The 72,089-nt window shown below is 34.2% G+C and overlaps 1 protein-coding gene and 1 long non-coding RNA gene across 3 annotated transcripts; both read left to right on the forward strand.

The window, feature by feature from the left end:
• Positions 1 to 32,565: 32,565 nt before the first annotated feature.
• On the forward strand, positions 32,566 to 36,278 carry LOC114293131 (uncharacterized). 2 transcript variants are annotated; one of them, XM_028237163.2, is made up of 2 exons: positions 32,566 to 35,321; positions 35,692 to 36,278. In XM_028237163.2, the coding sequence occupies exons 1-2, from the start codon at positions 32,618 to 32,620 to the stop codon at positions 36,081 to 36,083; spliced, it is 3,096 nt and encodes a 1,031-aa protein (XP_028092964.2). In that variant the 5' UTR covers positions 32,566 to 32,617; the 3' UTR covers positions 36,084 to 36,278. The 2 variants fall into 2 exon arrangements, with proteins under 2 accessions (XP_028092964.2, XP_082780667.1); XM_082924541.1 differs by having other exon boundaries at positions 35,800 to 36,278.
• Positions 36,279 to 40,132: 3,854 nt separating this feature from the next.
• On the forward strand, positions 40,133 to 42,777 carry LOC114293568 (uncharacterized). Its single transcript, XR_014365574.1, has 5 exons — positions 40,133 to 40,285; positions 40,394 to 40,432; positions 40,681 to 40,743; positions 42,090 to 42,208; positions 42,553 to 42,777. It is a non-coding gene; the product is annotated as an uncharacterized LOC114293568 (long non-coding RNA).
• The last annotated feature ends 29,312 nt before the right edge of the window (positions 42,778 to 72,089 follow it).

A 72,089-nucleotide genomic window follows, 5' to 3' on the forward strand; every position in this document is an offset into this window, starting at 1 on the left:
GAAACCAAACTACTCATACCGGCTGTGTCTTTCTTCCAGTTTATGTTATAGCCAAGTATCCTAGCCTCTTGGTCCTTGTAATTCCTAGAGACCTAGAGAAAATCATCGTTATGCAAGTCTTTGTCCAGTGTGCCCTTGATGATTTTTTCTCTCGGCCTATTTTGACTTTCAGATAATATACCCAACCATCATCATTTTAACTGAGCAAGTATTGGTTGAATATCTCAACCAGTCCAAGGTTCAGGCCAAGATGACGGTTTAGCTCGACTATACCATTTATAATCTGGTATGTGTTTGTGGAAAGTTAGGTAAGACAGAGCATGGTTTGCCTAAGGAATTCACACATCAAGGGTTGGACTAGACTAGAAACCGAAGTCCACCCTCGAATATCGACAACATGGTGAAAGGGAAAAAACCGGATTTGCCCTATGGTATAGTGACTTGTTTGGCTAGGGTGAACTGTATATCAGCTAGAATGTTGTAATCCCTCATAAATTAGGCTATAACACCTAGCAAACTCACCATGAAGCGATATTTTCCCATGGTGCAAGTAGCTCGGCTCTAACTCGGTCGCTCGGTTGAGCAGCGCCACCAAGAAGTGAAGTGTGGGTGTGCCTGGCCAACCTATTCAAGTCTGCGAAATGGGAAATAAAATATGTTATGCCCAAGTGGTGATCGGACTAAGGCAATAGTGTAAACTAATCAAGTGATAGTTTGTTCGGTTGATAAAGTGTATGTGCGCTTAGCTCAATCTTGAGCTAATTGTTACAATTCGATCCAATGCCAAAGCAAGGTTTTAGCTTCGCTAAGGAAATGGGCAAGGACTTAACACGGTTCTGATTAGGGGCAAGGTGTTAGCCCAGTTAAGTTCTCAATTGGGGCTCCTAGTTCGGCGAGATCCATCTAAATGGGTACTAGCAGGGTTTTAGCTTGGTCACAATGCGATTTTGGATCAAAATCACAATTTTTGACTGGTTTTTGGTTCTAGTTGTTTGGAGTTCTTCTTAGAATGAGGGACTTCCAGGGGTTAACAAAGGTAATGAGGCCATCTCAGGTTCATATTATGCTCATTTTAGTGGGTTATTGTCAGGAAATGTTATTTTTAAGTCTACATGGAAGATTAACAACCCTAAAAACACCAAGAACACGAAGAACAAATTGAATGTTAAAGTAAAAATGTTGGAAAGTTTTAGAAACTTACAGGTTTGAAGGCTGACTCAAATTTCAAACAGAAGAAATGCTTTGTTGAATGATTGCGAGATCACAAGTACAAGATGCAATGTCGATTGGATGCAACAATGAAGAAATCTGAGATGTTTGGCTCTAGTTTGAGGGGTCGCACAAAGGAAGAAAATGAACAGTGGTTGGGACTGTTCAAGTATCGGGGTTATGTATATGAAATGAAAAAAGCACGGTCGATTCGAATTTTTGGCCAATGTGAGACAGCTGTTACAGGGGTACTTAGCCAATGGAGAGGTGCCACGTATCCAAGGAGTTGTGTCGTGTCAAGCATGCCAGAGTAATGGATGGACATGCTGGGCTATTGGCGAGACATCTTGGAACCGAGCAAATTGTGTGACTGAGCAACCTTACTAGCTTGGCTAGAGGAAAGTAATCCCAATCATGCAACTCAAATGGAATTAAGGGGCAATTAAGAGGGTAATTTGTGTAGACAAATTGGGTCGAGCTAAGTAGAATCATTTTTTGGATGTTGGGTCACACAATGTACCAAGATAAGAGCTTAGATAGCTCTGCCTTAGGCTAAACAGCTGCTAAGCCGATCAATGGGCTGGGATCCAGCTCACAATCAGGGAACAAATCAGAATGGTATCTCGGTTAATTGAGGAAGGCCGATCTAGGTGTAACTTGGCAAGGTAGCTTACGGCGGCCCGAGATTGCACATCTCGACCAAAGGAAAAGTGGAATTTGGTAGCTTGGTTAAGCATGGTTAGTCGAGCAAGGTGTTTGTCCATCTCACTTGGCTTGCAGTGAGGAGGGTGTACTTAGGATAAGCATTATCCTAAGGAAGGTATTCTTAATAGGACTCTGCTAAGGAGAGTTAGAGTTCTATTAGAATTGTGCTACATGTAATCTATAAAAACTCATGTGTAGACGCGCCCGCGTGGGGCCCTCGCTACAATTCGGACTCGATTTGTGTCACGGTTCTTAATCTGAACCAAAGAGTCCAAATCCGGCAAATCGTTTTGAGAAACAGATTTTTGAAAAGAAGTGCCAAACATGGACTGCTTTGCTAGATACAGAGTCGCCACCTAAATATTTTAAAATGGGGGAATTTAGGAAACCCTAACTCGGTGCCAAAGGCCACGTGTCCGTCATCACCAAAGTTGCCTCGGCTCGGGAACTTGGTTACGATTGGGGAAGGTCAGCTATGAGCACCCCCTCTCGCCCAATCCAAAGATCGGCCTCTACTAACCGTAATATCCGATTTTGAAAACGTTATGTGTTCTTCTTCCAGTTATTAGCCTAGAATTACTATGTTATGCGCACAGCACACAAGTATAGACTAGATTGCCTAATTTGGAAATAAGCATTGCATATCCGTTTGTTTTGAAAAACACTTTGGAATTTGCTACTCGCAAGTAGGCTAAAATACAGATTTCAACGAGTTTTTCCAACTCAGACAATCCAACCTTCACCCACAGGCATTCAAACAGTTTATAACACATAAGCATCTAGCCACATGGTAAGCATGCTGTCATGTTAACATTCACACTCATGCGATATGCTAAAGCATAAAAACACTTACATCGTACTCCGTGCCAAAACAATAAGCTAGTTAGCCAACATGCATGGTCCTAGTTCATGTCAAATTGACTAATGCAACACATACAGGATGCGATTAGAGTAGGCTCGGCTAACCTAAGCATGGCATGTGAAATGCAGTCAATTGATGCACGTATTCAATTTGGAATTGAAGTACAAATGCAGTTAGCATAATGTACCGAGCCCGGTGCATGCAAGACAAATGTATGGATGCACGCATGCATAGCATAAGGTATGCTAAATTAAACATGACCTATTACTAACCATCAAAGCAGGTAAGTAAAAGGGAAGAAAGAAGTGGGGATTGGAAGACATGCACATACACGCACCCACACTTATTACAAATTCGCCCTCGCCCGGAGGGATCAAAAGAATAATACAAATCGAATAATAAATTAACTATCCTAGCTAATTAATTATTACAAATTACCTAATTAGCTAACGAGCTAACTAAGCTAGGAAAAATAGTAAACCGCCTCGGGAAGAGAGCTCAATGCAATGCATGCTCGGTCTTGCTCGGGAATTCACTGCCATGCGCAATCTGCCTCTGTTTTCCCTGCTCTACTCCTCCGAAGACTGTCAAAGTCTCATAATTGCTTCTCTGGACATTGGGAGACACCACCGGCTGAGTAGAATGGTCACCGGCAGTGGTTTGGTGTCCCTCGGCACATAATGAATCCATCGGCTGCAAATTGATTGCTGGTCGGCACTCCATGCAGTCGATCGGCAGAGAATGCCTGCAGAACCTGTTTGACAGCAGCAGAGGATAGAACTTTGCATGGCAATGCAATTCAAGCCATATGTGCACCAATCATGTCCCTCATCATGTTAGTGACTCAAAGGGACATGCTCCTTGGTTCTCGGACCACTAATCGCGCATTTCTATGCGTGATGGCCCAAGGGACCAAGTGTGCACATTTTGATGTCAAATGAAATGCAATGCGCACAATCAAACCAAGAGGCTTCTACCTCCATCACGACTTGGTCAAGAGGTAGAGCATGCATGCCAATGCAATGCAACTCTAATCATATGAGCTAGCATGCAACATGAGCATACAAGCAAGTGAAGCACACTAGGTACATTAGACTAGGCAAACAAGCATACAAGCATGCCACAACTATGCAAACTACTTAGAGCATGCAAGGCGTGATCTAATCATGCAACATGCTAGTAAATTGACCAAGGGAATGCATGCCAAATGCAAATGATTTCAAGCATGCAACACATGCAACCAAAGCATACCAACATGGGATAATGCAACAACACTTGAATGGCATGCAAGGGACGGACTTACACTAATTGGACGGCTCTAAGTTAGGTCCAAAACAGTGGCCAAAGCCAAGGAAATGAGGCCCAAAACACACGCACACATGTATGCAAATATGGTCCAATTCCTAAGGCTCACCAAAGAAGCATTGAACTACACATGGTGCAACCACACATGGCACGAATTAAATGACTAAAAACAGAATTTTAGCATATTAAGACAAGGCCTAAAGATCACTTAGATGGCATCCAAATGACCTAAATTCAAAGGCATGCACAAATGCCAAAACATGGAGCATGCTACACAAGCTTTCAAAGCATTAAAGAGGTGTCCAAGGCAAGCATACAAGCATGTCAAAGGGACTGAAATGATGCTACAAATGGTGCCAAACCACTGAAATAAAACAAGTAATGCATGCTACACACTCACACACTTAAGGCCAACAAACCAAAAATGCAAAGGGGGTATGTAATGCATGTCATGGCCGACCAAAATGACTAAGGACAGACCTCAAACATGGCAAAATAAGCACACAAGCTTCACAAAGCTAGGTCAAAAACATGCTAGAACAAAGGTTTACAACCTAAGGCATGTTAAGGCCTAAACATGGCATTACAAGGTAGGTATGCTAAGCATGCATGGTGTACCAAAACCAACTAAAAACAGAGGCATATTATGACATAATAAGCACAAAAATCAGCTAAGGCATGGTCAACATGAAGCTTAGCTAGGTGCTTCCTCAAGAGGCCAAAAATGGTCCTTTTCAAGGACAACAAGGAGAAGGGGTGACCCTCTCCTTCTTAGGACCTCAAGGCACCATCCTCACCTCTGAAATCCCTCAAGATTTCAGTGGTGAGGAGGCCCAAACACCAAGGTCCCGGAGCTCACTCAAAATAGCACAACATGGGGCCTCTCAAGGCCTAAGAGGGGTCAAACACCTCCAAACCACAAAACACTCTAAACAAACTATTTAGAGGGCCTAAAAACAGAACTTTTTTATATTATACACTAAGCTCAAAAATAGTTCTAAGATAGGCAAAAATAGTATGCAAAAATGGGGAATAAAAGGGCAAGATTGTTACCCTTGAAGACCTCTTCAACAATGGTGGACCAGCTGCTCCTCCAAGCTTAAAACCACCCAAGAACCTCAAGAACAACCTCTTAGAACCTCAGTAGCCAAGGGAAGGTGTAACACTATGTGTTTGTGTGCAATAGTAAGACACAAATACACTTATACACACACAAAGGTAAAAAGAGAGAGAGAAATAGAGATAGGTGTGACACAAATCCTAACCCTATTCCAGAGCTCTCCTCTGTATGTTTTCTAACCTTTTTGTCCAACCGTAAAGCCAAGAGGGGAGGGCTCCTCTTAAGAGGAGCCAATCTTGTAAAGCTTACAAGGTAAGCTAACAAGGAAGCCATCCCTCCATACACGTGTATGGAGGGGAACAAAATGCCATACAGTTGTTTTAAAATATCTGCAAAAGTAGATGAACAGTAGTTGGCTCCTCAAAATTGCCATTTTGACAAAATGGACTGCCGACCGGCAACAAAGAATGCCGACCGGCAATATACATTGCCGATTGCAACAAAACACCAGCCGGTGGCCTCTTGCCATGGCCGGTGATGTGTGGGGATGCCTCACAAGGCATTCCCTGCCCTTCCAAGGCAAAACACAAGTGTTTGGTGCAAAACCAGACACTAAACAGTCGAGTCGAGAGATCCTGAGGCAAGGCGCGCAAGCCGAGACCTCCGGGAACTCAAGACGAACACAAACATGGATGATCACCGAGTGTTCAAACGGTGACGTCCAAGTCTTGAGGACGGTCAAAAATGGGGTGTCTACATCATGACATAACCTATTCCCATGTATTGCATTTCATACTCCTGAATTCACAAAGCTTTTGTGTCTATTGTCTCCTTGCTGACTTAGGCATTGAATGTAGGGATATAATAATGGCCCAACCCATCCAGGCCTGGGATTGGGCTAGCCTAAGCAGGCCTTGCGAGCTCTTGCTTTCTTAGTGGACCGAGCCGGCTCATGGACCGAAAAGTACGGCCTAGGCCCACTCAAAATAGGGCCTAGGGCATGGGCTCGGGCCGTGAGCCGAGCCTTGGCAGGCTTTTTTTTTTTATAAAAAAAAAATGAACGATAAATACATCATCTATGTAGATTATTTATTAGGGATAAAAAAAATAAAAGAAAAATTATACTAGAGTATTTTAGTTAAGATTAGTGAAATGTTTTGTTTGGTTATGTTTCATGGTGATATTTAAATTTAATTATATATGACTTATATTTTTTTTAATTATGAACTTATAACTTAAAAAGTATACAATTATGTAATTTTTTTCTTTTGACATGAATAATTTTATATGTATGAAAATGAAACTTTCAATATTACAATATTAAATTAATTATATGACATTTATTGAATGAATAATTTTTATTTCAAAATGAAATAAAATATTTCAAAATTTATATCATTATATAAAATAGGTGTAGATTATTAATGATGGTAAAGCAATTGCATCACCATAGGTCAAGTACATCCCAACTAGGTTGGCACGTACTAGCCTACCAATCATTTGTATTATACTCCACCTTAATAATCTAATACAAAAAAATAACGAAATGGAATAGTAAAAAACAAATTGTTAATCAATTATCGGATGAGACAGACATTTCAGTCACGTTGCCCGAGGATATGTCATCCAAATCATTTTGAATTCTCTTATTTTCACTATAATTTTGTTTTCTCGTAAGTGCATGCATATGATCTTTGGATATCATCAGTGCCTCAACCATTTGGGGTGAAAGCCTACTGTGGTAATCATTCACCACCCGTCCGCCTACATTAAAAGTTGTTTTTCGAAACAACTGTAGAAATAGGAACGGTTAATATATCACGGGCCATCTGTGAAGTCATAAGCCACATAGTATTATACATGCATAACTTCTTTAACAATCAAGGTTAAAATATAGGCACAACAACGAATGTGAAATAAATCACCATCAACAAGTAATTGTAAAGTTGATTTTAAATAGGTTACAGTTTGATTATAATATGCTGCATTATCTAAACTAATTGTAAATATATTATTTTGTAAAGCCTACTCATATAATACATTTCTTATTTCTACACCAAGCGAATGACCAGTGTAGAGAAGTTCGACTAATTTAAATGAAATAATTCTTTTATTTAATTTCCAATCATTATCAATAAAATATGCAGTGATACATTGATATTTTAAATCATTATTTGACCACAGATCAGATATTAAACAAACTCTTCCATTCAATTTTTTTTAAGATATCAAATAATTCACTTTTAACATCCTTAATTTTTTTTAAAATCCTGTTTCTAGTAGTATTTCTTGAAAAACTTTAAGATGCAAAACTTTCGTGAATTATTTCGGTAAAATCGGGACATTCGCTAGTATTAAAAGATTGTTTTTTTTTAATAATATAATCAATTACAAAATTTTGTCTATATATAGGATCATATGAAAATATTTTCAAATTACCAATTGATGAAGCCCCTAATTGTATTTGACTTCTAATATCAGATTGTTGACTTTGTAAATGTTTGTTAGCATGTTTTTTTAGATGACTAGTACCCCTGCAGATGCAGCACTAAATAAATGTGCATAATATTTATTACTTTAAATGTAATTGTACCAACATGATTATTTATAGATATTTTTTCAAAATATTCCCAAACACTACTAGTTGTGTCCCTAGATGATGATCCAACTATTAAAAGAGGGATATTAGAAGGAGAATCAATAGATTCATGTTATATAGTATATGTATCAATATCGATATAAACATTAGAAATATTAGGATTCATAATAATATAAGTAAAATAATACAAAAGAACTAACAATTAATTTAAATAATGAGTAACAATAATGAGTAAAAAATAATAATTAATATATGTTCAGAAATAATTATGAAAAAAATGAGTAGTTAATAAATCTAATTAAACCAATTAATGTTACCGACTGGTGAATGCGATATAGAAATTAGCTTCTTCTGATGAAAGTTTCTTGTTTCACAATTGCAATTGCCACTTAAGGATGACACTTCAAAATTAATTGCGAGTTGAAAGAGATTGAGAGTTTAAGAGAGATTAAGAGTTTAAGAGAGAGAATTGTTTGTGAGTTTTATTTTGAAAATGGGAGATATTTATAGAAGTTCGGAAGATTGAGGCAAATTTGTAAATAAAAAAAATGACCGTTGTATTAAACGGTAATATGACCATTCAATTATTTTTATTATTGATTATTATTTTTTAAAAGTCTATAGCGATACAGACAATTTTTTTTTTTTTTTTTTCATTCATTGCAAATTGCAATGATGATGTGAGTGATGCATGACAAGGGAGGCAAGGGGTAGGCAGCACTAGCAGGGAGCAGGTATCAGCTTAGCCTCCCTACAAGGAAATTACCCCCTTTTTTTTTCTTTTTATCTTTTTTTTTTTTTATTTTTACCGTTGTTGCAAAGGTTAAGCCTTTATTTTATTTTTTTAATTATTTAACCGTTGCAATTTGCCTCCTTTTTTATTATTTGGTGGGTCGGGTTGGGCCGGTCCGTAGGGTTCGAATTTTTTGATAGGGCTTGGGCTGGGCTTGGGTCCGACCCAGTCCACCTCGGGCGAGCTTTGAGTCGCCCACGAGTCTCGAGCCATTTTTACACCCCTAATCGGAGGGGTTTCTAGTATATCCCCGACTAGCTCACTTTTTTGTTTTCAAATATAAGATGACGACGTTTAAAAAAGTGCAAACTTGATTAATAAGATTATACAAGAAAGATTATTTTGTACTCATACAATACATAAATTAAACTAGGCGGATGTCATTTAATATCACTTTACAATGTTATTCTTAATCTTCTAGTGAGAAAGAAAATAGTGTCCACCTAATTCAATTTATATTTTTTTATTTGAACCTATTCATCCAACAATAAAAGAAATGAAAAAAGGGTTTTTGTCTAACCAATAAGTTAGACATTTTTTTTTGCATAAAAAACAATTATGTTGGTTTGAAAGATATTTTCATAAAGTAATAAATAAAATATATGTTCAAAATGTTAACAAGTACACTAGTAGTGCAGTGGTTCAAGACACTTCTTTGTTTTTTCATTTGTTTTGTTGTTGGATGAATAAGTTCAAATAAAAAAATATAAATCGAACTAGGTGAATACTATTTTCTTTCTCAGTATAAAATTAAGAGCAACATGGTAAAGTGCTATTGAATGACATCTACCTAATTTAATTTATTTATATATAATTTTTTGGTTAATAACACCATTTAAAATAATTGATAGACATAATATTTATTTATAAATTAGGTACATAAACATATATATAATTTGTTTGCATAAAAAACAATTATCTTGGTTTGAAAGATATTTTCATAAAGTAATAAATAAAGTACATGTCCAAAATGTTAACAAGTAGCGTAGTGGTATAAGACAATTTTTCTCTTCAGGTGGTCTTGAATTCGAGAGTCCGGATCCTCTGAAGAGTTTTCCTGCAGCGCATCCTGCAGTGCAAGGCAACGACGTCGTTTATCCTTTTTTTTTTTTCTTTTTTTTCAGCTTCTTCTCTGCTTCTCTTTTCAGAGACTTAGGGTTGGTTTGGGATGTTCTAAAAAAGTACACTTTTTGACTTGTTAGCTTATATGAGTTGGGTTTGGGTTGGGTTTGATGTGGTGTGTTAGAGAGGTGATGTGATTTAAATAAGATGATGTGACTTAAATAGAATAGTGACTTTTTGACTATTTGTATTATTTAAGTTATGCCAAACTTAGCCTTAATCCCAAAAGTTCCAAATCGAAAACCAGAGGAAGACGAATATGGGAAGATGAACAGAGGACCGACGACCGGGAAGATGAACGCGGAGTCCTACCAAAGGCCCAAAATGTCTCAGATTCTATATATATATATATATATATATATGTATATGTACATATATCATATATGTATCAAGTTATATATATATATATATATGTTATAGGTTCTATATATATGTCTCTTCTTCTTCTATATATACACACATATAATGATATAATATGTACTGCCATAGTTTTCTAATTGCAATTTTGTAAAAAACAGGACTTCTCTTTCATGTTCAGGTTCTCTCTCTCTCTCTCTATATATATATATATATATTACAGAATTCAATGAATGAGTATATCAAGCCCTAAAAAAATTGTTAAGCCACGAATAAGGTGGTGGTGCCCTGTTTGGGTGTTAAGATCAAAATATTTCTATTAAATTTCACCATGTCTTCTATTTCCATGCAACCTAGATTTCTTCCTGTTTGGGTGTTATGATCAAAATCTTTCCATTAAATTTCACCATGTCTTGTATTTCCATGCAACCCAGATTTCTTTTGAGAGGGAACCCTAGATCAAAAGCTCTAAGATTAAGGCAATACTTAGAAAATCATCCATTCGTCTTCCAGTCCTCTGGTTTTCGTTTTTGGACTTTTGAAGATAAAGGTCTGGGAAAAGAGAAGCAGAGGAGAAGAAACTGGGAGAAAAAAAAAAAAAAGGGCAAAAACGAGGCAAACGACGTCGTTTGCCTTGCACTGCAGGATGCGCTGCAGGAAAACCCTGCAGAGGATCTGGACTCTGAATTCGAACCCTGTTGACCATATCATTGTTTTTGAATCCAGATCCTCGGCCGCCCTTTCCGGCCGTCCTCCCAGGTCGTTTTGGAGGGGTTTTTTTTTTTCTGTCTGTTTGGTTTTTGAAGAAAACAGAGGGGAGGGGAGGGGAGGGGAGGGGAAGAAGAGAGGTAGGGAGAAGAAGAAGGCCATCGCAGAAATTCACTATTGTTCTCCAACATTCAAAGAGTATATATGCACAGTTTATGATCCAACATTAAGCCTATTATGCACAGTTTATGATCCAACATTCATGCTTCATTAATATATTAGCAACAAGCCAATAACAAAACAAAGAATCAAGAGATCAAAAGAATGGCATATTCTAAACAATTTCAAACAAACCCAAAGAGAACCCATGAGCAAAATATAAAACAAACCCAGTAACAAAAACTAAAACAAATTAAGAAAAATTAAACCAAAACCTCACTAAATTGAACAAAATCAAAGAGAACCCATGAAAAACAGAGTGATTTGAAGGGCAGAGAGAATCTTATAGCACTAGACATTTGTTCATGTATATTGTTGTATGTGTGTATATATATATATACTCTTCGATTTTTGAAGAACAATAGTAAATTTCTGCAAATCATCAACATCAACAAAAAAAAAAAAAATTATCTTATAGCACTAGACATTTGTTCATGTATATTGTTGTATGTGTATATATATATACACTTTGATTTTTGAAGAACAATAGTGAATTTCTGCAGATCATCAACATCAACAAAAAAAAAAAATTTTGTTCATCAACAAGGTTTGCCCTTCATCTTCAGTTTTGAACATCATCATCATCTTCATCATCTTCATCAACAATCAAATCCAGATCTACTGGAAAGGGCGACCGATCACCGACATCACCGACCCCGATCACCGACCCTCGTTCTGTTTTTTTTTAGATATAAAGATATATATATATATATATATGGATGAACCCAGCCAGCAGACCCCCGTTCTGTTCAGTTTTTTTTTTTTTTTTTTTTTTTGGAAAATTAGCTCCAAAACAACGTCGTTTTTGGACACTGCTGGAAAGGGCTGCTGGATGGGGCGGCCGAGGATCCGGACTCATTGTTTTTAATAGCCGAATGTGCATCTAGGACGTCCAGCCAGCACTATTGGATTGGAAAACGTGTTTAGTAGGTGCTTAATTTCTTTTATTAATTTTTTTAAATCTAAATTCCACATGACATAAAGCTTTAGAATAAATTATTTTTTTTATCTAAATTTCACGTCACAAAAAGCTTCAAAACACTAAGTTTAAAAATTATTTAAAAAAAAATAACAAAAAAAAAAAAGATACAAAAAACGTCAAAGAAAAAACACCAGCAGCCCACTCCAAGATTGTAAAAAGTTATGGGATGGTCCAAAACCAAAATCATTGTGATTAGTTTGTGGTCTGACGAATTGACAATTATTTGAGAAGTTAACTATTTAATTTTTTATTTTATCTTTTAATAAGTTATTTTAATCTAATTTCCCTCCCAAAAAAATGATTATAAGGTCATAGGTTATTTTAATCGTTAACTTCTCAATAGGTTAATTTAATCTAATTTTTTATTTTGTCTTTTAATAGATTATTTTAACCCAAATGACTATAAGGTCATAGGTTATTTTAATAGTCAACTTCTCAATAGGTTATTTTAACCTAATTTTTTATTTTGTCTTTTAATAAATTATTTTAATAGTTAACTTCTCAAATAAGGCTAATATTGTCAATCCGTCAGACCACAATCCCTTTGTTAGAGAAAATGAGATAAGGTCACAAGATTATGTGATAAATGAGGAGATACTTAGGTCTTGTTTGGTTTGTGTTTCTCAAAAATTTTTAGAAAAAATTATCTACAAATAAGTTTTCAAAATTAATTAAACCAAACAAATTTTTCTAAAAAAAATTTTCAAAACTTGTTTGGTTTACAAGTTTTCCAAACAAATCTCTTTCTGATACGCATCAAATCAATCACTTTTTTTCCAAAACTCACTCTCAAAATAATTTTCCAAAACATCTTTTGAAAAAAACCAAACCAAACAACTTTTCGTACTTTTTATCTCTAAAACTCATCTCCCAAACTCAAACCAAACATACCCTCAATCACCTGATGTTCTAAAACACTCGATAATTTCTTCCCTCAGTGTGCTTAATTCCTAGGACTGAATAAGAAATTTGTAAAGTCCGTAATCTGATCCAGTCCAGTCCAATCCAGTAGGTTTGGATTGGTTTTTTGAATCCGTGATTCAGTTCCGGATTGAAAAATTAAAAATCTATAATTCACGAATTGGTTCCGAATTGAACCCCACGGTTCCGGATTGGAACCGATCCGAGCCGTACACAAATAGTCTATATTTTTATTATACACTCTCCTACATAGTACCTGCTCTTATTTCATATAAAACTTAAATCTAAACCTAAACTTGCATAGTATTTTCTTTTCTTACTTTTGTTTGCTAGTTTTTGGTATTAATTTACAATAGTCTAACTACTTCTGGTGGAACTAGTTTTCTTCTGATTGTTTAAATTCTAGAACAATTTGTCGTTATTATAAAAAGACATGTTACTATTGTGAAACTAATATGATGCTATATTTATATTTTTATGAAATTAAAGTATTATATATATTTTTTTTGTTATTTAATTATGTAAATCCGTAATCCTAAACTGATTCAATCCGTGTTTAAATAAATTAGTTCAGATTAATTTCATAATTTAAACAGATTAAATTAGTTTCAATTTTTTAAGATATGTAAATAACGAATTGATTTTAATTTTAATCCAATTCAAACCATGCTAACCACTATTAATTCCACAAACTTTCAACAGGCCCACATCAAGTCAACCTTTCCACCCACAGCTGTGTTACGTGAAAGAACCGAACACAGAATCCGTATACACCAAAAGAGGACCTAGGAGTCTCCGGCTGAAAAGCTGTCAACATTAAAATGAATTTCTACCACTGAAAAGCTGTCATTGAATCAAGTGGCCCATATGAATTATATTTCTACTTGTGGTTCACGTTCAAGTGATTAGATTTCCGTCACACAAAAATTCAGAACAGATTGGAATTTCTACTCATATAGCAGCTGTAGGGCCACTGGATTTAAAGTTTTGTTTGGATAAAAAATTTAAAATCGGCAACCAAAATATTTAGTTAGGAAAGTTTTTCGGCGACTAAAATCTTACTTATAGCAACTAAAAATTTAGTTGTTAAAAATATAATTTCTATTAGTGTTTGTGAAATAAAAATTATTCTAAACATGTCCAAATATAAAAGTCTATATTGAAAGGGATACACCGCATTGCAATCCTAGTATAACATATAAGAATTTTAAGAATCAAACTCTTTCGTTTCTAAACATAGAAAATTTGTTGCAAAAAAATTATTTATAATCAACAATCAAAGGATTGTGAGAGACATCTCCCTTTTCTTCTTAATCCTCCATTTATTTCCTCCAAAAATATTTTATCAATAAAAAAACCCTTACATATCAAAGTATTTTTAAAAAATAATTTTCTTATATTTAATTTTTTTTTTTTAAATTAATATGCTAAGAATTGTATCGGTAAGGGAAGTGATAGGCTGATGGTGACAGTTGTGGTAGTGGTGCTGGGGTGGTAGAGGTGGTGGAGTTTGCGGTGGTGGTAATAGTGGTAGTGATGGTGGTGGCAGTGATGATGGGGGTGTTTGGAAACCCAAGTTTGAGGCTAAAATAGCCTCAAATACTAAAAAAATTAAGTAGTCTCAAATAGTACCATAAACTAATTATTTATATTTTTTTTTTTTTTAAAAAAGCAGCCGATAATGGGCAGCCTACACTGTCACATTGACAGTGTAGGCACACTGTAGTCCCAGCCTAGTCCCACATGCTAAAATGACAATTTTGCCTCTCTATACCAATTTTGAAAAAAGTGAGGCTAGGGACAAATTTGTCATTTCAACCTCAAACATCATTTCAAATACATTTTTCAATACAACAACTCAAATAAAAGTCCATCATATCTGCCCAAACACAAAAACTAAAATAGCTTACTAAACTTTCGTTTGGGAAGTCGGTTGACTTTTTGGCTTTTTTGGCTATTTTAGCCTGGGCTAAAAAACTTGGTTTGGAAAGGGCTTTTTTGGCTTTTTGACTTTTTTTGTGAGAGAAGAGTGTAATGATTATGGGTTGGATGTGATGTTTTGTTTGTTGTGGCTAAAATAACCTATTTTGTCTTTTGTGGCTATTTTAGCCAAAAAAAACCCCAAAAACCCTCTTCCCAAACAGAGGTTAAAATAGCCAAAAAGTTTCTAAAATAGTTACTTCCCAAACACCCACAATGTGATGTGGGCACAACAACGAACATGAAATAAATCACAATCAACAAGTATAGCGATCCCGGTTTTTCCTTCATTGTTTAACAGTATTCCGGACTTAGGTTTCGTGGAGCTGGTTGTTGTATATATCTTGTTGTCATCCTTTAATTCCTTATTTTTGAGTTATAGAATGTGTTGAGCAGGTTTGTTACAGGTTGGTTGTGTTTAGAAACCAAAGGTTGATGCCCAGAATTTGGCCTTCACGCTCAAGCGGGGCTTTTGACGCTCGAACGGGGCCTTTGTTGTTGCTTCTCCGCTCGAGCGGGCTTTTTGACGCTCGAGCGTGAATTTCCATCTCCCAGTATTTTTCTCTGCAGGTCTTCGTACGCTTGAGCGGGAGTTTTGACACTCGAACGTGACCCTTTGATTTTGTTCCTCCGCTCGAGCGGGGAGTTTGACGCTCGAGCGGGGACCATCGCCTGCAAAACTTCTGGAAGTGTGCAATCGACGCTCGAGCGTGAGTCTGTGTCTGACGCTCGAGCGGGGGTTTCCACGCTCGAGTGGGGCCACTTTTATATCAGTTTGAGTTTCACTTTTTTGGATCACTTTTTGATTTCCTTTCTCTCTCTTACTTTTCCAAAACCTCCATTGGAGAGCTTCTCTCTTTAGAAACCCAACTTTTCTCTAGGTATTGATCTAGTTTGAGTGATCTCCCTCCATAGTCCATTTGTAAAAAGTGTTGTGCTTGGTAAGGGCTTCTTATCAATCCGAAAATATTGAAGTTTGGAGCATTTCGAATTTCTTCATCTTCTTCCTTTGAGCTCCAAATTTGAGGTAGGGATAATTACTCATTTCTATGGTCTTTGACATAAACTATTGGTTATTTTGATGTAATGTTGTAGTTGGGTGGTTTTGGGGGTTTAGGGTTTCAAAATGATTAAAGATGGGTTTTGTTATTTTGAGCCTATACATATGTGTTTGGGTCTTAAAAAGAGATTATTGGTGTTGTTGATAATGTTTGAACCTTTGGGTCAATATTGAGAAAAAAATGAGAAAATACCATGTTTGGGTATATTTGGGTCATTAGTGTAATTAATGACATTTATCATGAAATCATGTAATTGAGTTGGAAATAATGAAATTGGTTCATTATATGATAGAATGGTGGAGTTGGAATTATTAATCACTCACCTTCGAAAATTGTTGATACTTATCTATTGAATGTAATTATTATCTGTTTAGAAATAATTGCTTTAGGCTATCGGTGGAGAATAGTCTTGATTGTTGTAGACAATGCATGATGATTAGACAAATTGAAACTAATCAATTGAGTATGTCATCGAATATGACGGTTGGATTAATACATCAAATATGTGTGATGGTTGATAGTGTATATGATAATTATTTATATACATTGTTTTGTGTGGGAGGAGATAGGGGATGCACTCCACGGTTTAGGGGAATATAGGGGATGGACTCCTAAACCAGATTTTATTTGGGAGGAGATAGGGGATGGACTCCATTGATACAGCAAATATGTGTATCTATTGAAGTGTTGATACAACAAATCTGTGTATCATTTGTGAAGTATGGAAGTATTTTTTTGTGTTATTGATACAGCAAATAAGTGTATCTATTGAGGTTTATGGAAGTGTTTTGATATGAGTTGTTATCCCATTTGAATTGTTGAAATGGAAGAATTATTGATATGAGATGTAATCTCATTTAAAGTATATGGCCAGGTTCTGAGCCAGGGTTATGAATTGAGAAATTAGATAAAAAATGGAAAATGAAATAAAACATGGACATATTTGTCATGTAATTGAAATGGATTAAAAATTAATTTATGTGGGTTAAACATTTATCAAATGCTAATGTTTTAGTCATTACTCATATTATGTTTAGCATATCTCTACTGGGCGTTGACTTATCCTATGTGGGACATTATTTTCAGGTTCAGGTATTATGCCACCTCCGAGATCATAGCTTGGATGGTTGTGGGAGTTGAAAACTCTTTTGTTTATTTTTGTGTATTACAGGTATATCAAGCCAAGGGCTTATTTTGTGTAGAGTTAGTATTCTCTTTTTTTTGTAACCAAGTGTTGGCTTGGAAAGTTGTAAGCTCATGGGGCATTTACTTTTGTTGTCAACATGTAATACTTTTGTACTAAATACTCTGATGAATAGAAATATGTTTATTTCTCTTATGTTTATGGTTGTCGCGAATGCATGATTTATGGGTTTATTTTGAAGCCGCTACAACAAGTAATTGTAAAGTTAATTTTAAATGGGTTACAGCTTGATTAGAATATGCTACATTCTCTAAACTAATTGTAAATATATTATTTTGTAAAGCCTACTCATACAATACATTTCTTATTTTATACCAAGCGAATGACCAGTGTATGGAAGTTCAACTAATTTAAATGAAATAATTCTTTTATTTAATTTCCAATCATTATCAATAAAATGTGTAGTGATACATTGATATTCTAAACCATTATTTGACCTTATATCAGATATTAAACAAACTCTTCCATTCAATTTTTTAAAGATGTCAAATAATTCACTTTTAACATTCTCAATTTTTTTTAAAAATCTTATTTCTAATAGTATTTCTTGAAAAACTTTGATATTAAGGTGCAAAACTTTCTTGAATCATTTCGGTAAAATCGGGACATTCGCTAATAGTAAAATGTTGTTTTCTTTTTTCTAATAATATAATCAATTATAAAATTTTGTCCACATATAGATATAAAAATGTTTGTAAATTACCAGTTGATAAAACCCCTAAGTGCATTTGACTTCTAATATCAAGTTGTTGACTTTGTAAAAATATTTGTTAGCATGGCTTTTTAGATAATTAGTACCCCTGCAGATACAGCGCTAAGTAAATGTGTATAATATTTACATTTTACTTTAAATATAATTGTACCAATAAGATTATTTATACATATTTTTTTAAAATGTTCCCAAACACTACTAGTTGTGTCCCTAAATGATGATCCAATTGTTGGAAGAAGGATAATAGATGGAGAATCAACAGATTCATGTTGTGTATTATATGTGTCAATATCGATATAAACATTAGGAATATTAGGATCCATAGTAATATAAGTAAAATAATACAAATGAACTAACAATTAATTTAAATAATGAGTAAAAAATAATAATTAATATATGTTCAAAAATAATTAATGAAAAAAATGAGTAGCTAATAAATTTAATTAACCTAGTCAATGTTACCGACTGGTGAATGCGATACAGAAATTAGCTTATTCTAATAAAAGTTTCTTGTTGCACAATTACAATTGTCACTTAGGGATGACACTTCAAAATTAATTGCGAGTTGAGAGATTGAGAGTTTAAGAGAGATTAAGAGTTTAATAGAGAGAGAATTGTTTGTGATATTTATTTTGAAAAATGGGGGATATTTATAGAAGTTTGGAAGATTGAAGTAAATTTATAAATAAATAAAAAATGACCGTTGTGTTAAACGGTAATATGACCATTCAATTATTTTTATTATTAATTTTTTTTTTAAGTCTATAAAGATACAGACATTTTTTTTTTTTTTTTTTTTTCATTCATTGCAAATTGCAATGATGATGTGAGCAATGCATGACAAGGGGGGCAAGGGGCAGGCGACACTGGCAGGGGCAGGCATCAGCTTTGCCTCCCGACAAGGAAATTACCCCATTTTTTTTCTCTCGTCTTTTTTTTTTTTTGGCGTTGTTACCAAGATTAAGCCTTTATTTTGTTTTTTTATTTTTTTAATTATTTAATCGTTGCAATTTGTGCTTTTTTATTACTATTTGGTGGGCCAGGTTGGGCCGTCTACAGGGTCCGAATTTTTTGACTGGGCTTGGGCTAGGCTTGGGCCCAACCCGGGCCCACCTCAGGCTGTGGGTAGGTTTTGAGCCACCCATGGGCCTCGGGCCATTTTTACACCCCTAATCGGAGGGATTTCTGATACACTCCCACCAACTAGCTCACGTTTGTATTTTTAAGTATAAGAAGACGACATTTGAAATAGTGTAAACTTGATCAATAGGGTTATACTAGAAGGATTATTTTGTACTCATTAAGTACATAAATTAAACTAGGTGGATGTCATTTAATATCACTTTACCATATAGTTCTTAATCTTATAGTGAGAAAGAAAATAGTATCCACCTAATTCGATTTATATTTTTTTTATTTGAACCTATTCATCCAACAATAAAAGAAATGAAAAAAACGATTTTGTCAAACCAATAAGTTAGACATTTTTCTTGGCATAAAAAACAATTATGTTGGTTTGAAAGATATTTTCATAAAGTAATAAACAAAATATATGTCCAAAATGTTAACAAGTAGATTTAGTAGCAGTGGTTCAAGACACTTCTTTTTTGTTTTTTTTTTTTCATTTGTTTTATTGTTGGATGAATAGGTTCAAATAAAAAAATATAAATCGAACTAGGTGGATACTATTTTCTTTCTCAGTATAAAATTAAGAGCTACATGGTAAAGTGCTATTGAATGACATCTACCTAGTATGATTTATGTACATATAAATTTTTGATTAATGACACCATTTAAAATAATTGATATACATAATATTTATTCGTAAATTAGGTACATAAACAGATATATAAATTGTTTATATAAAAAATAATTATGTTGGTTTGGAAGATATTTTCATAAAGTAATAAATAAAGTATATAGCGTAGTGGTATAAGACAATTTTTCTCTTCAGGCGGTCTTGAATTCGAACCCTCTTGACCATCATTTTTTTAATAGCCGAATGTGCATCTAGGACGTCCAGCAAGCACTATTGGATTGGAAAACGTGTTTAGTAGGTGCTTAATTTCTTTTATTAATTTTTTTAAGTCTATGACCTAAAGCTTTACAATAAATTATTTTTTTAACCTAAATTTCACGTCACAAAAAGCTTCAAAACACTAAGTTTAAAAATTATTAAAAAAAAATAACAAAAAAAAAATGGATATAAAAAACGTCAAAGAAAAAACACCAACAGTCCACTCCAAGATTGTAAAAAGTTATTAGATGGTCCAAAACCAAGATCATTGTGATTAATTTGTGGTCCGGTGAATTGACAATATTAACCTTATTTAAAAAGTTAACTATTTAATCGTTATTTTAATCCAATTCTCCTCTCAAAAAATGACTAGAAGGCCATAGGTTATTTTAATCGTTAACTTCTCCATAGCTTATTTTAACCCAATTTTTTATTTTATCTTTTAATAGGTTATTTTAACTCAATTCTCCTCTTAAAAAATGACTATAAGATCATAGGTTATTTTAATAGTTAACTTCTCAATAAATTATTTTAACCTAATTTTTTATTTTGTCTTTTACTAAGTTATTTTAGTAGTTAACCTCTCAAATAAGGTTAATATTGTCAATCCGTCAGACCGCAATCCCTTTGTTAGAGAAATGAGATAACGTCACAAGATTATGTGATAAATGAGCAGAACTCAATCAGCTGATGTTCTAAAACAGTCGATAATTTCTTCCTTCTCTGTGCTTAATTCCACAAACTTTCAACAGGCCCACATCAAGTCAACCTTTCCACTAGGGATGGGCAACGATTTATCCGAATCGCTCAAACCGTCCAATCCGCCCAACCCACATATAAATAGGCGGTTTCGCAAACATAATGCGGGCGGATGCGGTTTGAAATATGACAAATTTGTGGGTTGCGGGCGGGTCGCGGTTTAAACCCGCAACCCGCAAAAACCGTCCGCACTTTAATTATTATTATTATTATTATTTTTTATATACCAACTTTGTAACTTTTACAGGAGCACTATTATATTCTCTATGACACTAGGATCCTTATTTTTAAGTATTTCTCAACTTTCTTAATGCCGTAGAATTATCAAGTCCTAAACTTGGTTTCTTATATGATTTTCATTGGTGATTCATCCACTTTTTCCTAATAAAATTTTCCTTCTAATGGTCGATGGAACTTATAGTTTGATTATTGATTACTGAACTGGCAATTTTAATTGAGTACAACCTTTAATGCATTGATATACATTTTTTTCATGACAAAAATACTAGTGTAGAGTCTCTTTGTTTTGGGTACTTTCATTTAATGCATTGATATTCAATTTTTATTTATAAATTTTTTAAAAAATTGTTATCACAAATATATAAAATGAATCTGATGCCTAAATTCGCTGGAAAAAAAAACTTGAAAATTAATTTTTAAAGAAAAAAGTGTAAACCGCAAACCGCCCGCAACCGCCCGCACATTTGCAAACCCTATCCGCACAAACCGCACTGCGGGCGGTTGCGGGTTGACTTTTTCCCAAACCATATAGATGCGAACGGGTCAAAACCGAACCGCAAACCGCACAAAATCGATTCGCGAACACCCCTACTTTCCACCCACAGCCGTGCTACGTGAAAGAACCGAACAGAATCCGTATACGCCAAAGACCTTTTCTTCTACCCATGGTTGAAGAGGACCTAGGAGTCTCCGGCTGAAAAGCTGTCAACATTAAAATGAATTTCTACCACTGAAAAGCTGTCATTGAATCAAGTGGCCCATATGAATTATATTTCTACTTGTGGTTCACGTTCAAGTGATTAGATTTCCATTACACAAAAATTCAGAATAGATTGGAATTTCTACTCATATAGCAGCTGTAGCGCCACTGGATTTAGAGATGTGTTTGGATATAAAATTTGAGAAAACATTTAAAATCGGCAACCAAAATATTTAGGGATTGTCTGGGATGACTTAAATAAATGCGCTTTTTATCTTTTTACGAAAAGATGTACAGAAAAGTAGAGAGGTGATGTGATAAAAATAAATAAAAAATAAAAAGATAGATTATATTGGAGTTGCCAAACTTGACCTTAATTGGGAAAGTTTTCGGCAACTAAAATCTTACTTATGGCGGCTAAAAATTTAATCATCGAAAGTGTAATTTTTTTGTAGCATTTGTGAAATAAAAATTATTCTAAACATGTCCAAATATAAGAGTCTACATAGAAATGGATACACTGCATTGCAATCCTAGTACAGCATATAAAAATTTTAAGGATCAAACTCTTTCGTTTCTAAACATAAAAAATTTGTTGCAAAAAAATTATTTATAATCAACAATCAAATGATTGCGAGAGACATCTCCCTTTTCTTCTTAATCCTACATTTATTTCCTCCAAAAATATTTTATCAATAATAAAACCCTTACATATCAAAGTATTTTTAAAAAATAATTTTCTTATATTTAATTTTTTTTTTTTTTAAAAAAAAAATAGTATGCTAAGAATTGTATCGGTGAGGGAAGTGATAGGCTGATGGTGATAGTTGTAGTAGTGGTGGTGGGGGTGGTAGAGGTGGTAGGGTTTGAGGTGGTAGTAATAGTGGTAGTGATGGTGGTGGTGATGATAATGGAGGTGTTTGGGAACCCAAGTTTGAGGCTAAAATAGCTTCAAATACTAAAAAAGTCAAATAGCCTCAAATAGTACCCTAAAGTAATGATTTATATTTAAAAAAAAAAAAAAAAAAGCAGTCGGCAGTGGGCAGCCTACACTGTCACGTTGACAGTGTAGGCACAGTGTAGTGCCAGCCTAGTCCCACATGCTGAAATGACAATTTTGCCTATGTAGACCAATTCTGGAAAAAGTGAGGTTAGGGATAAATTTGTCATTTCAATCTCAAACATCATTTCAAACACATTTTTTAATACAACAACTCAAATAAAAATCTATCTTATCAGTCCAAACATAAAAAACTAAAATAACTTACTAAAATAGTCAAAAAGTCTAAAATAGTCACTTTCCAAACACCCACAATGTGATGTAGTCACTAAGGTTTGAAAGATAAAAATATAGTGAGAATCAATTTTTAGGAAAAATATTTTTGTTAGTAAAAGTGTCATGATTATATTTTTAATGACGAAATTTGAACATTAGTGATGCATCATTATACTTTTGAGATCAAAATTTTTTGTTTGTATTTATTAGTGGCATTTTCAAATTTTGTTATTAAAAGTAATTTTTTTTTTTAACGTTTTAGGGACATTTTAGCAATGATCCTCTCCATGACAAATATTGGTTGCTAAATATTTTTTACAATTAAATTTTCACTTTTAGGGATAAAAAATTTTAATTTCTAAAACTCTTATATATTGTAGGGGTGAGCATGATTCGATTGGTCTGGATTGAGATGAACCCAGGATCAATCCGTTATCTACGGTTTTTGAAAAATTAGAACCAATCCAATCCGTTTAAATCGTAGAATCAATCTAAACCAATCCATTTAAACACATATTAGATCGGTTTAGGACTACGGATTTATATAATTAAATAACAAAATATATATATATATATATATATAAAACATTTTAATTTCATAAAAATATAAATATAGTATCATATTAGTTCTACAATAGCAACATGTCTTTCCATAATAGCGACATACTATTCTAGAATTTAAATAACCATAAGAAAATTGGTTCCACTATAAGTATTTAGACTATTACAAATTAAAACTAAAAACTAACAAACAAAAATAAAAGAAGATATTATGCTGGTTTAGATTTGAGTTTAGGTTTTATATAGAATAAAATAGAATACTATGTGAGAGGGTATATAATATAAATATAGGCTATTTGTATACGGTCCAGATTGGTTCCGAAACAGTGGAATTTTATCCGGAACCGATCCGTGAACTACGGATTTTTAATTTTTCAATCCGGAATCAAATTACGGATTCAAAAAATCAATCTAAACCTAATAGATTAGACTAAACTAAATCGAATTATGGATTTTATAGATTTCTTACCCAATCCTAATATATTGTAATGTGTGTTGATAAGGCTTTGGGTTTTTTTTTTTTTTTTTTCAACGCTTCTGGAGTGTTGAACAATTGTCACACAAACAAATTTGTTTTCAGTTGATTTTTGTTTTTGAAATACTTCTTCCGTTTCAAAATATTAATCTTTTATTTTACATTTCATTATTTTAAAATATTAGTCTCTTTTCAAAAATCAAGAAATAAAATAATATAAATTTACTATTTTGTCCTTCTTTTAAATTTATTAATAACACAAAAAGTACAATTATGTTAATTGATATTTTTTTTTAAAAAAAGTACTATCAAAAGATAATTTTAAAAAATTAATATTTTTAAAATATAACAATTATACTATTAAAAAAATTAAATTTTCTAAAAGTAACTATTATTTTAAAACAGATGGAGTATCAAATGTCAAAAATGCAATTTTTTATCAAAACAAATCTAGCGTTAATTTCGGGAAATTTCATGTGTCAATTGAAGAATCGTGTTCTACAAGTTGATGGCCTCGAGTTCTGATTGTCTCTGGGCAATGAAAATGGACAGAACAATGCAGTATGTGAGCTTATTGTATGATTATTTTGCCTATGTTTGGAAAGACGGTTTTGTGATTTTTTTGGTTAAAATAGTTACAAAAAATAAAATAGATTTTTTAATTTAATAAGATAAAATATCACATCTAACTTATAACCATTACATCTTTTCTCTAAAAAAAAATCAAAAAAGCTAAAAGCCCTTCTCGAACAAAGTTTTTTAGCCCCTGGCCAAAATAGCAATAAATGCCAAAAAAATAAAAAGCTAATTCACTTCCCAAACGAAGCCTTTGGTGATTCAAATAATTATTTTTATAAAATTTATTGGGTAAATTATTAATGTAAAAAAATGAGATTAATCAGATATTCATAACCAATTGATCATGTCACAAAATGAGTGATGTACCAATAAATTTTAAATAATGATCTTATGAACTGTTTGGTCTTCTATTTTTCTTGATCCAAAGGTCTCATTCTACTGTGAATTGCCTAAAGTGCTAAGTATAAAAGTGAGCATGTTATATGTTGAGGGATAAATGTGGGTTTTCTCATAATATTAAAATTACTAAATGTAAGACTTCAAAAAAAAATAAAAATAAAATCTTAGTATATTTTTTTCCAATAGTAAGACTCCAATGTAATATACTAAAAAACTCCTTAGTGTACTTTTCTCCAACGTAACAACGTAACATTTAAAAAAATTCCTCAGTGCATTTTTTTTCAAATGTAATATTTTAATCAATATAATACACAAAAACTCCTTATCGTATTTTTCTCAAACGTAACACTCAAATATAACATATTAAAAAAATTATTTAGTGTACTTTTATCAAATGTAATAACGTAACATTATTTAAAAAAAAATAAACTGCTTAATATATTTTTCTCAAATATAATACTCCAATACACTTTTAGAGAAAAACGTAATATTCTAATGTAACACACTAAAAAACTCTTTAGTATATTTTTCTCACACATAACAATGTAACATTCCAAAAAAACTTCATAGTGTATTTTTTTTTTCAAATGTAACATTCAAATTAATTTAATACACAAAAATTCTTCAATATACTTGCTTACAACGTAGCACTCTAATGTAATAACAATAAAAATGTAGATTTTCATACTCCACGACCAACACTTCAACCACAAACCCTCCAAAAAAAAGTGTTTCACATCCCACCTTTCCATTCTCATCCCAAAAATAAATCAAAAAATTAAAAAAATAAATCACAAAAAGACATTAACTTAAACTCAAATGGTATTAAATCAAATAAATACAACTTTTTAAAACAAAAATGACTAATTGATTTATACAAAAACTCTTAAAGTTAAATGAATCAACATTTTTTCATATGAAATTTATAAATAAAATTTCAGTCACAAAACTATACCAAATTAAATAAATAAACGTCAACAAACTCACTTAACATGAAACCATTTAAACGAGGAAAAATGATTCATACCTCTAAAAAAAAAGCTCTAAAAGAGCTCTAATTTGTCATTTTCTCCCTCTTTTTTTGTCTTCTACTACACTGTTTTTTTTTTTTTTTTTTTAATTCATGACAACTCATTAGAGCTGTACGGCTGGTGCTCTAATTAGAGCTCTCCAGCAGCTCTGTTAAACGAGTCCACAAAATATGAACGGCACCCTTTCACCTTTTTTTTTTTTTTTTTTTTTTTTTTTTTTTTTGGGGTGGTGGTGGTGGTTAGGTTTTCTTTTTTCAACAATGATTTAGACCACTAAAAAATACACCACTAATAGCACTAATACATTGGGAATGACAAAAAAAATAATAAAAAAATAAAAACAAGGCATAGAAAGTGGGCGGGGTCCACTGCCACATCATTAGTGCTCCCTTTAGTGATCCCCTTTTAGTGCTCCCAAGCATTTTTCTTCTTTTTTTTGGGTAAGTAGTTGGTTAGGTTTTCAGTCACAAAATTATGCCAAAATAAATAAATAAAAGTCAATAAACTCATTGAAAATGAACTATTTAAACAAGTCCACAAAATATGAACGGCCTTTCACTTCCGCCGCCGGGGGAGATTTGGGATGTTCTAAAAAAGTGTACTTTTTGATTTATTGACTTATATGGGTTGGGTTTGATATGATGTGTTAGAGAGGTGATATGATTTAAATAAGATGATGTGACTTAAATAAGATAATGACTTTTTTGATTTTTTAACTTTTTTAAGTTATGCCAAACCAAGTCTTAAAGTACCTATTATATGCAAATTATCGTAATTTGTGATGTTGAACATAATGGGTTATAGTTGAATACCATTTGAAATATAATCAAAATAATAATCACAAACAATTATAACTCTTTGAGAAGGGAGTAGTTTATTTTTTATAAGGTATATATATTCAAAAATTATCTTTACGGATTATTTAGAAGAAGTATAATTTAAAAAAAAAAATGAATAACTATTGATACTCAAAAGATAAAAAAAAACAAAAAGTTGGGAGAACCAATAGCAAAAAATATGTATTGTGAATTAGAACTTCAAAGACCCTAAATATTTTGTAATAATATATAGTAAACATAATAGATAAAAATTAACAAATTGATGAAAACAATTATTTAAGTGAAATTATGTTTAAAAAAAATGTAGAATAATTAAAGATGAAAAAAAAAATGATGAAAATGGGAGAGGAAGTTTGTGAGATGAAATTTTAATTCTAATTTTTTTTAATTTCATAATTTTGGATTAAAATTTGAAAGATAGATATAAAGGGAAAATTTTTAACAAGATTTAATGGTAATTTATGAAAAAACCTAATTTATTTCTTTATCAGATAATTTAATTCAATTTTATTTTTAATGTTCAATTATTTTAGAAAAAATTATTGGAAAGTCTTAATTTTAAAACTTTTATATTATTTGGTCCTACGTTTTAAATAGTTGATTAAGGAGTTTTTATTAAGTGTAATATGTGATCAATAAGTCATTTTTTCAAAAGTGAATGGATATTGATTAGATGAATATACCCTCAAAAATTAATTGAAGAAATTTGTTTTTTTCCTTTTTTTTTTTTTTTTTTTGGGATGTGTGAACACATTGGAGAGGGGTGAAATTCCCGTTTACAAAGGGTTCCAAGGGAGGAACAGGGCTTTGAATCTTTTTGTCCGAGGTGAACGAGAGGTTATTGGTAGACGACGTGAACACATTTAGGTCAAGTTTGGTATCTTTAAAATAATTTATTTTTTTTATTTTTTTATTTTTTTTTATCATATTATTTTTTTTATTTTTTTACATAAAAAATATATTTATTTAGATCATTTCAAACAATCCTTACCGTGAGTATCACTAGATGATGTCACACAGTGGACGTGACAATGTGGACACATTTACAAGTACCACTAGATGACGTGAACACATTTAGGCTTAGTTTGGGGTATATTGAAAAGCGCAGTGATTGAGGGCCCGACGTTTTCGGGGCTCGAATGCCCCGAAATTCCGTTTAAGGTAAAAAAAAAAAAAAAAAAAAAGGAAAAAAGAAAGAAAAAAAAAAACAGTTTCCAAAATTAGAAATTAGGGGCATTAGGGGCAAATTTTTTAGGGCCACCAATCATTTTTGTATTGAAAAAGTGAAAAAATTATTATTTTATTTAAGTCATATCATTTTATTTAAGTCATATTAATTCTTTATTATATCGCTTCAAATTCAACTTATACCCAATTTATACTTCATAAATAATAAAAAAATATATTTATTTATATCATTTCAAACCATCCTTTTTAATGGGTAACACTGAACGGATATAGTTGCTTATTTGGTCCAAAGTGGATACGGGCAAATTGGTTATAGTGGATGAGTCCGGATTCTCGGCCGCCCTTTCCGGCGGCCGAGGCAACAGCCCCCCAAAACGACGTCGTTTTGGGGGTTTTTTGAAATTTTTTTTTTTTTTTTTTTTCCTGGATAACCCCCAAAACGACGTCGTTTTGGGGGGCTGCTGGAAAGGGCCGCCCAAAAGGGCGGCCGAGGATCCAAATTCATAGTGGATACCACTAGATGATGTCATACTGGCAACAACAATCACATCACACACGTGGCATGTTCACACCTAAAAATCTACTTCACACTTTATTGCAAAACAACAAAATACTATTAAGATACTATTAAGATGTGTTTGTTTGGATGGACTGATTAAGGAAGATTGTAATCTATTAAATTATTAATTTCAGAATACATTATTTTCAGATTATTTAATTAGATTAGATTTGTATCTTATGTTTATTTAGTAATGAGATTAGATGTCTGGATTGAATTATTTTTAGTGAATCCAATGTTTGATTAGATGGACTGAATAAGATAAATGTTCAAAAGACTATTTTATCCTTGTAATTCATAATTTTTATTTAATATATAATTTTAAATTTGTAATCTATAATTTAAAAACACTAAAAAAAATTAATTTATAAAGCTATAATTTTTAATTTATTATTTTCAATTAAATTAAATTTATAATTTATAATTTTTATTTAATATATAATTTTAAATTAACAACAATAAAAAATAATTTTATTTAATATATAAATTAAATTTTCAACAACTCTAAAAAAATTTAATTTATAAGGCCATAATTTATAATTTATTATTTTTAAATAAATTTATTTTATAATTTATATTTTTTATTTAATATGTAATTTTAGATTAACAACACTAAAAAAATAATTCAATTTAATATGTAAATTTAATTTTTTAACAACACAAAAAAAAATTTAATTTATAAGGCCATAATTTATAATTTAAATTTTTTATTTAATATATAATTTTAAATTAACAACACTAAAAAAATAATTTATAAATGTTCAAAAGACTATTTTGCCATTTTCTAATTGTTTGCTAAGTAATAGTGTGAGAGTAAAATGGACATTTCAGAGCCTAATCCCATAGGATACCAATCCCATAGAAACAATCCCACTCGCCCCTATGGGATAGGTTAGTCTCACAAATATGGGACTAATAATTCGAAGACTATTAATATAGAGCAAAAAAAATAAAACAAATAATGAACTATTAATCCGATAAAATTAATAATCCAATCACATACCCTAATCTTTCAAAAACAAACACACTCTTAGGACGTTTTTTTTTTCAGGAAACGGAAAACCACACACCCTTATCACATGTTCACACCTAAAAGTCTACATGTTCACACCTAAAAATCTACTTCACACTTGTTGCAAAACAACAAAGGAGTTTTCTTAAGTGTGCAAGTGCACACCATGTGCCACTTACACAAAAAGTGTAAGTGTAAGGTGTAAGTATAAGTATAAGGTGTAAGTGTAAGGTGTAAGTGTAAGGTGTAAGGTGTAAGTGGGTTGCACATGGTGTGCAACTTCAAAAAAGGTGTAAGTGTAAGGTTTAATTTTTTACAAAAGGTGTAAGTGTAAGGTGTAAGTGTAAGGTATAAGGTGTAAGGTGTAAGTTGCACACCATAACCAAACCCAACAACAAAATACTATTCCGAAAGATAACTTTTTTGGTTTTCGTCTTTCTTATTTTTAGTGAATATTTTTTAAATTTTACATATATTTTTTTTATTTTTTTAAATATATTTTACTTAGATATATTTAAAAAATAAAAAATTTATGAAAAAATATTTTTAAAAATTAATAAATACATAAAAATACAAAAAATATACTAAATTTTTGTAATTTTTTTTATATTTTTTGGTATTTAGTGAATTTTTAAAAGATTTTTTTTACAATTTTTTTATTTTTTAGGTATATTTATGTTAGATGTGTCTAAAAAGTAAAAAAATTGCTTAAAACATTTAAAAAATTCAGTAAAAACAAAAAAATACAGAAAATAAGAAAATAAAATTTTCTGAAAAGTGTTTTTTGAAAAGTGAAAACAAACAAGATAAATTTAGGTCTCGTTTGACAAGTGTTCTTTTTAGCTAAAAAATCAAAAAGTTACTAAAAAAACTAAAAAGCCAACAATCCATACCAAAAAATCAAAGATTTTATTTTTTCTCTACTTTTTGTACATCTTTTCGTAAAAAATTAAAAAAATCATCCCAAACATATTAATTTTTTTTTAAATCATATTTTAACTAAAAAAATTTAAAAAAAAAATTATTAAAAAAATATATTCCCAGACAAGACCTTAGTACGCTTGTCAGGAAATGGAGACACACACCTCATTCCCATATTTACGTTAATCTGACCGTGTATTTTTGGTCATTGTTGTTCAATAATTTCTACAGGTTTACATCAATTTGACCTTTGAAGCAAACTCCTAACCACATAACTCAAACATTATCGTTTTCAGAAAATATATATGCACCAAAAAAATAATAATAATTTAAAAATTAGATTTGTGAATCAAATTTATTATAATATTAACTGATAGGATTCTTGTGCCATATACACCCTCTTTTAGAGTACCTACTATATGCAAATTATCATAATTTGTGATGTTAAACATGATGAGTTATAGTTGAATACCATTTGAAGTATAATCAAAATAATAAGGGAGTAGTTTATCTTTTATAATGTATATATATATATATATATATTTTCAAAAATTATCTTTACGGATTATTTAGAAGAAGTATAATTTAAAAAATGAATAACTATCCAAATTCAAAAGATAAAAACAAAAAGTTGGGAGAACCAATAGCAAAGAACTTCAAAGACCCTAAATATTTTGTAATAATATATGGTATACATAATAGATAAAAATTAACAAATTGATGAAAACAATTATTTAAGCGAAATTATATTAAAACAAATGTAGAATAATTAAAAATGAAAAAAAAAATGATGAAAATGGGAGAGAAGTTTGTGAGATGAAATTTTAATTTTAATTTTTTTTAATTTCATAATTTTGGATTAAAATTTGAAAGCTAGATCTAAAGGGAAATTTTTTAAAAAGATTTAATAGTAATTAATGGAAACTCCTAATTTATTTCTTTATCAGATAACTTAATTCAATTTTATTTACAATGTCCAATTATTTTATGACCAATAACATTATGACAAATCATTTTTCTAATAATATTGAAAAATCTAAGAAAAGTTAATGAGTTTAAACTTCATACTTAAACCAAATTTCAAAAATTTAAACCAAACTAAAATAAATTAAAACCTAAAAATTTAATTTCTCCATACTTATCCATCTCTCTTCATAACTCACCGCCGCCTACCGCCACCTACCGCCACCCATCATTGGCACCGCCTTCCCTTATCAGACAGAAAACAAAACAAAAAAAATAATAATAATAAATCTTGAAAATTATTTAAAAAATAAAATTTGTAGATCAAGTTTATTATGAATGTTGATTCGTGTAACATCAAGTTTAAATTTATATCATACATATGCTATATTTTAAAATTACTTTTCAAAGTACTTTTCAGATCATACAAGGTTTAGTTTCTAACAAACTAAAAGCTAATAATCAAAAAATAAAAACTCTCCCTACTTAATAATTGTAAGTAAAACTATACCAATCATTATGGCAAAAAAAATAAAAATTGTAAACAGTACCAAATGGACTCATAATTTCCGATTAAGTTCCATATCAAAGTTATATTTCCACAAATTCAACTTTGAAAAAGTTGAAGTGGATTTTTATTGGAAAACCAATGTATACGTTATTTGAACTCAGCCAATAATTTTGTCGTCCAAATATATATATTTTTTAAATCACTAAAAATTAAAAAAAATATATATTTATGTATGTAAAAGAAAGTACAATGCATAATATAAACCAGACTACGTCAATAAAGTGTTGGAAATTTTGATTTTATAGGCTTATTTTTGGATTAATTTTGAGTTTAACTTGGAGCTTATTTTGGGTTAACTTTTAATAATTGGTCCATGTTATTTTAATTAGCTCAATGTTGACTAGGATTTTCAAAAGAAAATGGCTATTGAGTTTGTTCAGGTCAACTCACAAAGTTGAATAATTTACAATTTTTATATAAAAGCATGACACATGATGTTTGTGTGCACATTTTTCATTAAAAATACTAAAAGTTGAAATTAATTTGATCAAATTGAGACAATCATAAATTTTATATTAAAATTGAGCCAATTAAAATTACAGATACCAAATAGCATAAGGATCAAAATATAAGAATTACCTGCATAATTTGGCGATAAAAAAAAAAACACGAAGAAGTCCCAAGGCTTTGGCTCTATAAATACATATATTTGGCTCTCCGTTAGTGTATACAAGTTGATCAGCACAATTTCTCATCATAATAATACTATTCTATATTTGACACAAAATATGGAGCAAACAAATTCAACTTTTCTCAGTTGTCTACTTAGTACATCTGTACTTTGTTTCATTTTCTTTTTCATGAACCCTCTTGAACTAATTACCACTGCCAAGGGCAACCCCAGTTTAGTTCTCACCAACCAAACAGACCATCAGGCTCTGCTTGCAATCAAAGATTTGATAAAAGGAGATCCTCTAGGTGCCTTGAGCTCATGGAACCATTCCATTCACTTTTGCAATTGGCAAGGAGTCTCATGCGGTCATCGACATCAACGTGTGACAGTCCTAAACATATCATCTCTCGCATTGGTGGGTTCTGTATCTTCTCAAATTGGGAACCTCACCTTCCTTAGGAGGATTGATCTCGGTAACAATAGTTTTCATGGCGAAATCCCACAAGAACTTGGCAAGTTGTTTCGTCTGCAGCACCTTCTGCTTTTGAATAACTCTTTCCAAGGTGAATTTCCAACCAATTTGACTCATTGTTCACACTTGAGATATATCGATATGCGTGGTAACCGTCTAGGAGGTAAAATTCCTACCGAGCTAGGTTCTTTGTCCGAACTGATGTCTTTGAAACTTTCAAACAATCATTTCACTGGAACTATCCCACCATCAATTGGGAACCTTACCATTCTAAGTTTGCTTGGTCTAATGTACAATAATCTAGAGGGAAGCATTCCCACCCAACTTGGGCAGCTTTCCAAGTTGGAGTTTCTTCAGTTGTCGGCAAACAATTTGTCTGGTATGGTTCCTAATTCGCTTTACAACATCTCATCAATCTATTTATTCTCCATCACTTTCAACCAATTGCATGGAATTCTACCACCAGATTTAGGCTTGACACTTCAAAATTTATTAGGATTTTATGTTGAATCCAATCAATTCTATGGCCAAATTCCATCGTCAATAGCCAATGCAACGGGACTTGTGCAAATTGATTTTAGCAGAAATTCTTTTACTGGGTCCATGCCTAAAAGTCTGGGAACACTTGATGCTTTGGAAGTATTAAATGCTCATCAAAATTCACTTGGCAATGAATTAATGAGCATCGTCACTTCTTTATCCAATTGTTCCAATCTACAAATTTTGGATTTGGCTACAAATCAATTTAAAGGTTTGTTGCCTCATTCTATTGCAAATCTCTCCCAGATCACTTGGTTGATTCTACGAAGCAACTATATATCTGGAAGCATACCTCTTGATATTGGGAACCTTGTCAATTTGAAATCCATCAATCTAGGTGAGAACATGCTTATAAGTAGCATTCCAAATTCCATTGGAAAACTGTCCATGTTGGAAAAACTCACGCTTGATCAAAATAACATCTCTGGAGAGATTCCATCGTCTATTACAAACCTGAGTAGGCTTGGTGTACTTGACCTATCAACAAATATGATTAAGGGAAACATTCCTATTTCTTTACACAATTGTACCAATCTACAACGCATTCATCTTGATTACAATCATCTCATGGGAGCAATACCCTATCAAATCTTTGGTTTGTCTTCCCTCATTAGTCTGTCCTTGAGTCAAAATTACTTAACAGGACTACTACCACAAGAAGTGGGTAAGTTGAAAAATCTGAATGCACTATTTGTATCAGAAAATAAACTATTTGGAGAAATCCCCACCACTCTCGGCAATTGTGAAGTTTTAGTATTCCTCTACATCGAAGGTAACCTTTTCGAAGGTACAATTCCGATGACCTTCAAACAATTGAAAGGTATTCAAGAACTAGATGTTTCTAGGAACAACTTGTCTGGACAGATTCCATGGTTTCTCGGGGAGTTTCGATTCTTTCAATATCTCAATCTTTCTTACAATATGTTTGATGGTGAAGTTCCGAATGGAGGAGTTTTCACAAACATTAGTGCCTTCTCAATTGTTGGAAATAGTAAGCTATGCGGAGGAATTAGACTATTGCAATTGCCTGCATGCCCTATGCAAGCCTTAAATGAAAGGAAACGACCTTTCAACCATAGAGTAATAGTTCTAATAGTTACTCTCACTATTGTTCTATTATCATTGGGCATTTTAGCTATTATTTACCAAAACAAAAGGTCAAGACAGCAAGTCAAATTAGCCTTGCCTTTGCAAAACCAATATTTACAAGTTTCTTATGGAGAACTTTTTCAAGCAACCAATGGATTCTCTCCAGCCAACTTAATTGGTGAGGGAGGCCATGGTTATGTTTATAAGGGGATTCTCAACTCCGATGAACAAATTGTTGCTGTGAAGGTGCTCAAACTACACGAACGTGGAGCGAACAAGAGTTTTCTTACAGAATGTGAAGCATTGAAGAATATTCGCCATCGAAATCTCGTCAAGATAATTACAGCTTGCTCAAGCATTGATTTTCAAGGCAACGACTTCAAGGCTTTGGTCTTCAAGTTCATGGAAAATGGGAGCTTAGAAAATTGGTTACACCCAAGTCTTTTAGAGCAACATGAACCTAAGAACTTGAACTTTGTTCAAAGGCTAAACATTGCCATCGATGTGGCATGTGCATTGGATTATCTTCACCATCATTGTGAAATGGCTTTTATTCATTGTGATTTAAAGCCAAGTAATATTCTTCTTGACGGTGACTTGTGTGCCCATGTTAGTGATTTCGGCATGGCCAAGATTTTTTCAACAACCATTGGAATATCCAATCATCAGCAATCAAGTTCAAATGGGATGAGAGGAACAATTGGCTATGTTGCTCCAGGTAATTGTTTATATTTATTGCTTTTTATGTTGAAATTGATTGAGAAATATTATCTAGTTACATTATATTATTATTTTGCAGTAAACAAAAAACCAATTACGAGATTATATAGAAATTAAGCCTAATTTTATAGATGACTTTCCTTGAATTTTCCTTGTTGTTTGTATAGCTACCGCAACAAATTAAAAATCAACTCTTGTCCTACCTCTATGATATTCGAACATAGATATTAACCCTTGAGATAATTTTATCTTTTGAAATGTTGAAGTTTTTTTTTTTTTTTCTGCAAAAGAAATTCAACTTATTAGTTCAGCAATCATACCAAAATTAAAAAATTTGGGCATTTTTTTTTCACTACTTCATATTGCAGAGTATGGTATGGGTGAGGAGGTATCAACACAAGGTGATATGTACAGTTATGGAGTATTACTACTGGAAATGTTCACAGGAAAAAGACCAACTAATAACATGTTTACAGGCAATTTAAACCTCCATAACTACATAAAAATGTGTCTTCCGGAGCACGTAATGAAGATCGTTGATCCCCAAATCATATTGGAAATGGAAGATGAGCCAAGTAAGAGCAGGCAAAGTAGTACAACTAACATTTCTAAACTAGAGGCTTGCCTAGTACCAGTCCTTCAAATTGGAGTTTCATGTTCTGCTGAAATGCCAAGTGAGAGAATGAGTGTGAAAGATGTTCTCAAAGAACTACACAAGATTAGAAATGTATTTCTTGGGGTTAGAGGACAAAGGCATTAGGATGGAAGAAGAAACGATTCTTAACTAAAGCCGTATCTGTAGGTTATTTTGATGTTCAAGAATTTTCTTTCCTTCACTTTTCTTATCTCCCCTCTTTCTTTTCTGAATCTATAATTTTTAAGCTAGAAAAGGCATGAAAGTGGTTGTACTTGTGGCATTGTCATCAAATATTTATCACTAGTTAAGGTTTCTATATGTTTATATGTATGCCTTCTCTATCTAGTTTTGTCAAAGTTTCATTTTTTGATTTATGCTCTCAAGTTGTTCTATTGTACTTGTACATAAGAGAGCTTGGCTCAAAAAAAAAAAAAAACTGATGCCACATAAGCTAAAAAAGAGAAATAAAAAAAATAAAAAATAAAAGATTTAGCTCATAATGTGATGGATTATGAAATTATCATACATTAAATACTAACCAGCATCACTCATATAAATTATTGAGGAATGAGGAAAATGTTTCATTTATGTTGATTTCACTTTCATCATATATTAATCTAAAACTTAAGGTGATGGTGTATTGGTGTTAGTGACATATTAGTTAGATGCAAAACTAAAACTTAATCAATGTATATAGGGAAATATGAATATAATCTTTATTATGAGGAAAACAAAAATTTACTAGTAGAAAGTGTTGAAAAAATAAAAAACACAATGCTACCAACAATCTCCTAGTATAATAAAAAATCCCAAACTGCAAGTTAGTATAACAATAGTAACACAACGAAAACACACAATGCAACTACATCAGGAAATAGAAAATTCTGGGTCCACCAAGCGATTTTTAATCTCCTGCACCACCAAAAGACTCCTTCTGTCGATTGAGAGGGAAAGGAGGGGTCTCTTCTCTGTCTCTCTCTTCGTTCTACGTTGTTTTTGTTTTTTCGGACTTAATCAAAACGACATCATTTTGATTTCTCTAAATTTCAACCATTGGATCAAATGGTAGAGAGATCACTCTAGAGAAGGAACTCTAGAGGATATGAACTCCTATATGAGAGGTATATGACCACTTTGTTGGAGAAACAAGACAACATGATCATGGATTCATGTGGAAAATGGGTATACACATAGTCACGTTGTGTACTAGTATATTTGATAATTTTACGAGAAATTGCAATTCAGTTCATGTTTTCAAAAATAAAATTAAATCAATGATAAATTTTATCAAGTTTAATAATAAAAATGATATATTTTCATGAATTGTAAATATTCTGTGAAGGCACCATTGATTTATAATTTTCCCATAATTTTTTCCCCTCTTTCTAACTAATTCCAAAAACTTCCTACAAACGACCCAAATCGTTCATAAATAGCTCGTGGTTGGTTCGTCCTACTAATGGTAGTTCTAAGGGTTGTCAATAAGATGCACACAATATTAAAATATTTATAATCTTAAGAACAACTTACACCAATAGTTCTTATATTTTTGCCCTTGTGTCATTTTAATTTTTATAATTTCAATTGACTCGATTTTGACATTGAATTTATAATTTTGTTTCAATTTAATCTAATTTATTATAATTGTTAGTGTTTTTTGAAAGAAAATGTGCACATAAGCGACATGTATTATGATTTTATAGACAAAATTATAAACTTGTTCAACTCAATGAGTTAATCTCAACCAACTTGGTGACTATTTTTAAAAAAAATCCTAATTGACGTTATTAATTTGACAAAATTGACACAATTTAAAATTAAAGGTCAAAAGCAAGCTAATTGAAATTATAAGAACCAAATAATATAATGGGCAAATTGCAAGGACTACCATTGTAATTTACTCTAATCTTAATACATTGTTCACATATCTCAAAAGATTTTTCACATATTTCAATATAATTTTTATACATATTTTCTACAATAACAACCCTTGTTTGACTAGGATGATTTTGTGAAAAATGATAAGAAATGTGAGAAAGATAATTCATTTCACGTGATTGGTTTATAAGTTAGAAAATTCTATTCATACATAAAATTTATATAAAAAATTCTACAAAAATGATGTGGTAATGTCATTATTGTAAATAAATTCATCTTCAATGGTGTTTTATTTTGAAGTGAAATGTTCACAATGAACCACATCCTTATGTACGAAAATTATGTATAATTTTTTTATTTGTATAACATTATTATTAACTCAAAGATGAATATCGGAAGTAAAATCTTCTCTATAAAGCGTGTGAGTGAATGGGTGACATGAAATGGATAAAAGTTAAGAAAAAGACGACAAGATGGTATATTGATCAATTTAATAAATAAATAAAAGAAAAAACTATTTTTTGATAATTAATTTTGTATCCTCCATTGCGATTGTTATTTCATAAAGCTTACTAATGTCTAGTAATTATTCTACCTAAATCCCACTTATAAGTAATTTTCCCTTATTGAAATCCACTTTTTCATGGGTCGGAGTCCAGGAAGCCAATGCCAAATTTCAAAGACAGCGAGGTAAATATGATAATATGTAATAATTTAGGGTCTATTTTTTTATAATAAATATGTGCTAATTTAGAGTTTATGTTACCTAAATGGGAAATTCTAACGTGCATACCTTTGAAAGGAGGGTAGCATATACACCCCTAATTATGTCATTTTCTTTTTTAATAATGACTATTTTTTTAATTATTATTATAATAGATTAAAAGTTGATTTTTTAAATTTTTTGAAATTTTTTTTTTTTTAAAAAAATGTGAAAAAAAAATGATATGATCCAAAAAAAATTAAAAAATGAATAAACTGACACTTAACGTAATTATGTTTCCTAAAAATAAATAAATATACCTTCTTTCTTCTGGAAATGGGGCTACGGCTATCCCACAGGCACAACAATTATAACTATTCCATTTTTTTGAGAACATAGGAAATATTATATTAATTAAAGGCAATAACAATACATAATCATAACCCCAAAGGGTCATCCCAACCAAACAAAAAACAAACAACCAAAAACAAACAACAAAAAAACAAATCCACCAAAAAAATAGCTACACCCACTACAACAAATACACATTTGGCGACTTAAATTTAAAATTTAGTCGCCAAAAGTTGGAGAATTGGCGACTAATAATTTTTTCAGTCAGCAAAAGTAAAATATTTAACTACTAATTTTTTTTAGTCGGCATATACTGATTATTGGCGACTAAAAAAAATTTAGTCGCCAAAAATTTCTGAATTAGCGACAAAAAAAAATTTAGTTGCTGTATATTGAGTTTTGGCTACTAAAAGCATTTAGTCGCCGAATTGAAAGTAAAAAATTATTTTTTTTTATCTTTGGCGACTAAACTTTGGTCGCCAAAAATATATTTTCAGCGACAAAATTTTTTTTTAGTCGCTGTAGAGTTTGTTTTGGCTACTAAAATGATTTTGTCGCCGAATTGAAAAAAAAATTATTTTTATCTTTGGCGACCAAATTTTTGGTTGCCAAAAATTTATTTTCAGCGACAACTTTTTTTTAGTCGCTGTAAAGTTTGTTTTGGCTACTAAAATGATTTCATCGCCGAATTGAAAAAAAAAATACTTTTATCTTTGGCAACCAAAACATACTTTTGTCGCCAAAGATGATATATCTTAGAGACCATTCAATTTTTGAATGGATTAAAAAAATTAATTGGCGACCAGTAGGTATTTTAGTCGTCAATTGTATAAAATGATATATATATATATATATATATTTTGTACCAAACCAAACCCTAAAATAATCTGCGCCTCTCTCTCTCTCTCTCTCTCTCTCTGTCTCTCTATTTTCGGCGTCCCTCTCCCTCTCCCTCCCCGTCTCCACTACTCCTCTCCCCTCCCTCTCTCACTGCTGCTCTTCTTCGCCTTCGACAGAAACCGGAGCACCTCCTCCTCCTTTGCCATCGCCATCGTCATCGTGAATACTGCCGATCTTTTCACGCCGCCGCCGTCTTCTCCTCTGCCGATCTTCACAGATCCACCGCCGCGAGATCCAGAGGCTTCATCGCTAAGATGAACTCTGCTCCATTGATGCTCCGTCTCGCGTATGCTCTCTCTCTCTCTCTCTCTCTCTCTCTCTCTCAAAATATTTAGAGGTTTCTTGTGGGGATCTTAAAGATCTGATTGGTCCTTTTGATTCTCCATCTAAGGGAGAAGAAAAATAGGGATTGTGTTTACTCGATTGTTCTCTTCGCTTTTTGGTAACAAACTCGTTCTTGGTCTTGACAATGCTGGAAAAACCACAATTCTCTGTATGATTCTTTGATTATGCCCTTACCCTTTTCTGATCTTGCATTTCTATCAACTAGGTTCTCCCCAATTTTGATAATTGAGTAACTCGATTTCTTTTTTTTGTGCAGATTGGCTTCAGATGGGTGAAGTTGTCTCCACAATTCCAAGTTGGTACTCTTTCTTGGTTTCTTTTTTGTTTGCATAATCTTTCTTTGTTTGCCAAGAAGATCAGGGGATTGGAGACCATCGGATTCATGATTTACAAATTGATAAATTTTTTAATTTAAAAATTATAGTGCTGATTTACTGCATTTTTTTTTTCAGAAGTGGAAAGTTTGATACTTCACTCTAAAGTGTCATATTTTCTTATTTTGGAACTTGTGGATTAATTTCTATGTGTATATATTTGATGCAGCAATTGGGTTTAATGTGGAAACAGTTCAATATAACAACATAAAGTTTCAAGTTTGGGATCTGGGTATGCCAACTTATTAGTTTTGACTATTTGTGTTATCTTATCTGTTGGCAAATCGTTACTGTAAATATATCATTGTTTGTCCCAAAATAGTTATTGTGCACTATGTCCTAAGTGCTTTGTATTGGGTTTTAATAATTAATTGTAATTTGTAATAATCAATTTATGTAATAATCAATTTAAGTGGATGAAAATGGGTTGAAATTCATGCATGTTAGTACATTGGATGCTTGATGGGTGGACAAGTGGATGCATTTCATATGCATATGACTCTGGTGTTGGGTTGTTGATATTTTCTTAAGGATTACCAGATCCTGATTTATCTGAACCTTTGAGTTGCTATTCATATGCACTTGGCCATTGTGATCAAATCTGGGAATATTTGCTTAAAAGAAGAGACACTATGCAGGTACTGCTAATAAAAAATGTGAATAATACGCTTGAGAAATTAGTTACCTAACTTGTTTAAGAATATGTTATGTTCTGGGGGTTGCCATTGTTTGGTGGAGGATAGTTGTTTTGTAGATGCCTTGAGGAACTATAACCCTTAATGGAAAGCACATGAGTCACTATGTTTCTGGGTGCACAATGGTTAAAATTTTTTCTAGAATCTAGTAATCCTTGCTTCATTGAAACTTTGTTATCTGTCCATTATTACTACATATTAAACCTGGACAACTTTAACTTGTCCAAAAAAAAAAAAAGCATGGACAACTTTTGGTGTCCACTCGGTCTTCACTAAAAATGATCAAAATGGCCCAATGGTTATTCTTCAAACAAAGGGACTTATTGTAAATGTAAAAGAATCGTTTAAGGTTTGCTTTTGTCTATGTTACATGGACTTGATTATGGGTGTTAAGTGCAGGTTTGTGTCTAAGTGTCTCGAAACTTGAAGAAGGGTATCGAATATGTATCCAACATATGTAATTGGACATTCACCCATCAAGCATATTTAGTAATTTGAGTTCACCATAAAACTATACATAAAACTCCTATATTATGCAGGAAATGCTCTAAAAATATTATGCAGGAAATGCTCAAAATCATTGGGTAGTTTATGGGGATCTGTTATTGGATGATCCAAGCATGGGGCATTTAATGGATGATAATCCTTTTTTGTTAATTAAATGCATGATAAGTCTGAATTTGTAAATATATATCGGTCCTGGTATCAGCACTACATTAGCTAACTTTTAGTCTTGAACTACTATGTTACCAACATTTGCAGTGTGGTTTTTACCGCAATTGAGTTGGTTCTTTTATTCTTTAAATGCTATTTTCTTTTCTTTTTTTATTTTTTATTTCACTGTCTTTTAATTTTGACATAGTTAACTGTCTTGATTATGCAGGCATGGCTCCTTGCTCTAGTTATTTTACTAGCAAGGTCAAATATGATGATACGTGTTGGATTAATCACCTACTTGGCTCTACTATCTGTCTTCATCACCTAAATTAAATATACATATGGGTAAAAATTTTATACCTATGTTTTAATTCTTCAAGCATGTTCGAAACTGTCAATAGTTTCCCAGAAGATTAACTCATTATGCACAATATACATATGGGTTTATGCAAGAGAATGTAAATGGTGAAACTTATTGATTGTGCTATATATTTTTTGAATGGTCATTACTCTGGTATGCCTTCTCATTTCTGCTCTATATAATTATTTTGTACTTGGTTTGAGAATAAAATGAGAAAAGCTGATTAGTGAATTGATGATGGATAAAAATTATGCATCTATTTGTGCTATCTTTTGTTAGCAACTGTTTGTGATCTATGTTACTGATCTATATTAATTTATGTATGCAGCTTTCAGCTTTGCTTCAGTAATTGCTTTGAGGGTTGGACTGCAGCTGGCTTCATCACTACTTTTTTTTTATTTTATTTTACTTTTAATGTTTTTGGTGTTTTTGTTAGTTGGTTTCTTGCCAAATTAACAATTAGATATTAATTTTGTTTAATCCTCTGTTTTGTATGAAATTATATATTTTTTTTGGAAATATTAATTTGATGTTAAATATGATTTTTTTTTTTTTATGGTTGAAAGTGAAATGTGCGTGTGTTGTGGAATGGTTGCTAATTTTATCAGTATATAGATAATTTTATTTATAAAATGGAAAAAAAACTTTTGGCTACTAAATATTTGGTAGCTAAAAATAAAAATAAAATGGAGAAAAACTTTTGGCTCCTAAATATTTAGTAGCTAAAATAAAAGCAGATTTTAGGCGACTAAGAATTTAGTAGCTAAAAAAAATAAAATGAAAAAAATAAAAAAATAAAAAGATGAAAAAACCCTTTGGCGACTAAAACTTTGGTCGCCATAGATACTTCAAGTTTTGGCGACCAAAGTTTTAGTAGTGGAAAATAAGATTTTTGGTGACTAAAAATATTAGTCGCCATTTATAGGACTTTTGGCGACTAAAAAATATTTAGTCGCCAATACCTTCCCCGACAAGTTTTCCGCGACCAGTCTAGCGACCAAAATATTTAGTCGGGCAAAGTATTTGGCGACTAAAAATATAGTCGCCAAATGTGCATTTTGTTGTAGTGACCGATCTATTCAAAGATGTGGTTTGGAAAGTAAGATCTGCTTGAAAGCCCACCATCCCATTGACGTCGTCCCCGTCACTGCTGCCCAACTTCGCCACCACTGTCGCCAGAAAAGGAAAGACACCCACAATGGTATGGAAGAAGGGTTGAGAGAGGAGGGAACCATGGTGGGTGTTAAAAATCTAAAAATTTATTTCAAAATCGGAAGAGAAAACTCTCAAAACTCCTATTTCGGACATAAAACGTTTAGATTTACACTATAAAACTGAAAATTTATATTCTAAGAATGTAGATCTACAATTTAAAAGTATAAAAAAGTCACCAAAATCTCGCTGAAGAACCGCCGGAGCATGGCCAAAAATCACTTAGAGAAAGAAGCTCTACTCTCTCTCTCTCTGTGGAACTTATAGCTGCCCCATCAAACGTTCACGTTTTGGCCAAGGCTTTTGCCCTTTTGTTTGGCTGCCTTTTAGCAATTTTTAATATTTATACATAATATATAATATCTTTAATTATTAACTTTTGATGGTATCCCAAATATTTGCACCCAAAAAAAAAAAAAATAGCGTTTGCCTCTTATAACAAAATGACTCATAACTTTTTTTAATTTTGTCAATTTAAATTTTTAATTTTTAATTTGTTTTCAATCCAAACCATTTACCTATTTTCATTAAGTAAAATTGTCAAAAAAAAAAAAATAGTTATTAAACTCAACTTAGGGGTATATAAAATGTATAAACATTATTTTTTCACTAAGTTCAATAAATAAAATATTCTTTCTCAGTTGATTTTGCTTAATGAAAATGGATAAATAGTTTCGATTGAAACCAAATCAAAAGTTTAATATTTAAATTAATAAAATTTAAAACTCATGATTTTTTTATTTTTTTGTATTTTTTTATATTTTTAAATATATTATAAAAAGCTGTTCCAAACAAATCAACAGCTTATAAGAGCCCAAATGAATGTATATTGTATGAAGACATAACAGAGATGGATCCAGAATTATCACCATGGGGGAGCGAAAGTATGTTTACGAGTACAAATCATTATAATTTTAAATTATTTTAAAATTTTCAATAATTTGATATTTTTCAAATTTTTGGGATGTGGTCTTGCCTTGTAACGTGCCAAAAATAAATATGGCAAACCCATCTCGTTTGCGAAAATAAAATTGAAACAACATACTTTCACTCATTAGAGTTAATATACAAAAGGTAACATATGCGATATACATTCATAAATATCCTATCCTAAATCTACAACATGTGTCACTAGTAATCAAAAGATGAAAGTTGAACAGATAATTAAACGCCCTAACGGCTCACATCTTTCCAAGTCATTCCTTGATTACAACAAAATGAGTCTAGCTCAATACAGTTAAAGTCATTGGCTATAAAAATTAAACACAACAAAAATGGGCCCTTGCTCCAAGTCTCTCCAATCTATTGTCTTGGCGGAAGCATGTCACCAGCACTTGAAAATGGTTTTTCCCAATAGGGTGAGCCAAAATCCAGTAGAAACAATCTGACACAATATGTGAATATTAACAAAGATGTAAGTATGATGCAATTGTTCAATGTCCAAATGACAAATATTTTACAACCTTTTTCCAAAACCATATTATGTCAAACTTACATCCCAATTCATTAGTTATACCCATTTCATCTAGTCAACCAAACAGAGGATACACCCCATAGGTCTCCAACCAATATAATTATCATACAAAATACATTCACCTGCCATTTTATGAAAATTTCGTCCGCGGGAATCGGCAACAATATATATGTGCGATTTTCAGGACTTTCACCCTAGACACACAGGCCAACTTAGTTCAATGGAGTTCATCTCCTTTCTCCTCCTAAACATCATACATATACAATGTATATAAATCATATCATATTCAATGATAATGGCTAAGAGATTAGTTTCAATTTGCCTAATCCACATGCAATTTCTACAACAATCATGGCTATCCTCCACCGATAATCCAAAACAGATATTTCTAAAGAGATATACAATCTCAAAGATAGATAAATTACCCAAATTTTCATAGGTGAGAGGTAATACATATCTAACTCCATCATTCATATAAACAGTCATCCAATTTCGTGTTTCCAATACCAATTTTATTATTTGTGCAAAATAATAATTTGAGACGTTTCAGGGCAAAACCCCATTTCCGTCCAAAATTCCTCCCAAGTACCAAATTACTAAAATTCTCATAACACATCCCGTCCCTATTCCCATAATCATTTATATATATATATATATATATTTTCATTACAAAACCCCTCATTTAATTTCATATCCCAAACCCTAGGTTTGCTCAACATCATTTCATGTTTCGCTATTTCTTACACAACAACAAACAGCTAAGTTAAAACTTATAGGAGAGTGGAGAAAGTCCCTACCTCAAGTTTAGAAGCCGAAAGAGAAAATGGAGACACTTCAAACCACGCTGAGATCCAACTCTATTCGAATGAGAATGTAGCCCTCGAGTTACTCTATCTTTTTATCAAAGAGAGTAGAGTGGAAAAACCACTAAATCTAGGTGAAAAAGTAGAGAGAGTGTGAGTTTTAGAGAGAGGAGCTCTAGATCTAGGGTTTTGAGAGAGAAAGAGATAAAAAAGAATGTTATTGCGAACGAGTGCAAGAGTTGACGCTCAAGTGTCAGACACAACAATTTGTTCCGCTCGAGTGTAAGAAGTGACGCTCGCGCGCATAATACACACATCCAGTAGTTTTGCAGACAGAAGAACATCACTCGAGTGCAAGAATAGCCGCTCGAGCGTAGGAAACACCGCTCGAGCATAGAATACACTCTCCCAGTAGTTTTTCAAGCCTGTAAAAGTGTTAAGAGTTTGCAAAGCCCGCTCGAGTGCAAAAAGTGCCGCTCAAGCGGAAGAGCAAAATTTTGGGCAACAAGAGTTGGGAAACCAAACAACCAACCTGTCCCAAACTCAACCACAACAATCCAATAGCCAAGTTTAAGGGAAAGGAAGATAAGCAAGACATATTCAATAGTACGAAATCAAGAAACCCATGTCCAGATTACAACAAGGGTCAGGTCAAAACCGAAATCGCTATAACCTCCCCCCTTAAAAAATTTCGTCCCTGAAATTTCAAATCAAGTTTTTAAAACTAAGTTAAAACCATTTACAATAACGATAATCATTCGATTTCATCCCCTTGACTCATTCTCCGGTCATTCAATCCCATCAATCATAATAAATGAATTCTCGATATTGAATACACAATTCATATTTCTAAAACATATACAATGTTTATAATAAACTTGCATTTCCAAAACATAGGCACATATACAATGTTTCTACAAAACATATACAATGTTTTCATAGTTCATTAACATAACAAAATTTCCTTACATGCTCAAATATCAACAAATAGGTCTGGATATTTCTCCCGGACTTCCAACTCGTGTTCCCAAGTTGCTTCCTCCACCCCGTGATGTTTCCACAATACCTTAACCAAGGGGATTGTCTTGCCTCGCAAGACTTGGTCCCAGGTATCCAAGACTCTCACCGGCCTCTCTTCATACGAGACATCCTCATCTACCTCTAAGTTGGTCCAATCAAACACGTGCGATAGATCCGACTCATACTTCCGAAGCATGCTAATATGAAACACATCATATGCCCCCAAAAGCTGTGGTGGCACGGCCAAACGGTAAGCTACCTCTCCAATCCTCTCAAGGATCTCAAAAGGCGCAATGAACCGAGAGGACAACTTCCTACTCTTTCCAAACCTTATCAAACCTCTCCTATGTGATATTTTCAAGAACACATGATCTCCCACGTTAGAAGACAAGGGTCTCCTCCTACGGTCGGCATAACTTTCTAACGACTCTAGGCAGTAGCCAATATCTTATGGATAAGTGCAACTTTTTTCGTAGTTTCCCTGACCAACTCTGGACCCAACATAGGTGCATCACCCACCTCGGTCCAGTATACGGGAGATCTACATGATCGGCCATACAAGGCCTCAAATGGTGTCATACCGATACTCGAATGAAAGCTATTATTATAGGCAAACTCCACTAATGGCAAGTGCCTCTCCCACGAACCCTTAATGTCAAGGACACAACCTCGAAGCATATCCTCTAAAATCTAAATGGTACGCTCTGATTGCCCGTCAGTCTGAAGATGATACGCTGTGCTAAAAGTTAGTCTAGTGCTAAGGCACTTTGTAAACTCTGCCACAACTGGGCCGTAAAACGCGGATCTCTATCCGAAACAATCATCACTATGTCCCTAATGTAAAGGTCGACAAGATAATCTACCGAGTCACTTAGGCACAGAGGTATAAAGTGCACTGACTTAGTCAACCGGTCAACTACCACCCAAATGGCATCACTATCCTGTTGAGTTTTCAAAAGGCCAATAACAAAATCCATCGTGACATTGTGACAACCCTCACCTCTGCTTAGCGTTAATTCGTGATTTACCATAATAAGTAATTGATTAAGATGAAATCCTAAATTGATTACATGAGCATGTTATCTTAATTGCATTCTTATTTGTTCGATATAGAACGATCTGTTCACGTTTTAATTTCGATTTGCGAATTGAAAGCCTTATCGGCGACCGATTTAGAAATTGACTTGTGTTATATGCTAATTAGGATTTATGGGATTTTATGATACGTTTAATTGAATTTGAATAATTAAATTTGATCAAATAGAATAATTAAATTTGAATAAATAATGTTAAATTACTTTAGCTAGAGTTATTTTTATGTATGCCATTGGGTGGACTCTTTCAAAACCTTTTGTGTTGCACTTCACACATGTAGACACACCATCCATGTTCCACCCCTTTGATAAAAAAATGTGGGAGAGAGAGTGAGTTGGAAGAAAATTTTATTCAACAAGAGAATTGCTTGAGATTTAGGAGAAAGTGAAGGTGATTTGCATAATTGAGCTACCACACTTGGAATTCAAGACATAAGGTAGGAATTTACCCTCTTAATTGTGAATTTAAGTTGTTCATTGCATGGTTCATGGAAAGATTAGAGACTAAGGTCAAGAATTAGCCTAAAGAGTAGATTTAAGGATTAATCCATGCATGCATGTTCATATCATGGAGTTTTGAAGTTATTTTCATGAAATTCTTCCATGCATGTTCATATCATAGTTGTGATCTAAGAATTCATCAAGTTTTGGAGTAGAATTCCTCATGTGATCATGTGTTGGGAGCTTTGAATTCAAGTGAGTGCATGCATGGCATAATTACATCATGTTCTTAGATTTTAAGTTGGAATTTGTGTTCAATTGCCATACTTTTGGGCTTCAATTTTATGAAATGATCTTTAAAACATGTTGTGTTATGAGTTTTTATGTATTTTTCAGAAATTTGGCCCAAAAGGATGAGTTTTGAAATGTCTGATTCATGGTTTGAGCTTTGGGAGAAAATCTGGAAAACCCCGAATTTGACTTCCTCGCTCGAGCGAGAGATTCCACGCTCGAGCGACCACCTTTGTTTTCAGACTTCCGCTCGAGCGATGGAATACTAGCTCGAGCGTAAATTTCAAGCTCTCAGAATTTTGCGTGTGCAGACACATGCTCGAGCGACAAGACTGGCGCTCGAGCGAAGAGCTATGTCTCACGATCGAGCGAGCATCGAGCGGAGATTTTCAGCAACCAGTACTTTTCATATTTTTACAGATCGCTCAAGTGAAGGAGTCTACGCTCGAGGGAGCAGTTATATTTTGCATGTCCGCTCGAGCGAAGAAAGCCACGCTCAAGCGAGACCCCTGTTTTCAGCAAGTTTTGAAAAGTGTTTTGAAGTACATTTTTGCATCCTCATCCCATCCTAGGCATTCCTAGGCCATGTTTAAGACATCTTAATTGAGGATATTGACATAGAATCACACCAAAACAAGAGAGGGCTAAGTTATTAATTCTGGATGTGTGATCTAGTGTATGCTCGTTCTGTAACTGTGTAGGTCTGGCACCAAGGGAGCTAAATAGCCTGCTTATAGCCCTATTATCTGTGAGTAACAATATTGTAAAGATATGTTCAATCGTATTTATTTTGAGATTGATAAATCTTATTGCTTTCGGAAATGATACTTTTTATCGATTGAATGATGATCCTATTTTGAATTGTATTCGTGGTATCCATAGCGTATTGTGATTGTTGTTGTTATTAATATCGTTATTGTTACAGAGATCTCTCTCAGTTCCAAATCATGGAACTATTGTTATTGTATGATGGCCATCAATTGATTGTTCGGTCTTTTAATACCTAGTGTATTGTTGCTATTGGATGTACCACGTATGACTTAATGAATACGATGGATCGAATTGATCGAATTGAATGATTGATTGACAATGATATTGATTGAAAATGTTCTAATACTAATCCATTTTTCAAATACTGTAAGGACATCATTCTCAACCTCTTTACTCATTTGTTATTCACTAGGCTTTAGCTCACAGTTTATATATGTATGTAGGTGGCCAGGCACTGAACCAAAGCTAGAGGCGCCAGCTTAAACTCCTGTTTTGTCAAGCCAGTCATTGTGCCTCACATCGAGGTTCCAAGTCTGCTCGAGTCATGGCTGTTTTGGGGTGTTTCAGATTCACCCTTTTTGTCTCTGTTAATGTAATGAATGTTTAAAACTTGATTGTACAGTAATGGTGAAGGGATTAGGTCCCTAACCTGTATGTTGCTGTGTTTAAGTGTTTTGGATATGTATATATGTGTATATGGCCATGAATGTGGTTGTCCATAAAAGCTTTTTCCATTCAGGTTTTTACAGCTCATTGGACATCTTTTTATTATTGATTAGCTTCCGCTAGCCCCTTTACACTGTATTATTGTCATCACTGTTTAGCAAGCCTTTGGTAATCACGGATTACTGGCCGATTACGATGCTAAACCCTTAGGGACGGGTTTGGGTCGTGACAGACATGCTCTCACTTTCATTCGGCTATAGGCAAGGGTTGCAACAAACCCGCTGGCCTGTGATGTTCGACCTTCACTTGTTGACAAGTAAGGCATTTCGACACAAACACGGCCACATCCTTCTTCATTCCCCTCTACCAAAATTGGGGGACTAAGATCATAATACATCTTGTGCTTCCCGGATACACTGCAAGGCGTGAATGGTGAAACTCTCGAAGTACTTCCTCTCAGCAAGACTCCAGCACGAAGAGACGATCACGATATCTAATACTCGCATCGGAAAACACATTCAAACCTTTCTCTACCTTCCCACTGGAGATCTTCTCTCAGAGGGATTCTACCTCAAGGTCACCTTTCTGTGCTTCTATCACTCGATTCACAAGTGTAGGTTGTGCAACTACCGAATACAAGGCCGCAGACGCAACGAACTCACCAAGATACAAGTCAAACTCTCCAATAGTACCCAGCATCTCCCATTCCTGAATGGCAACACTAGCCATACCACCAATAAATTTCCTACTCAAGGCATCAGCCACTACATTGGCCTTTTTCGGATAATAATGTAGTTCGAAATCATAATCCTCTATAAACTCCATCCACTTCCTCTGCTTCAAATTCAAGTCTTTTTATGTAAACAGATATTTCAAACTCTTGTGATCAGAAAACACCTCAAATTTCTCACCATACAGGTAATGCCTCCAAATTTTCAAGTAAAAAATCACCACTGCTAACTCCAGGTCATGAGTAGGGTAGTTCCTCTCATGTGTTTTCAATTGTCGCGAGCCATAGGCTACTACCTTTCCCTCTTGCATCAATACATAGCCTAAACCTTCCCATGAGGCATCCCAATATACCGAATAACCCAAAACCCTCTCTGGAATAATCAACACTGAAGCAGTAGTAAGTCTAACTTTAAGCTCTTGGGATGACTTCTCACACTTTTCACTCCATACAAACTTGATCCCTTTCCTCGTTAGTCTCGTCCATGGTGAAGATAGCTTAGAGAAATCCTTCACAAATCTACGATAGTACCCGACTGTCATAACCTAAACCCGCCCCTATGGGTTTAGCACCGTAACTGGCCAGCAATCTGAGATTACCGAAGGCCTGCTCAACAGTATTACAGTAATACAGAGTACAGGGGCTGGCGGAAGCCAAAACAGTAATTAAAAGATGTCCAATGAGCTGTGACAGTCTATATGCGAAAAGACTTGTCATATATATGCACATTCATAACAGAACAATCTATACATACATGTACAATTATCCAGGACAGAGACCTAATCCCTATCATCACAGTGCAGTACCAGTCTATACAGTATTACAAAACCGGTATAGAGACAGATGGGGGAAAATTAAAACACCCCCAAAGCCGTAGCTTGACAGGCTCGGAACCTCGCAGTGAGGCACAGTAGTTGGCTTTGACAAAAGGGAGTCTAACCCACGCTCCTAGCTTCGGTCTGGTGCCTAAACACCTACATATATATATAAACAGTGAGCTAAAGCCCAGTGAATAACATAATGCGTAAAGAGGTTAAGAATGGATGTCCTTTTAGTATAGAAAATAGTCGATTGATTCAGTATATCAGTCATTCAGTCATAACAGTCATATGTGGTACATCCAATAGCAGAACAGTACAGTAAACAGTAGGTCTTGAAAGACCGAACAGTCAATGATGGCCATCATAACAGTAAACAGAAGTTCCAAGATAGGAATTGACAGAGATCTCTGTAACAGTAGCAGTAACAGTGATTGCTATGGATGCCACAATACAGTTCAGAATAGAGGACATACATTCATTCAGTTAACAATATCAATTCAGAAAGCAGTTCAGTTAAACATTCATAAAATATTCATCTTTGAACATATCTTTACAACATTGTTACTCATAGAGTTCTGTGCTACAGATAAGCTAGTACGCGTCCTCGGATGCCAATCCTACACAGTTACAGAGTGAACACACGCTAAGCTACACAGTTGGGAAAATAATAACTTAATCCCTATCTTGACTCGGTGTGGTTCTACATCAATATCCTCGTTAAGATGCCTTAAACTAGGCCTAAGAATGCCTAGGATGAAATGAGGATACAAAGATGCACTTTTAAAACACTTAACAAATTTTCAGAAAACAAGGGTTCCGCTCGAGCGTGGGTTTACCCGGTCGACCGTAAAGGCAAACAAAATACTCCGCTTGAGCGCGAGTTACCCCGCTCGAGCAGACTATAAAACATGCCAAAAGTACTGGATGTGTGAAAATCACGCTCAATTGGGCGCTCGATACCTGCTCGAGCGTGTGACACAAGTCCTCGCTTGAGTGTCCAATACCCCGCTCGAGTAGACTGTAAAACAGTGTAAAGTGCTGGATGCACGAATTTCACGCTCGAACGCCAGTCACTCTGCTCGAGCGTGAGTCCAAAATCTGGAATTTCCAGATTTGAACCTCAAGCTCAAAAACAAGTTTCAATGTACCAAATTCGATCCTTTTGGGCTAATTTTCTGGAAAACACTTCAAAACTCATAATATACATGTTTCAAAGATCAATTTGAGAAATCAAAGCCCAAAGGTAGTTCAATTAAATCCAATTTCAAACCAATTTTTATGAACATAACTCAAACATGACATGCATGAGTTTAAACCAATTCAAAGCTTCAATTACTTGCTCAAATCAGCCTCAACTTCCAAAAACAAGATGAAAACATGGACTATAACAATAATATGAACATGCATGTACCAAATTCCATGTAATCAACCTCAATATGCAACAATGTAGAAATGCATGCATGATATATGCTACAATTCAACATTATGAACCAACTTTTAGCTAGAATCTCTAATTTCTCGTGGATCATGCAAGACAACACACAAATACATCAAAGAGAGGTTGAATTCTCTACCTTAGGTCTCCAATTCCAAGCCTAGAAGCTCAATTTTACAAATCTTCTACCAATTCTCCAAGTCTCTAAGCCAATTTGAGATGGAAACAAGCTCTCTCCTATCTCTCTCTCTAGTCAGCTATGATCACAAGAATGGGCTAAAGAAATGTTGTGTTTGCATGTAATAAGGCTCAACATGTATTACCTAAATGGTCCACTAACATGGCAATATGGTAAATAAGGCAACTTGTGTAATTTAACTTATTTTAATCTAATTTAATCATACCAAATCCAAATTCAAGTAATTATACCATAAAATCCTATAAATTCTAAGCATTACATAACCCTAACCCATTTCTGGTTCGGCCGCCGATAAGGCCTTCGATTTGCAGTTTAAACATAAAACGTGAACAGATAGTTTAACAGTCGAACAGATAGAAATGCACTTAAACAGATACAGACAATCAATCAGTTCAGGATTTCAGTCAATTCAGTCAATTATCATAATCAGTCTCAGTTTAACAGTAATCAGTGGTTTATCAGTAAACAGTGGTGAGGGTTGTCACAGTCTCCCCTCCTTATAAAGAGTTTGGTCCTCCAAACTCGAATTACCTTCATTTTGGAAGAAAATAGGATTCAGTGGAAACAAGTCAGGATATCTTTTTATCATATCATCCTCCCTCTCCCAAGTGGCATACCCACCACCATGGTTTTGCCAGTCAACTTTCACTAACGGAATCTCTTTGTTTCTCAATTTCTTGATCCGCTTGTTCACAATCTGAATAGGCCGTTCTTCATAAGTGTAGTCATCACTTAGCACTACACGGGTAAGCTCAATAACATGGAAGGGATCCCGAAGGTATTCCCTCAACATTAAAATATGGAACACGTTGTGTATATGCTCCATTTTAGGAGGAAGCGCTACTTGATACGCCACCGGATTGATTTTCTCAATAATCTCATATGGTCCGACATACCGCGGCGTTAACTTGCCTTTAACTCCAAAGCGAGTCTGGCCCTTCATCGGTGTCACTTTTACAAAAACGTGATCACCTACTTCGTATTCTCTGTCTCGTCTTCGGACATCCACATAACTTTTCTGTCGGTTCTGTGCGGTTTTCAGTCTCTGTTGGATCAGTTTTACTTTTTATGTAGTTTCATACACAATCTCGGGCCCAAGCAAAGGCCCATCTCCAACTTCTGCCCAACAAATCGGAGATCGACATTTCTTGCCATACAAATCCTCGAAAGGCGCCATACTAATACTTGAATGGAAGCTGTTGTTGTAGGAAAATTCAGCTAAGGGTAGATGACTTTTCCAATTTCCCTGGAAATCAAGAACGCACATCCACAGTAAATCCTCCAAAGTCTGGATGGTCCTCTCTGACTGACCATCTGTCTGAGGATGGTAGGCACTACTCAGTTTCAATTCAGTACCCAATGCAGTCTGCAGGCTTTGCCAAAATCTCAATGTAAACTTCGAGTCCCTATCAGAAACAATGGACACAGGCACTCCATGCAATCTAACAATCTCATCAATATAGATTACAGCCAATTTCTCTGCATTATAAATTGTTTTGACAGGTAAGAAATGAGCAGATTTAGTCAATCTATCAACAATAACCCAAATTGAATCCATATCTTTACTGGAGCAAGGTAAACCAACAATAAAATCCATGGTAATATGTTCTCATTTCCACTCTAGTATCGGTAAGGGTTGCAGTAAACCTGCGGGTCGTTGATGTTCGACTTTAACTTGTTGGCAATGAAGACATTTTGACTCAAAATCAGCAATTTCTTTCTTCATTCCTGGCCACCAGAAATTCAATTTCAAGTCTTGATACATTTTCGTATTTCCTGGATGGATAGACAATTTTGAATTGTGGCCCTCTTGCAGAATTCTTCTTTTCAATTCAGAATCATTCGGTACACACAATCTTTCCTGAAATTTCAACACGTTACTTTCAAATTTGAAATCCAACTTCGGTTTGGATTCCCGTTCTTTGATGATCTTCTTCAAGAAGTCATCCTGTTGCTATTTCTCTTTAATTTTTTCAATCAGTGCCGGTTGAGCAGAAATAGCAGCCATTATTCCACCTTGTTCTCGCAAAACAATCTCAATTTCAGATTTCTCAAGGTTACAAAGCAACTCTTTCTGTCCGGTGAGTAAACAGGCTAAGTTTCCAATCGATTTCCGATTCAGTGCATCGGCAACGGTGTTAGCTTTCCCCGGATGATACAAAATCTGTAGATCATAATCTTTTATCAGTTTTAACCATCTCTGCTGCCTCATATTCAGTTTTTTCTCTGTGAAGAAGTATTTCAAACTCTTGTGGTCTGTATACACCTCACATGTCACCCCATAAAGGTAGTGACGCCAGATTTTCAGTGCAAACACTACTGCAGCAAGTTCTAAATTATGGGTCGGGTAGTTCTTTTCATGCAGTCTCAGTTGTCGAGAAGCATAGGCAATAACTCTCTCATTCTGCATTAAAACACATCCGTACCTGAAGGTAGGGTAAGAACCAGTGCTATCACAAGTCGAGTTTTCAACTCTTGGAATGCTGATTCTCTTTGGTCAGTCCAGTCAAATGATATCCCCTTCTGAGTCAACTGTGTCAGTGGTAAGGCAATTTTGGAGAAGTCTTTGACAAATCTTCTGTAATACCGGCTAACCCCAAAAAGCTTCGGACTTCTATAACATTTGTTGGTCTAGGCCAATTTACCACGGCTTCAACTTTCTGTGGGTCAACTGAAATGCCATCTCTACTAATAACATGTCCCAAAAACATAACATGATCAAGCCAAAATTCACATTTACTCAATTTTGCATACAGTTTCTATTCTCTTAGGGTCTGTGAAGCAAGTCTCAGATGATGTTCATGTTCTTTTCTACTTTTAGAATAAATCAGAATGTCATCTATAAATACAACAATAAAGTCATCGAGAAATGGTTTAGAAATTCTGTTCATAAGGTTCATAAATGCAGCAGGTGCATTGGTAACTTCGAAAGGCATAACTAGGAATTCGTAATGTCCATACCTCGTTAGAAAAGCAGTTTTGTCAATGTCCTCTGGTTTAACTTTCAGCTGATGATATCCGGATCTGAGATCAATCTTAGAGAACACTTGAGCACCCTGTAACTGATCAAATAAGATATCAATACGTGGCAATGGATATTTATTTTTCACAGTTACCTTGTTCAGTTCACGGTAGTCAATGCAGAGTCTCAGTGAGCTGTCTTTCTTTTTCACAAACAAGACTGGCGCGCCCCACGGTGAAGTACTAGGCCTGATGAACTTCTTATCTAACAGTTCTTGCAGTTGCACTTTCAATTCTTTCAGTTCAGTCGGAGCCATTCGGTAAGGAGCTTTAGATACTGGCTGTGTACCCGGAATCACATCAACGGTGAACTCAATCTCCCTATCAATCAAATCCCCTGGCAGATCATCTGGAAATACATCTGGAAATTCTCTGACTATATGAATAATGTTCACATTAGCGTTAACATCAGTAGATACAGTCAATACAGAACAAAAATACCCTTTACACCCCTTTCTAATCAGTTTGTATGCTTTCATAAATGAAATCAAATATGGGGGAGGTACCACTCCACTTCCGTTAAACACAAATTCGGGTAGGCCAGGTGGACGGAAAACAACTTGTTTTGTCACACAGTCTATAGTAGCATGATATTTTGTTAACCAGTCTATTCCCAATATCACGTCAAAATGATCAATGTTCAGAGGCAGTAAATCAATATACAGATGCATATCCCCAACAATAATTTCACATGCAGGGTATATATAAGCACAAGTCACAGATCCCCCAACAGGTGAAGATACAACTAACAAGTAATTCATGGGTTTCAATGGTCTATTCAATTTTTACGAAAAAGCATGCGATACATATGAATGTGTAGACCCCGAATCAATAAGAACATATGCATTTTGAGTACAAATTGAGAGGATACCTGACACGACGGTCTCGATATTTTGTACGTCTCCCGGTACGAGTGTGAACACTCGGCCTTGCCTCATAGGCTCTTTCCCAGTAGCTTTGGGGTTGGGTTTTGGTGGAGCAGTTGATGCTGCTGTGCTTGGTGCAGCTTTACTATTGCCCTGAGGAGTGGAAGGGCAATCTTTGACCATGTGGCCCACATTGCCACACCTGTAACAAGCACCAGATAATTTATAACAGACCCCTTTGTGTTTCTTATCACATTCAGAACAGGGTGGTATGGAACCATTTCCCTGACTGGAACTGGTTGTTGACCCTGTATTCTGCTTCTTATTTGATGAATTGTTTCTGCCTTTTTTGAATTTAAAACCCCGTCTCTTCCCATGCCACTCAGTTGCGGGTGTTTCAATCTGTTTCAGTGCTTCAACATTTGATTCAGCCATGATGGCTCGGTCAAGAACATCTACATATTTGAGCAGTTTCAGTACATTAATTATGTCAAGGATTTCAACATTAAGGCCGTCTTCAAACTTCCTGCCCTTTTTGTAATCAGTATCAACCATGTGCGGTGCATAACGGGCAAGTTCGGTGAACTTTGTTTCATACTCTCCTACGGACATAGCGCCTTGTTTCAGTTGTTCGAACTCGGTCACCTTTTTGTCCCTGACACATTGAGGGAAGTACTTTTCGAAGAAGGCTTCTTTGAATTGAGCCCAAGTCGTAACAGTGTTGACATCATGGATCAGCATCCACCACCTTCTAGCTTCTTCTTGCAAAGTAAAGGTGGCCAGTAGCACTTTGTGTGCTTCAGAACATGGAAAAACTTCAAATAACTTTTCAGTCTCAAGAACCCAAGCTTCAGTTTTTAGCGGTTCAAGGCCTCCCTGAAAGGATGGCGGTTTCATCTTACTAAATTTCTGTGTCAGAGCTATGATATCATCATTCATAGGTGGCTCTGGTTATACAAGAGGAGGTGGGGGCTGTTGGTTCTGTTGTTGCCCTAGTCCTTCAGTTAGTGGTTCCACCATTCTCTCCAACCTTGCCATTCTTGCTTCAGAGGATTCAGTTTCATCAACATTTCTTGCGTTGTCCATCTCACTATAGGCAGTTATAACAATTATAAACATAGGCAGTTGCATACTTAGGCGGATTATCACATTAACAGTTATATTCATGTCTTAGTCACACACACTTATCATGTTCGTGTAATGCCCTAATCACTTTTCTAGGACATCCTATAGCTCATTTGGACACGTGTGTGCGGTATAACTCGTGATTTAATAATGCTCTGATACCACTCTGTCACGACCCAAACCCGCCCCTATGGGTTTAGCACCGTAACTGGCCAGTAATCTGAGATTACCGAAGGCATGCTCAATAGTATTACAGTAATACAGAGTACAGGGGCTGGCGGAAGCCAAAACAGTAATTAAAAGATGTCCAATGAGCTGTGACAGTCTGTATGCAAAAAGACTTTTCATATATATGCACATTCATAATAGAACAGTCTATACATACATGTACAATCATCCAGGACAGGGACCTAATCCCTATCATAACAGTGCAGTACTAGTCTATACAGTATTACAAAACCGGTATAGAGACAGATGGGGAAAAATTAAAACACCCCCAAAGCCGTCGCTTGACAGGCTTGGAACCTCGCAGTGAGGCACAGTGGTTGGCTTTGACAAAAGAGAGTCTAACCCACGCTCCTAGCTCCGGTCTGGTGCCTGAACATCTACATATATATATAAACAGTGAGCTAAAGCTCAGTGAATAACATAATGCATAAAGAGGTTAAGAATGAATGTATTTTTAGTATAGAAAACAGTCGATTGATTCAGTATATCAGTCATTCAGTCATAACAGTCATATGTGATACATCCAATAGCAGAACAGTACAGTAAACAGTAGGTCTTGAAAGACCGAACAGTCAATGATGGCCATCATAACAGTAAACAGAAGTTCCAAGATAGGAACTGACAGAGATCTCTGTAACAGTAGCAGTAACAGTGATTGCTATGGATGCCACAATACAATTCAGAATAGAGGACATACATTTATTCAGTTAATAGTATCAATTCAGAAAGCAGTTCAGTTAAACATGCAGAAAATATTCATCTTTGAACATATATTTACAACATTGTTACTCACAGAGTTCTGGGCTACAGATAAGCTAGTACGCATCCTCGGATGCCAACCCTACACAGTTACAGAGTGAACACACACTAAGCTACACAGTTGGGAAAAAAATAACTTAATCCCTATCTTGACTCGGTGTGGTTCTACATCAATATCCTCGTTAAGATGCCTTAAACTAGGCCTAAGAATGCCTAGGTTGAAATGAGGATGCAAAGATGCACTTTTAAAACACTAAACAAATTTTCAGAAAACAGGGGTCCCGCTCAAGCGTGGGTTTACCCGCTCGACCGTACAGGCAAACAAAATACTCCGCTCGAGCACAAGTTACCCCGCCCGAGCGGACTGTAAAACATGCCAAAAGTACTGGATGTGTGAAAATCACATTTGATTAGGCGCTCGATACCCGCTCGAGCGTGTGACACAAGTCCTCGCTCGAGCGTCCAATACCCCGCTTGAGCGGACTGTAAAACAGTGTAAAGTGCTGGATGCACGAATTTCATGCTCGAGCACCAGTCAATCCGCTCAAGCGTGAGTCCAAAATCTGAAATTTTCAGATTTCAACCTCAAGCTCAAAAACAAGTTTCAATGTACCAAATTCGATCATTTTGGGCTAATTTTCTAGAAAACACTTCAAAATTCATAATATAACATGTTTCAAAGATCAATTTGAGAAATCAAAGCCCAAAGGTAGTTCAATTAAATCCAATTTCAAATCAATTTTCATGAACATAACTCAAACATGACATGCATGAGTTTAAACCAATTCAAAGCTTCAATTACTTGCTCAAATAAGCCTCAACTTCCAAAAACAAGATAAAAACATGGACTATAACAATAATATGAACATGCATGTACCAAATTTCATGTAATCAACCTCAAAATGCAACAATGTAGACATGCATGCATGATATATGCTACAATTCAACATTATGAACCAAATCTTAGCTAGAATCTCTAATTTCTCGTGGATCATGCAAGACAACACACAAAAAGAGAGGTTGAATTCTCTACCTTAGGTCTCCAATTCCAAGCCTAGAAGCTCAATTTTGCAAATCTTCTACCAATTCTCCAAGTCTCTAAGCTAATTTGAGATGGAAACAAGCTCTCTCCTATCTCTCTCTCTCTAGTCGGCTATGATCACAAGAATGGGATGAAGAAATGTTGTGTTTGCATGTAATAAGGCTCAACATATATTGCCTAAATGGTCCACTAACATGGCAATATGGTAAATAAGGCAACTTGCGTAATTTAACTTATTTTAATCTAATTTAATCATACCAAATCCAAATTCAAGTAATTATACCATAAAATCCTATAAATTCTAATCATCACATAACACTAATCCATTTCTGGTTCGGCCGCCGATAAGGCCTTTGATTTGCAGTTTAAACATAAAACGTGAACAGATAGTTTAATAGTTGAACAGATAGAAATGCACTTAAACAGATACAGACAATCAATCAGTTCAGGATTTCAGTCAATTCAGTCAATTATCATAATCAGTCTCAGTTTAACAGTAATCAGTGGTTTATCAGTAAACAGTGGTGAGGGTTATCACACCGACCAATCCCAAGAAACTATGGATCTCGAAAGCATTCTTAGGTGGTTCCCAATTTTGCACTGTCTCTATCTTTGATGAATCTACAATCACCCCCTTCCTTGGATGCTACATGGCCTTGCAATTTAACCTATTTCAGCCAAAATTCACATTTCTCATATTTAGTATACAACTTGTGGGCTCTAAGCAACTCAAGTACTACCCGCAACTGTTCTTCGTGCTCCTCCTCAAAGGGCGATTAAATCGTGATGTCGTCTACAAAGACGACCACAAAACGGTCTAGGAACTCACAAAAAATCTGGTTCATCAAATCCATAAACACAGCTTGTGTATTGGTTAGCCCAAAGGGCATTACTAGGAACTCGTAATGGCCATACTGTGTACGGAATGCCGTCTTTGGGATGTCCTCCTCCCTCACTCTCAACTAGTGATAACCTGATCTCAGTTCTATCTTAGAGAAGCAACAAGACCTCTTCAACTGATCAAACAAATCATCTATATGAGGTATTGGGTACTTGTTCTTAACAGTTACCCGGTTCAACTTCCGGTAATCTATGCAAAGTCGCAACGCACCATCTTTCTTTTTGGGAAAAAGAACCAGTGCTCTCCAAGGTAAAGTACTAGGGTGAATAAAACCCTTATCTAACAAATCTTGGAGTTGAATCTTCAACTCACTCAACTCGGCAAGTGCAAATCTATACGGTGCCATAGAAATCGATGCCGTGCCAGGCACTAAGTCAATAGAGAACTCAATCTCTCGATGAGGTGGTAAACTGGTAAGATCATCCATAAAAACATCTAGGTATTCACAAACTACCCTTTACAACTCAACTTGGGCTTCATCACACTCCGTACTCAAGAAGTTAGCAAGAAGGCAACTAAGTTCACTCCGACCACGCAGATCATATATCGATGATAAGACTCTATCCACCCGGTCATCCAAGAAGTAAAAACAATCACCGCTCAAAGTATATACAGTAGCTCTTAATCTATAACAGCCCGATATGAAGACAATCAGTCCATACCCAGACTAACATCAAAGCTAGACATATCAATCAATACAAATGCAAAAGGAAGTTGGCAACTGGAAACCTCTATGTCACAACCCCGACACCCTTACTTTAAAATAATCTCACCATTAATGGGTGACTCTACATAAAGAGGAGATGCTAACTGAGCCAACTCTAGCTCTAAAATCGATGCAAATGCAGACGAAATAAATGAATGGGATGCACCAGTATCAATCAACACATTAGCAACTGAATTGCAAAACAAGAAGGTACCTCTCACTACTGAAGGCGCTGGTACTAGATCTGGCACGGTAACAGTATACACACGTCCTGTAGGCCTCTCCTCAACCTGCTCACCACTTGGAGCATAAGCCCGATGCACTGATTGAGCCGAAGAGGCTCCCTGATTGGCCCTTGAGGCCTGTGCTGGCTGGTGGCTCTATGTCTGCCTCGAACCAGAAGCATCGGGTGTACCACCCAACTGAGGGAAAAATCTCTTCATGTGCCCTGCCTGTCCACACTGAAAATAAGTGAGCTGCTGCCCTCTCCTCTGACTGTGGCTCTGAGATCAAGCCGAAGACGATACAAACCGTTGCACACCTCTTCTTTGCGGGCAAGCTGGAGACTTTTGGCCCAGCTGACCACACTTGTAACAAGTAAAATCTCTCTGACCACTTCTTCTAGAACCCGAATTCAGCATTGGAAAGGTAGACCTCGACTGAGCTCCTTGGGATGGCTGTGGGTTAAAACCCTACTGCCTCTTATTGTCCCCCTAAATATCTTGGCTCCTCCTGGAGCCCCTCATCCTCCATCTACATCACGGTCTCCAGATGAGCCGCCGCCTCTACAAGTTGTCCATAGTCCCTAATCATCGACCTAGCCACTTTAAACATGAGCCCGGTCCTCAACATCTTCTCAAACTCTAAACAACGACACTCCTCAGTCGCCACTAACTCTGGTGCAAACCTAGAGAGGCTAGTGAAGGTTGCCTCAAACTCGGCCACCAGAGTGTTCAACTGTACAAGCTTAGAAAACTGGTCTCTCAACTTCTTCCTAACCGTGGGAGGTAGAAACTTGTCTTGGAAGGCACTGACAAAAGCCTCCCAAGTCACCCCAATGCGCCCATGTGCATACTTTCACCACTGACCCGCATCTCCTTTCAATTGAAAGGATGCCAAGGTCACTCTCAGTCCGTCGTCCTTGATGCCAAGCATCTCGAATGTCTTCACTATTTACTCTAGTCACTCATCTGCCTTCAGTGGCTCCTTGGGATCACCCAAAAACTCATCCGAATTTGACCAGAAAAACTCTCGCTTCAAAAAAGATGGCCCTGTCTCAGCTACTTGGGTCTAGACTTGATTCTCAGCCCTGAGAATGTCCATAGATTCCCTCAATGCTCCAGCCATTTCATGGGCTAAAGCGCCCATGGCCTGTTGACCAACTGGTTCAGCCACATTGGCCTGTTGACCAACTAGTTCAGCTACATTGGCCTGACCAACTCCTTCTTCCTACACCGGAATATCTTCTGGTAAAGGCACTTCATGCCTTCTAAGCCTACCATGCCTACCACCACCATGTTCACGTCCTGACATCCTAATGAAGGTAACAAAAGAGATTAGCACATTTATAGATGTGACGAAGCTAACTCACTTGTATCCTAAAGCGATGGACAGCAATAATTCATTCCATATACACACGTAGTCACGTAAATGCATACGAATTTCATTCCCAGACAATGAATGTCCCGCGGCGTTGCCAGAGTTCCAATTCGAAACATCAGTGATTAAGTGCTCTTTTAATAAGACTTCCAGAAACCTGTAGATTCAATCAACATCCCAGAAATTAAATCTCATACCCATATAATCACATAAGCATGTTATTATATAAGCACACATCGCTCACATTAAAGTGTCTAGCAAACGAGATAACCTATTGTGGTACTAACCACTTCCTATGTACCCAAAGTATTCAAACCCGGTAGGATCTGATACCAAGTTGTAACGTCCCAAAAATAAATATGACAAACCCATCTCGTTTACAAAAATAGAATTGAAACAACATACTTTCATTCATCAGAGTTAATATGCAAAAGGTAATATATGCGATATACATTCATAAATGTCCTATCCTAAATCTGCATCATGTGTCACTAGTAATCAAAAGATGAAAGTTAAACAGATAATTAAATACCCTAACGGCTTACATCTTTCTAATTCATTAATTGGTTATAACAAAATGAGTCTAGCTCAATACAGTTAAAGCCCTTGGCTATACAAATCAAACGCAAAAAAAATAAGCCCTTGCTCCAAGTCTCTCCAAGCTACTGTCTCGGCAGAAGCATGTCACTAGCACTTGAAAATGGTTTTTTATAGGAGGGTGAGCCAAAGCCTAATAGAAACAATCTAACACAATATATAAATATTAACAAAGATATAAGTATAATGCACATATTCAATGCCCAAATGACAAATCTCTTATAACCTTTTTCCAAGACCATGTTATATCAAACTTACATCTCAATCCATTAGCTATACCCACTTTATCTAATCAACTAAACGGAGGATACACCCCATAGGTCTCCAACCAATATAATTATCATACAAAATACATTCACTTGTCATTTTACAAAAATTTCTTCTGCGGGAATCAGCACCCATGTATACGCGCGGTTTTCGGGACTTTCACCCTAGATACACAGGCCAACTTTGTTCAACGGAGTCTATCCCCTTTCTCCTTTCAAACATCATACATGTACAATGTATATAAATCATTATCATATTCAATGATAATGGCTAAGAGATTAGTTTCAATTTACCTAACCCACATGCAATTTCTACAACAATCATGACTATCCTCCACTGATAGCTCAAAACAGATATTTCTAAACAGATATACAATCTCAAGGACAGATAAATTACCCAAATTTCCATAGGTGAGAGGTAATACGTATTTAACTCCACCATTTATATAAACATTCATCCAATTTCGTGTTTCCAATACCAATTTTATTATTTGTGCAAAATAATTATTTAAGGAGTTTTAGGGCAAAACCCCATTTCTGTCCAAAATTCCTCCCAAGTACCAAATTACTAAAATTCTTATAACACACCCCATCCCTATTCCCATAATCATCTTTTTTTTTTCTTTTTTTTTCTTTTTTTTTTTTTTGTATTTTCATTACAAAACCCCTGATTTAATTTCACATCCCAAACCTTAGGTTTGCTCAACATCATTTTCACGTTTAAATATTTCTTACACAACAACAAATAACCAAGTTAAAACTTATAGGAGAGTGGAGAAAATTCTTACCTCAAGTTTAAAAGCCGAAAGAGAAAATGGAGACACTTCAAACACGCCGAGATCCAACTCTATTTGAATGAGAATGTAGCCCTCCAAATGCTCTATCTTTTTTTATCAAAGAGAGTATGATGGAGAAACCACTAAATATAGGTGAAAAAGTAGAGAGAGAGTAAGTTTTAGAGAGAGGAGCTCTAGATCTAGGGTTTTAAGAGAGAAAGAGATGTAAAAGGAGGCTATTGTGAACTGATATACACAGAGTCCGCTCGAGCGTAAGAGTTGACACTTGAGCGTCAGACACAACAATTTGTTCCGCTCGAGCGCAGAATACACACATCCAGTAGTTTTGTAGACAGAAGAACATCGCTCGAGCACAAGAATGGCCGCTGGAGCGCACACCCGCCCAATCGTAGAATACACTTTCTCGGTAGTTTTGCAGATGTACAAAAGTACTAAGAGTTTGCAAAGTCTGCTCGAGCGCATGAAGTGCTGCTAGAGTAGAAGAGCAAAATTCTGGACAACAAGAGTTGGGAAACCAAACAACCACCTGTCCCAAACACAATCACAACAATCCAATAGCTAAGTTTAAGGAAAAGGAAGATAAGCAAGACATATTCAACAGTACAAAATCAATAAACCCGTGTCCAGATTACAACAAGGGTCGGGTCAAAACCGGAATCACTATAACTCCCTGCCTGCACCCCTCTACATCCATCATTGGATGCAACGATGCACAATCTAAAATATATAATTCAGTGTAAAAGAGATGGCAATATAATTTTTTTTATGCATATGATTAATGAATTTTTGATGAAAGGAGAGACGAATATTATATAAATTAAAATCCTAAGAACACTTAGGGCGTGTTTGATTCGCGGGATAAGGGGGGTGGACTATCCACTATTTGGATTGTAATCCAAATAGTGTTCCTTATCCGTCGTTTGATTTTTTTTTAGTCCGACGGACTCCATGTCCGGCCGGACTCCATGTCCCCCATATGGGGGACTATCCTATCCTGGGGGGGGGGTGGGATTGTTTTGGGGGGACTAATCACTGTTTGGATTAGATGCGAAAATGACAATTTTGACCCTCTACTATTTAATTATGTATTATATTTAATAAAATTTAATAAAATTTAAATGTCTCAATTTAAAAATAAAATAATTTTATTTAACTTTTTATTAATGTTTTATTTATTTAATTTTTTAAAATAATTTTTTTATAGATATTTTATTGATGTTTTATTTTAAAATTTTGTTTATGTTTTATTTAATTTCATTATTTAAATTTAATAGATGTTTTAATAGATGTTTTATTTAAACAATTAAATGTTTAATTTCAACAATAAATAATTTCATTTATTTAAATTATGTTTTATTTAAACATTTAAACATTTGTACATCAACATGTTTATTAAATTATTTCAACATCTGTACATCAACATGTATATTTATTTAACATCTATTAAATTATGTTTTAATACGTCAACATTTGATTACATCTACATTTGTTGATTGTTAATTACATCAACATTTGTTAATTGTTTAAACATAATCTGTACATCAACATTTATTTAATTGTTAATTGTTAATTGTTTAAACATAATCTGTACATCAAAATAATTTCAATGTTAATTGTTTAAATAAAAATTTAAACATTTAACCATTAGTATGTTTAATTTAAAAATAAAAATAATCTGTACCAGTCAAATTTTTTTATCAATATTAGTATGTTTAAATATCTTTAAACAAAATTTAACCATTAGTATGTTTAATGTTTAATTGTGTAAATAAACAAACACAGTAAAGTTTTGCATGTAAAAAAAATAATGATTTGTTATACAGTAATGATTTAAAACAAATTTTATTGATATTTTATTTATTTATTTATTTAATTTTAAAAAAACGAATTTATTTAATTAAAAATAATTAAAATATTAAAGATATGTTTAATATTACTATTACTTAGTAAACAATTGAAAAGGGTAAAATAGTCTTTTGTTCATTTATCCTATCCAGTCCGTCCAACCAAACGTTGGATTCACTGAAAATAGTCCTATCCAGACATCTAATCCCATGAAAAAACAAACACAGGATACATATCCAATCCGACCAAATAGTCCGGGGGATTCACAGTCCCAGGACTCAAGTCCGATGGATTCTAATCCCCCCTTTTCCAGTCCGTCCAATCAAACACACCCTTAGTGTAATTATACAAATTTATAGATTATATTGTGTTTTCTCCAAATTTTAAGAGAGTGTAATTTATCCTAAATATTATACAAGTGCAATAAAGGAAGGAAAAGTCTAGAGACCCATCTTTATCTACCCAAAAAATTTTGGATGAGTGTATGGTAGAGATTAATTTGTGTAGTGTCAAATTTATATGAAGTGTGATGAAAATTAATTTATGAATTGATAAAGGTAAATTTGTAGTGCATGGATAGATCGTTCAAGTGCACAAAACTATTAGGGAATGGCTACTCAAACCTTGGAAAGCATAATACAAGACACCAAGAGAAAAAGTCAAAGCCTCAGCAAAACGTAGTTATTTGAGAAGCAGCAATAACTGTTGTGCCTTAGACACATGTATCTCCATACCTACTTAGGAAAGCTTATGGTCTTCTAGTGCTTTTGTTGGCTTCTCTTAGGGCCTATTGGTTAGTGTGGTAAGTTATGGTGCAATAATATTAATAGGGGTGTAAATTGGATCCAGTCCACCTGGGCCTGGACCCAGGCTCGGGCTAGCCTAAATAATATTATTAGTGGTGTAAATTGGGCTCAGGCTCGGGATAGCCCATGTTGGGCTGTCCAAGCTCCAACCAAATTTCGGATCAGGTTGGGTCGGGTTGGCCTACGGGGTAGAAAATTAGGCCTAGGCCCAAGGATATTCGGGCCTTGACCAGACCAGCCTGAACATTTTTAAAAAAAGAAAATTTCTACTTTTTTCACTAAAATTTTATTGTTTTCCACTAAAAATGAAAACTGGACCTCGAGTGGGCCAAGCGAACCGGGCCCAAGCTAGGCTTTGAGTGGGCCTTGAGCGGGTCTATGGGCCGGTCTTCAAAATGACTACCCAGGATCACGAGCGGGGCTTGAACCTAACCGGGCATGACCCATTCAGGGCCGCGGGCCATTTTTACACCCCTAAATATTACATATTGAAAATTTTACTATACACACTCTTTAAAAGGGATGCATCATATACATTTCTAATTATGTTATTATTTGTAGTTATTATTAATTTTTTTTCTTTAGTTATGACATTTTTGGTCGTAACTCATGAGAATTTTAATTATGTTTGGTTATAATTTTTTTTTTTTTTATAGTTATAATTCAAAAATTATGAAATTATATTATTTTTTCCTTAGTTATAAAATGTATATGGTACACACCTTTAGGTCCCATTTGTTTTTAGAGATAGAACGGAGGGGATTGATAGTGAGGGAATTAATAGTGAGGGGAATGTTAGTGATGGGATTGATAGTGAGGGAATTAAGTAAAATTGTGTTTGTTTTGATGATAGTTGTTAGTGTAGGGATTGTCAAATTATTTTTATATAAAATAATACAAAAAAATACAAAAAAAAAATAAACATTAATGTTTTAAAAAAAATACCAAACATGTAAAAAAATTTAAAAAAATAAAAATAAAATAAAAAATTTCTAGAAAAAAATAAAACAAATAAAATAATGATTTTTACTTAACAAAAAATATAAAAAATTAAACATTAATGTTAAAAAAAAAATGTCCGACATGTAAAAAATAAAATAAAAAATAAATAAAAATAAAAAATTTATAGTCCGCCTGACTATTTTTCTAATACCAAGTCCTAGAGGCCCATCCGAATCCCCTTGGGGAGGCCCATCTTAATCCGGAGTTCACTATCAATCCCCTACCCATCTCTCAAAATAAACACAATATTAATAGGTCCCACCTCATTACCAATCTCAATCTCTTCCTCTAATTCCCTAAACAAACGGGGCCTTAAAGATATGTACTATAGTCTTCTTATGTATTTTGGCAGTAGTGTTTTTTGCTAAATTTGTTGCAGGTGGGGAAATTCTAATATAGATACTCTTAAAAGAGTGAATTATATGCCCTTCACTTAAGTTATTTTTTTTTATTTAATTATGATTAATTTTTTTATTATAATATTATTTAAATTATGTATCATGAAATTTTTATTTTAATTATAACTTAAAAAAAATAAATAAAATTATATGATTTTCATGGGTAAATGGTACCACCATTCGAGTTTCCCGGCGGGTTTCCGTGAGTAATTTACTCATATTTACTCATACTAGTGGGTGGCACACACGATGTGTGTGCAATAAGTAGGAATAAGAAAAAATAATAATGAAATTAATATTATAATATATACTTAACTTAAGTGGTATGAGTTCTTGTACTTAAACCCATGGTCATGGGTTCAAGCTTCAGGATACCAGTAGAGCTTCAGGACACCAAAATTCATGTTCACTTTATAATAGTATAGATTTTGATTCCTATACTTCCTCCTATGTATATACGATCCCTAATTCCCTGTAATCGGAATCTGTGCCCAGGCGATAATGGCGAAGAAAGTATCCGGCGAAAGAACAAAGACGATCATCGGTTCTTCTTCCTTTATGATCTCTGGATTATCACTTCACGGCCACCCAAATCGCAATCTTCCCACGCTCTCCTTCCTCGATTCTGTTGGAGGAGATTATCCGTTTAGGATTAAAAACTCTTGCAATGGCTTACTGTTGTGTGAGAAGGATGGATTTGTTGTTGGTAATCATTATACAAAAAGTTACATTGTTTGTAATCCGACCACCCAGAAATTCACTCTACTTCCTCAACTTGATCGTCGTTCATATCAACCATCGGGGCTATACTTGGCTTTTGATCCTTCAAAATCACCTCACTACAAAGTTGTTTTGCATAATTGTTTGCATTATTGTTATCGGTTGGGTAATCATTTAGATATATACTCTTCGGAGAGTGCGTCTTGGAAACAGATTGATGTCAGTGAACCACTAGGTGTTGAAGGGGTTTTTTTGGAATGGAGCAATCCATTGGCTGAGTGATGGGGTGGATTTCACAGTAGGTTTGAGGTTGATGCAGAGAAGCTGATAAAACCCCCTAGTCCTGCAAGGCCTAAAATTCTTTCTCTAGACAAGTTTAGGTTCTTGTGCTCTGCTGTGGGATTCAGAATCCTTCAGATGGAAAGGGATTCCTTGTGTTTGATTGTCAAGTGCCACGTCAATCTTGAACCCTTAATTTCTGTATTCCCTCAGATACATGACACAAGAAGGGGAGTAAACAAAAATGATTTTGCACTGGTGTTAGGAATTCGTGGCAAATTTATTTATTACAATCGCAAGCGCAAGACATTGAAGGTGCTTTGTGATAGTTTGCCCCAAGGTGGCCGTCTTGATTTGATTCTTAATCCTTGTCCTTATTACCATACTCATCAATTCGTTGAAAGTATATCCCCTGTTTTAGTATGTGTAACATGTTGGAGCAGATATGTATTTTTGTAGAACTTTGCCTCAATCATTTCTTATGAATAAGTTTCTTAGTGTGAAAACAATGAATATTTTGCCCTTCCAAATGGCAGTTGGTGCTTGTTCTAAAACTTTAGTATGTTGTGTAGTAAGTTTTTTTAAAGTAATAATCATCATGGTTATCTAACATAATCCTTATGTTCAGAATTCTATGATGTATGATCTGTGCTCTACTTCTTTCTTCCAGCAGATATTACATGCCTCAAGTAAACACAATCTCGTTTTTCCTTGGTTTAAGTAGTTTTTGAGCTATAGGTAAACCCTTAAGTATTTATATATATATATATATATATATAATGTTCATAATTGAATGGTCTGAGAAAATTGCAATATACAGAAATGTTTAAAAATTTTGGTTTGTGGTTCATCAAATAGTGGACTTAGAATGTGAGTTTGTATCTTTCATCACAAAATAAAATAAATTGATAAAGCAGTAAATGTCTTCATCAATATTTGAAGTGACAAGATCACTTAGCACAGCAGAATTGGAAATCAATATTATGGCTCAGGTCATTCTACAAGAATTTTCTGGTGTCTGTTACAAGATCTAAACTGTTGTGGTAGTGCAAACTATGAAATCTTCAAGCCTGTTCTATTTAGTTGCAGAAACAATGATAGTTAGAAATTAAATTTATGGTCTTAGTAGCATTATCCTCAACTCTATTTGTTTTGATGTGAAAAAGTGCATGCTATTCATGGAAACCCTGTTTTCTTTCCTTTTTTTCTTCTTTATCAGCAGTCAACAGATCATCCAATATATCGTCGGTTGGGTTCAAAATATTCATTGCAATTGTCATATGTTTGTCCATATCAAAAGTACTTGAGCTGAATACCAGAGATCTGGAATGAGCGACATATCCTGGTTCGCTTCAGCAGTAGGACGACTTACTAGCATTGTAAAACTATAGTGCATAAAACAAGTCTTATCTTCTTCATTAGTTTTAGAAATCTCTTCTACTTATAATGCAATTTTCTGTGTTCTTTGTTTTTTGGGTTGCGAGTAGGGTACTACTATAGTATTTTGCTGCTCATGTATTGTTTGGTTTCAGAAAACAGTTGGACAAAGAACCTCTTCTGCCTGAACAATCATTATTCTCTATCACATTCCTATATGTTGCATTTTGAATATGTTAAGTCATGTTCCCTTGTTCTCTTTGTGTAATTTTAAGAACCTCATCTGCTGTTTCTCTTGACTCTCTTTGCCTGTCAAAATTATTTAACAAAAAAATTGTAGGATTCTTCGTTGTCACTGCCCCAATCTATCTGCTGCTTGTGTTCCCAAAAATGAGAACACGAGTAATTTTTTCTTGTTTTCTTTTCTGGTAAAGCCAATGCTAACTAGTGTAATTTATCTCTATGTATTGTTAAATACGAGTCTTTCTTAGAAAGTGTAACCGAAAATAAAAGGAAATCATGGCTCATAATTAACTTACTTTGTTTGCACGGTGACAAATAATAGGATCATGTA

Source organism: Camellia sinensis, chromosome 4, assembly GCF_055761805.1.
Source record: "Camellia sinensis isolate YWXY chromosome 4, ASM5576180v1, whole genome shotgun sequence".
Lineage (NCBI taxonomy): Eukaryota > Viridiplantae > Streptophyta > Magnoliopsida > Ericales > Theaceae > Camellia > Camellia sinensis.

Coding starts and splice junctions, on each gene's coding strand:
- LOC114293131 (XM_028237163.2), top strand. CDS start 32,618: ATGGAGCAAACAAATTCAACTTTTCTCAGTTGTCTACTTAGTACATCT. Junction 35,322..35,691: donor AATTGGCTATGTTGCTCCAG/GTAATTGTTTAT, acceptor TTCATATTGCAG/AGTATGGTATGGGTGAGGAG.